General features: G+C 30.1%; 1 protein-coding gene across 1 annotated transcript; it reads right to left on the bottom strand.

Annotated features, from left to right (window-relative positions):
* Positions 1–32,286: 32,286 nt before the first annotated feature.
* Positions 32,287–71,839, bottom strand: LOC142321235 (phospholipase B1, membrane-associated-like). Its single transcript, XM_075359230.1, has 8 exons — positions 71,789–71,839; positions 71,312–71,527; positions 68,203–68,410; positions 59,038–59,264; positions 49,017–49,176; positions 39,379–39,533; positions 37,001–37,169; positions 32,287–32,438 (listed from the first exon to the last, which is right to left on the bottom strand). The coding sequence occupies exons 1-8, from the start codon at positions 71,837–71,839 to the stop codon at positions 32,287–32,289; spliced, it is 1,338 nt and encodes a 445-aa protein (XP_075215345.1).
* Positions 71,840–72,089: the final 250 nt, after the last annotated feature.

Raw genomic sequence — 72,089 nt, 5'->3', positions numbered from 1 at the left:
CATATAATCGCAATTAGTAATTGGGATTTCTTCTCTTACAACCAACTTCCCATTTTCATGGTAACTGTGCCATTGGGTTTAAGATCTCTGACTTGTTTCATAATAACACTACTTTTATAATTTCATAACAATTTTACTTTTACATAAAGCTTGGTTTCCCATCATTTTTTTTTTTTTTATATATATATATTTATTTCGTTACTGAGAATTAAAAAAATAAAACTAAATTAAAATCCTAAGAAAATTCCATCCTTTTTACTACTTTTTAATCTGACTCAGCTTTACGCCTGATTGAAACGTATTAAAAAAATGTTTACTTTAATACCTAGTTTTTCTCGATATCTATGGAAAATATCCGTATTTGGAAGAACGAATTTTCCGGTTATAGTACATGCTAAACCAGATCTATAATTAAGAATGGTCGTTATTTAAAAACAAAAATTTACAATAATTTTAAAACAACATTATTAAAGCGGGGAAAATATTTGTTTAAATGAAAATATGATTACGAGTAATGATTTCTGCGTAAATAATCTTAAATCGTTGGTTAAAAAATCTTTCAAAATTAAACAAGAGTTATGAAAAAATAAAAAGGGGTATTTATTAGAAAATTTATGGGAAGTATTTTTAAAATTATTTTCTCTACATTTCAGATGACCGTAAATTCATAAATAAAGTAAAATGATGCATCCTTTCTTCCCTTTTTCTTTAATATTTTGATAATAAATTTTAATAAAATGAAATTATGTAATTATTAGAAAAGTTATTGGGGAAAAACACCCCAGTATTACCACTTAATTAAATTTTATTACTACATTATTGTTTCATGAATGATAAATTAACTCCAGTTTTGAATCAAACAATTCCTTTACTTTTTTTAATATACCTTTTAAATTAACAATTACACACTTTTCTTCTGCGTATTTAAAAAGTTTTTATTCAGTTATTTGGGTCTACTGGTAATAGTATTTAAGGAAAAATTTGAATGCCTAGCCTTAATTGATACGTACTGAAAAAATTAGGCTTATAGTATGTCTCCCCAAACAGAAAACAGAATTCCTGCCTCGGATACTTACCACAGGAAGGTTCACAAATCCTCCATTTGATTTAACCACAGATACATTAGTATGAACCTCAACATGAACCCGGTAGGATTTGACCTCCACCAACAGAAACTAAAATAATGAAGAAGGATCATCAAAAACAAGGTAAAATGAAGGACGATAACAAAAATTAACAAACAATCCTACTCTGAAAAAACTTCAAGGTCACCTTTAGGTAGCCCATCTTAACCCGACCATAGTCCCTCAAGACATTTTTTATCCAAATCGTAACAGCAAAATACTGATCAATAATTTTGGTTGGACCTAAGCAATTATTGTTTTGGTGGGTTAAGTTGTATGTAGGCATGTGCACACACACACACACACACACAAACTTGCGGGCGCGCGCTATGTTCTTCGTTCTTGGATGAATTGAAGTTTATCATTCAAAAAATCATTGACTAGATTTATCCACCTTAGAGAAAATTAACTAACTTGCACTATTGACCTCTTTCTGTTATTAATACCTTCTTTTCTGTTCTGTTAAATTTACAGACAATTTATAATACGTTGCAAAATAAAAACAATTCCCTTTTTAAAAAATTGACCTAAAATATTCTTTTGCAATACTCAGTTTAGAAACCGGTTTCCAATGTGTTTTGTACCAAACCTACCGCTGGTATTCATCTGTGGAGTATTCTCATTACTGATAATAATAGCAGGTCTATTTTTGCTGACCTAAACTGATATGAAATTTTTGTTGTTGTGACAGTCAATATAATCTCAAAAAATAACAAAAGGTCAAACGAAATCGTTTCGCCTTGAAACATTGTTTAGCATAATTTTTAAACTTGTTTCATTATTACGGTTATTTATATACAATATTAAAAGAGACTTCATCACTTATTTTAGTATATAAATAATGGTTTATTGGCAAATACTTACGTAATAATTTACAGAAGAGAAAATTATGTCAATCCGCTTCTGTGCACTTGTCAACACGTTTGACCATGTAACTGGCACTCTTGTTAGCTGTATCTTGTCTACTTTATGGATGGTATTGGCAGTGTTTATCTTCAATACCTGCAGGGTGCATGGATTGCTCCTATAAAAAAATTTGTTTTAAATAACCCACAGAAAGGAGGAGCAACTGTTAGAGGTTGGTAGCGTACTGACGTTTCTCGTTCTTCGTTTCCCTTTACTGTGCGTATTTCTGGTGGATATAATGCACAAAACTCAGTGGGTGTAATTACACTATAAAGTTACTAAGGTTCAGAACGTGCAGCCGCTTAAGTATTCAAACATCCTCATCATTGTCTAGAAGGTTTACGGTCAACTGGTTAACGTGGTCATTTAGTCGAACTTCATATTATAAACTGAAACGTTGTACTTCTTCCTTGACGTACCGTAGATCCAAATATTCGTGGTTTTCACTGTTTTTAGCAAATCATTTCGCCTCAGTTTTACACCTGCTAGTTTGTTCTGAAACCGCTGTATGATTTCAACACTTGACTTGCATACCGTGCCCCATAGCTGAACGCCATATGTCCATATTGGTTTCAGAATTCAAAAGTAGCATATTAGAAAAAAATAATTCAGACCTCCTACCCACCAAACAGCACATTTCCTTGAACATCATGTTAAGTTGCTTTCTCTTCTCCCTCACATGAACCTTCCACGTCAAACAACGACCCAGTTACCTTACACTTTCAGTATGTGGGATTAAAATCCCATAAAAATTGACCCGTTGGCAATTGCTCTCCTCATTGCGAATGTCACGTGGCTCGACTTAGCTTGATTAATTCTTAGTTCTCAAAATAATTATTTAACGTGAACCGAATATAAAATATTTCTTCATTAGAAATACTTCTAGTAAAGTATAACAGCTTGATTTTATATTTCACTTAATTCATTATGGAAAATTATCATCTTCACCTATCTACAAAAATAGTGAAAAAAAATCTGATGTGGACACCACATGACTTCCTTGTACGCCTATTAAATTACATGTACACATTTTTTTTAAATGAAAAGTACATTTTATTTCACTAATAACGTCTGATATTTTTTCAAACTTTTTTTATTGTTACTATTGAATTACTATTTATCATAAAACTTTTTTACAATCAGAAGTTAATAATTATTAATAAAACAATATATTTAAATTAAAAAAAGAAGATGAAGTCTGATTTGAACCGATGTGTTTTCCCTTCTAAGATTCAAATATTTCATTAATCAAAATTTTATTTTTCTATAACTCTGGAACCAGTGAAAATAAGTACCACTATATCATACCACCATATATCGTTGAAAAGCTCTCAATGAGGCTTATTACTGCAGTTAAGAAAAAGTCCAAAATCCAAATTGTTTTGAAGTTTGGGCTTTTTTGGACAATTTTGGTTCAGTCGATTTCAGTCAAAAGGGCAGGTGCACAAGTAGATGTTACAACAGATCTAAATCCAAAATTTCAACATTCTACGGCTAATCGTTTTTGAGTTATGCGAGATACGTACGTATAGAAGTCACGCCGAAACTAGTCAAAATGGATTCAGGGATGATCAAAATGGATATATCCATTGAAATCTGAAAACCGAAATTTTTCGCGATTACAATACTTCCTTGTACTTTTCGGGCATTTTCGAAAATGTGACATCATCTTAGTTTCGGTCATGTTCAACTAAATAAGTTATCTAGATAAATTAAACTATACAAAAACTTTTATCAGAATTCAAAAAGTTTAATGAAAAAAATACTTTAGATTGAACCAGCGGTTCTTGAGAAGTAGCAAATATTGGTATTTAATTATATATAAATTTATTTATATATTTATTTAATTATATATAAATATATATAATTCATATTTATCCACAAGTAAACAAGTACATTCTAATTTATATATAAATTTAGGTATCATTATGTAACTCAATACTATTGTACAGTATGTGTGCTAAGTTCATATACCGTAACTTATCTAATTTTTGTAAAAATGAAATTATGAACAAATTAAAATAAATTGTGAAATTTCTAAATGAATTTTGTTGTTGTAATATATTTGATGTAAACTTTTTCTCGTTTCCTAGTGATAAAATTTATTTAGAGAGGTAAAATTATGTAAATAAACCATAAAATCAGTAAAATGGGAGTAGAAAGGCAATCAAGTAATAATGGTCGGTTATATATGTGATGCTTCTTTCTATCACGTTTTAAATATTCCTGTATTTGGATTCGATACCTTTGTGGGAAGGGTAGTCGGTGAACGGTCGACTTACATACTGGTAAAACGAGCTGTTACATGTATACACGGTCGTTCCACTGTTTATATTACACAACTGTTACCGAATCAACGAAAGAAGCATGTGCCGTTGTTTGCTAATATATTTATTATGCTTAGTAAATTTTATTGCCGGAAATTGTTAATAAGATATTTAGCACTCCTTTTGCTGAATATAATTAAATTATTCTTTCTCACTAATTAATGATTAATTTTATAAAATTATTTTTTTTAATTAGGACAATTATTAAAACTATTATTTGATTTGAATCGATAAACTACTTTTCAAATTTGAAATAAAACATGTATTTTTAACCAATAATTAATATGAATTCAAGATAACTTAACTGATTGAGATCGTGTTCATTTGACATTCTGACCCGTAGGACAAGACACCCGCCTTGTTACGATCCCGGTCGTCATACCACCTGCTCCGTTCATAGCCCTGAGGGGCTTTACCGGAGATCATTTTCCAGACCCTCTAAACCTGATTACATTTTTCAGTAATCATTTTGGCCTCTGTCAGGATGCCACCGGATCAAATGCCTCAGCGGACATTCCGTCTGCACGGTGTGTTACAAGCACATGTATCATTATCTAGCCTTCGTATCAAACTTAACCTAATTTTGTACTCCTAATCTATTGTTATACAAAATTAAATCACTAACCGCCCCGCAGAAGCACGAATCCCATGCCTATTTATTATCAAATGAACAACTTTAAAACAACTACACAATGTATTCCAATAATGGACTGAACCTCAACCTAAAACAAGCCATTGACCTTACCAAATCCCAAAATTTAAATTTCACACCATCAGAAAGCATATTAATCGAAACATCGTCTCGTAATTTTTAGCTAAAACGTCCAGAAATAATAATACAGCAAATTATACATTAGCAAATCAAGCTTATACTCAAAAAACCAATCTCCGATCCGGCCCGTTCCGGGGTCAAGGTTATCAAAGCCCCACCCGGAGCCGCAGATCGTCACAGAGTTCATAAAATCAACAAATATGCAGCAAGCATCACTAGAACTTATTAAGCTTACAGGCGATGGGCATAAATATCCCGTATATTTCAGGAAAGACGATAACTTATAAAATTAATTGGCCTCTCCATTGGTTTAATGATTCCTACAAAGAGCCTGTCATTAAGTCTTTAAAAACTGCGAGACGCATTATTCTTAAACATGAGAACCTTGACTCAAAACTAATCCATAACTTTGAAGCCTCTCTATCAGAAGATGTATACTTAGTCGGGATCATTTCTTAACTGACTGGTAAAGTTCAAGTTTTATTGCAAATATGCAGACCTTAACAGATTAAGTTAATTTGTCTAGGCTAATTAAGGCTATGGATGAACGGGGTGCTCGTCTCCGTTTCCTTTTATAATAAATAGTAACATCCTGATCCCATAGGGGAAGACACCCTTCATGTGGCGGTTTCGGTCGCCACGCCACCCCATCCGTACCTAGGCCCTTATGGGCTTTACCGGAGGTCATCTTCAGTACCTCGGGAATGACATCTTTCAGTCAAGCCTCAGCTAGGATGTCACGGATGTGAATGCCACAAGTGACATTCCCATCGGTGTCCTATTAACATAAACTCAAAACAAAACACATCTAGCCAAGTCTCAAACAAGACTGAATGACTTTCTAAGAACGAACGATTGAACTGTACCTACCCGAAAGGTAAAAATGGCACACAACGAATCATAAAACGTAACACAAAAACACTAACAAAACATAACAATAAAAGTAAATAATGTATCATAACAGTTACATAAAGCCTAACTAACGAAAAACAAATAAACCTAAATAGTAACAGTAAAGAATAAAGGCAGTTGCTTTTGTTGAGATTTAAATACTAGATCGTAGATACCGGTGTTCTTTGGTAGCAGCTGAGTTTCAATTAACCACACGATTCAGGTATGATCAGCATGAGTTTTGTGATACGTAACTTACACGTCACGAACAAGAGACCAAGGCGCCTACGGACCTCGAATCCAGAAAGCCGCATGGGATATCTGGAGATTTCCGGAATACTCATAAGATTATAAACAAAAATCTGATAAATAAAACCCATGATGTAGATATTTTTAACATATGAAATAATGATCACAGAAGAATACGTAATAAGGGTGACTTTCCCTCATTTGAAATTCAAAAATCTATTCCATAAAAATATCTTGAAACATGATTTATTCTGAATCTTTTTCCTTGATTTTATTTTTTTTGCTGAATTAATCCAAATGAATTTCTGTGATGACAGTCCACACTTAGAGTGAAGTTCTTTAGATGAAAAAAAGCTGTCATTTTTTTCTCCTAGATGGGGGAAGTTATGTGAATTTAAAAAAAAATTATATATTTATTTTCTTTAATTATCAATTTTAAAAACAAAAATTCTATGAACATTTTACTGTTACAACTTAAATTTAAATTTCTTTAAAACCTTTTTTTAATGATCACTATGAGTGTTTTAAAAATCTTTAAAAATATTTTATGAGTTAAAAGTCTTAAAACTGCATCTCTAATACATCTTCATCTTTTTACTGTTCCAACTTTTATCACAGAGATTATTAGAAATTTTTTTGGTTTTCTAGAAATTAATCTTTTGTCCATATATTGAAATACATTTGTTTGAGATGTTTTAAGTAAGTTGTATGACAAATCAATCAAATTACCTCCCCACAGGACTGGATTTATAATTTATGACTGGTTGGAAATGTATTATTTTCTTAAAATAGAGTTAATAAATTAATAAAAGAACAGGTTTTTAGGATGATGATGATGATTTTTAATAGTACCAAAGAAGGAATAGTTACACTTTAATTTCTATCCCAATGCTGAAAAGTTTAGCAACATCATTATCAGGTTTTTTTACAGATAATTCTCTTATTGTCAAGATGGCAGCCGTGGTATCATTGGGTGTTACATATACTTTTTATTTTTTTATCGTATTATTACATAAATCTTTTTATTGATTAAAAAAAAAATATATATACATATAGATATTTATGTAAATAAATATATATTTAATATATATATATATATATATATATATATATATAGATAGATATACAACATCATGTGATTTCTGTTCAAGATTTTTACCTTTGCAAAGTTGAATAATATGCAACTTTAAAAATACTTTTTTTAATTTTTAAAAGCTTTTACTTCCCCCATCTAGGAGAGACAGTTTTATTTTTCACCTAAAAAATCCTACCGTCACTGTAATTGTGGGACTGGTCAGTTTTCAATGACCAACCCCACACAAATTACGTAATTTTTTCTCTATTTCTGTCATATCTTCTACTCCCAGTTAAACTTATTATTTTCAAATAGTTTCCATTTGTTTTAAATAATCTATAATTTTTACTTACTTCCGGTACATATTTTTTCTGATCCTTTTACCACTAGTAAAATAATAATCTCTATCATTATCTAATAATAATAATATAATATTTATAAATAATATTTATCATTATAAATTTAAATTAAAGAATAATTTCATCTAAAATCGATTTCAGCGTTACAAAAATATTTTTATATAAATGTCTAAGTTCAATCAAATTTTAAAAATAAAACGAACAAAGTATGTATTTTTTTTACTGGATGATATCATCACATAAGCTTGTGCGTGGGATATGGAATGGAATTTTGTAGCATAAGAGAAATGCCATGCCTGACTGGGATTCGAACCCGGGACTTCCGGATGAAAGGTCGCTTCACAAAGGAGATATATAATTTTTTTCGTTTAGATTTTATTCATAACAATAAAAATAAAATACTATAACCTAATTTGGTATTGAAGAATTAAAGAGCTTTGAAAGAGACACTGTTAAACGACAATACTCAAGGATGGATTTAGTTTAATTATTTGGATAAATGAGAGTACATACTTCAATTAACATGCCTTATGTTACCTCTACTCCGATATCGTTACAGTTTTCATATAGGGTTGTTTGGTTACGTTGTTAATTATTTGACTGGGATTTCAATTTGGAGAATCCTTAAAACGTCGGTGTATACGGTAAAATTAATGATTGGCGTATACGATCCGTAATAATAGTACTTAATAGTTTTAATCCGTACTTAATAGTTTTAATTAAAATCATTATGTTTTGGATAAAATAGATGTTTTGAACAACAGTTACTTTGTTTCAAATATAAATAAATGAGATGTAATAAAGATTTATAAATTTTTCAGGAATTTTAGATAAATTGGAAGTTTAAAGGAGATATAAATCAAGGAATAACGTTACTCACAAAGCGTTTTTACATAATGAAGATATGTATTGATTTCAATTCAGCCGTTTATAGATTATAGATCCCGAGATATTTCACTACATTAGTTTCAGGTAATTATTTAAATCTCGTTTATTTTTATTTTTTAATGTAAATAATTAAAAGTTTTTTTTAATTGTATAATCAGTTCCGTTAAATGTTTGTAACGTTTTACAAATATCTATTGTAAAATATGTTTATAAATTATTTTTGTAAGCGGTATTTTTAAGTCGATTATTAAAATATTATTATTTTATTTGTTTATTGTTTAAAAAAGCTACAGTAGAACTTAATCACATGCTGCCGAAGTATTAAATAACTTAAATAAATAATCAGCTATGTAATATTTAACTAACTTGTTTAAAGAACAAGCAGGGAGAGACTGTGGAGCGTGTGAATGTGCGTGTGTGTATCCTCCATGTGGGTGAGTGAGAGATTACTGTAACCATACAGCCCAGAAAGGAGTGATTTAGGAAGGAACTGTAACTACTAAACACTTTTTCCTAGACCAGTAACGAAACCCGAGTGAGTAGACCAGTTCCGAGTAGAAAGTAGTCCATCTATCGGGCCTTGTTGCATCATTGGAAGTTGTGTGAGAGATAGTAGGTCGAATTCAGTAATTGAGCATCCAGTACAATTCATACGTAGAAATATTACTTCTCCTTCTGTTTTAGGTATTTAAATTTTACACTGTAATACTACGTAGAACAAGGTCAAAGCCTTCTTCATTTTATTTACCATTACTTTTTATTTAAAACAAAATGAATTAACTTCATTATCTTTAATTAAAATAAGCTTTCTTCATCTTAATTTACTGTTCATGAAAACTATTCAGTAACAGGACAAAAAAAACACATGATTTGTGTATTTATCGGCATATATATTTGATAATTTAAAATCGAAGAACCATTAACTAATTTTTATATAACTTTCACTAATATATTTTGATTCATTGATGTAAAAACAGGTTATCTTTTCCTGTTTTATACCATAACGGGACGATTTTATGTTAACTAAAAGGAGATATAAGATGCCCCCGATATTTTAATAGTCATTCACAAGAATAACAAGCAACCCATGCTAGACTATTAAGAAAAGTTAAAACTGAAGTAATTCCCTTTGTTTTCAATGATTTAAATATATTGTTGAATAGAAGAATACTTAGTTAACTGAAAATAAAATTATATTTTTATTTAATATTACATGTGATGGCTTCAATTTCTTCATACCAGGAGGAAGAATACATCAGAGATAGAAGTAAGTAGGCAGTATTGTGTAAATACACAAATTTATGAGCCTATTTCTGTTATAATAGCTACTAATTAGTATTGGAGAAAAATAACTTACCTTAACGTTTATCTAGGGCTCAATGTTTTCTTGGCGAAATAAAGTTTTGTATTTTTCTCTTTCTTTCTTTCTTTCTTTCTTTCTTTCTTTCTTTGTTTTATGTCTGTTAAGTGGTTGGAGGAAACCTGACACTAGTCACTCCCAAAAAATACGATAACAATTCTCAAGAACAAGAACAATCCTGTGCTGCGCTTACATAAAAAAGTGAGAGGTTTCCTGTTTTTTCGTAACTTTGCCAATTATACTGTAAAATTATATAAATACCAATTATATTAATTGAGCATATTTCCCTGTTGAGCAAAGTCAGTACACATAATGCATTATTCGCATTATTATGATTACGATAGCGTACAATATCTGAGATACACGAAGCACTAATCTCTAAGAGTAATGATGATAATTATACAGTTAATCCCTGTAGATAACAGATTAAATGTCATTCCCAGAGCCGAACACTTCTTGCATTTTGGGTGCCTTGCATGCTGATGTACAACAATTTATAGGAATCTTTGCTACCTTGAGAATGGTCTGCCGGTTTTCGGTTTAGTGACATTTTCTCGCTTAAGGTTGTCTACAACCTTTTTTATGCTTTAAAATTACATTCATACATAAGATTAAGTATTACTCTTATAGAAAGCACATTTAATTAGCTCTAACTTCAGAAGAAGCCTTCATTAAATTGTTGTAGATAATTTGACGTAAAAATGTATTAATGAAACAGTAGTTGAAAATGACTAAGAAAAATGAGCATTTCACCTAACACTTAAGACGAAATGTGGGTATTTTAGGGTATCACTTATCCTAAAAACTTCATCGAAAAAGATAGACGTTTACAGAAAGGTAGTGCTCGCCGTAATGCGATGATTTTCAGTACTATATCAGACCTTTTCACTATAGGTAAACACATTACTACTTTCACAGGAAATAACTATAAATGGTGTTTTTATACCTCAAGTATTATCTTTTTCACATCAATAAAATAGATGGAGATAGTTAAAATAGATAAAGTCATATGTATTGGATATCTAATGGATTCTTTTCTAGTAGTGAAACAACACCTTTAAATATCCTGGCTCTAAATAGAGGTAGTCCCGTCTAAGTAATTGGGGGAACATAAAAGCTTATCATATTTAATAAGGTTCTAATACTTAAGCCTTATGAATTTTGTTTCATCCCTAATAATAAAATTAAAAACAAAAACCGGCAAAGGATTGCATATCTTTCCTGGCCTTTGCCCTATCAGATCTTTATTTTTAATACGCCACAGCATATTTAATCATAAAAGACTTAATTATTTAGAGTAAAATTGCGGAAAATATCAAAATGTTCAATAAAAAAAGTTTGGGTTGGCTTTGTATCGCATCATCAAATAGAGTTTTTACTGTAAAAATTATGAAGTAATTATTAATTTATTTTTGAATCGTAAAATTACATTTTTAAATCTTTTAGCTACGCCAAAACGTTTTTTTCAATTCTTGGAATTGAATACACATTTGAATCTTTTAATTTTAATTTGTGAAGCCAAGGTGCACAACAAAATAAAGCAATAACTAAATTTTTTAATATACTAATATTAACATCACAATTTTGAAATATATTTTCGATTTTTTGAAAATGTGGATGATCATCCAACAGGGGAAGTCTTTTAATGTTCAATTCACTAAAATTGATTTTAAATTAAATAAAATTGAGATTTAAAAAAAATAATTTTCGATTTTTTATTAAAAAATGCGTTTTGAACATTAAAAACTTGAAATTTCGAATTCTTTTTTTCATTTTGGGAGCTAATATTCTCAAAGGGAAGTATTATAAGAAAATATTTTTTGTTACCATAGACCATTGTAGTAGAATAGACAGAAAGTTTTTATAGTGGTTTGAAGGCCTATCGATGTAGGAAACATCCAATACAAATTTAAATAACACAAAGACCAAATACAGACCATCATGCATACGTACGTACACACAAACGCCAGTCTGACAAAAAATAAATTTCTTGGTCTTGGAAGCATTGAAATAAAAAAGTTTTTTCGTAATTTATTTACAATTTATTAAACATTCTTTTTAATGTATTTGTGAAATTTCTGTACTAAAAAAGGCCAATTTTTTAGATTTTTTTTTATAGATCTATATACTTTCCCGTTATAGTTATAGTTGTTATAGCAGCATATATCGCTATAGCCTGAAAAGTAATTGAGAAAAACACAGAATGTTTTATAAAAGGTTTTGGGTACCAGGTTCTGAACTCCCGTGACCAAATCACGTTTATATCACCAGATTATACTGGAGGAGATTATAATAGATCAATGATCTGACTTCAGGAGTGGCCACTCTACCATTGAATAGATCCATAAAGCTGTTATCTTAACCGCGTGCTTGGAGGAAAATTCAGCAACGTTTTTGGATATTCAGAAGGCCTTTGATAAGATCCGGTTTCTTGGTCAGCTGTGTAAGCTAAATTAGAGCCTCCCTTGGTCATTACTTATTCCTGCGGAGTTACCTGGCTAAGTACTACTCCCAGATTAAGTTCAATCAGGAACGAATTGAAGGAATTGGGTTCTTCGATACGAAGTCGGGTGTTCCTCAGAGATCTGTATTCAATTTTCGCATCAGATCTTCCTGTTCCAGATAACGTCACGGTCGCATCGTTTGCAGACAACGCGACAATCCTAGCTGATGATGAAGATCCGAATCAAGCTTCGGCTAAACTACAGTCAGAGTTAGACGAGATTGGCGCGTGGCTGACCAAACGGAAAATGAAGGTGAATCAGAACAAATCGAGCCATGTGACATTTACGATGAGAAGGGGTGATTGCACACGGATCCATCTGAATGGCATCCACATGCCTCACACAGTTCGAATACATAACCTTGGTCTACACTTGGATCGTCGCTTGACGTGGAAGAGCCACGTGGTAGAAAAGAGTAAACAGCTTAACATCAAGCACAGGGAACTAAACTGGTTGCTGATTAGAAACTCACAGTTATCGTTATGACTGTTGTTTTACAGAATTTTCCTTAAACCAATCTGGACAAATGGGATCCAGCTATAGAGTACGATGAGCGATACAATATTGTGATAATTTAAACGTTCCGAAATAAATTGGTGAGGACCATAATGTAGGCGCCGTGGTTTGTTAAAGATAAAGAAATTCATGACTATCTAGATCTTCTGTTTGCGAAGAGATCCAGAACTTTAGCTCGCGGTACAGAGATTAGACAAACATGTAAATTATTTGGCAGTAAATCTATTGGACAACAATGATGTTATCAGGTAACTGAAACGTTTTCACGGGCTGGACCTGGGAGATGTAACCAGAGGAGTGACCTGGAGAAGGAGCCTAGGTATGCAAACACAGGATAACCCTGTCACTGTGTAGTGAACGTCACTTTGATATCTACGAATTATAACTATTTCTATTTACTGACGAATATTTGTTTCATCTACAGCGTTGTTTTCATATATGGTATTGATAACATTGTTTTTATTTTTATTTTTATTTTTTCTTCCTGTGATTTGCGATATTTCTAGTGTTATGTTAAGCGTTGAACTATACGTGAACCACCTGTACAAGTGCTTTTCTTATATATGAGGGGTTGAAACTTAATATGCTGTAATGAGGAGCTTCTTTGGCGACCTCTCTTCACGTGATTATCATAACTCACATGATTATCATTGTAAATGCTGACAGATAACAAATTATACTGTATTGAAGTAAACTGCTAAAAATATAAAAATAGGGATATTTAATAAAATAATTTGGATTCCATTTGATCGAGTCCCAGTGGCGCCCTTTTTTAAAAAAAAAGTTAGATTTCCAATATTGAAAACTATGTTTTAAAACAGATTGATATTTTAAATGTGGGTCCTATTCCGAGTCCTTGTTACTGAAACTTGAGAGTTTATTTATTGGATTAATTGTTAATTTCAATAAGTTAGCCTAATTTTCCGGCCTGTGGCGCAAGTGGTAGTGCCTCGGCCTTTCATCCGGAGGTCCCGGGTTCGAATCCCGGTCAAGGATGGCATTTTCACACACGCTACAAATCATTCATCTCATCCTCTGAAGAATGCCTAACGGTGGATCCGGAGGTAAAAAAAAAATAAGTTAGCCTAATTTGATAAAATATTACTCAACAAAGTTAAAAAAAATTATAGTTTAGTGAAAAGAAGGTATGGATATTGCGATACCCCCTGTTCGATGGGTCGAAAATCTGGTCAGAGCTAAGATACACGTATAACCAAATATTTATGCCAAATTTCAACATTTTTGGTCAACGGATTTTCTAGGTATGAGGCAAAAACTGTCTAGAAATAAAATCGAATATCCCCCATCTCTAAGTTCGATTGAGTTAAAACTTTGAAATTTTAAATAAATTAACAAGTTTTATATGAAATTAAAGCTCAACTTTCTATGACCTTTTTACAAAGAGTCAAAAATGAAAAATACAAAAAAACCATCCTTCTTCTTTAATTACCCAATATTGAATGTCATTAATTTCCCATGTATAGAAATGTTTAACTGTCTGAGCTATTTTCGAAGAATTTGTTTTGAGTCAATCCAAATACCTAAACCAAAATACAGACCAATATACATGTGTACATACATCTTCCGGAAATATCTGTTATTTTTTTTGTTTTTTAACTAAGAGGATATTGGAACGTTGGTTTTTCAATGATCTCGGTACCCTTAATTGTGGCTGATCACAATACTTTCAATTTATAGTTATGCTGCTGTAGCAGTAATGGAGCTATAAACGGAAAAAGTAATAAATACAATAAATTTTTATTCCATATTTTAAGGATTTTTTCCATTATTTTCTCTTGGAAGAAATTTTAATAAAAATCTTGATAATGAAAATAAAGCCTAGGAAAAATTTCATCCCTGAGTAGCTTTTCTCTAAAATTATTTTTCAATGAAAAAATTTAAGCACCGTCTGTTTTTAGCAATAAATTTGTTTCTTTATTCCTTTTAAAATTGTCCAAAAACTCATTTTAGAAAAATTACAATGCATTGCTTTTAAAAAAGGTTTCGGTTAATAATCTAATTTTAAGATATGATAATCTAATACTGAATTATTGTGTTATTATCTAATAATACAAAAAAATTATTGTAACTATTTCATCAAATATTGCTTTATTAGAAGTAAATTCTAGTACTAATAAAGTATTTAGTTATTTATTCTTATAATCTAATCTAAGTAGATTGAAATAATCGAATACAAGTCATTCTTCTTTATTAATATTTAATAATTCAAAGTTGATTAATCTTAAAACAGGAACAAATTTATAATAAATAAATTATATCTGACATTAAATTAAACGTATACGAAATACGCCTTCTCAATTTTACATCATATAAAATTCTATACTTCAGAGTAGTCACTGTGCAATCCTTAAAACCTCAAGGGATATATAAAGTACAGCCTACTTCCTTCATATCACGAAATATATTATAATCGCATAAGAATGAATTATAAATGTATCTTAATATAAATAAAAAAATTTATTTAAGTAAAATTTAATTAAAAATTTGTATAATTATATCAATAAATAAAAAGTCTGATGTGGACAACACATAACTTCCTTGAACGCCTATTAAATTTCATTTAACTTTTTTTTTTAAAATGAAAAGTACATAAAATTTTATTTCATTAAAAACTTCTGATATTTTTTTCTTTTTTTATTATTATTAAATTATTCATAGTAAAAATTGTTTTACAATCTGAAGTTAATAATTATTAATAAATCAATATATTTCAATTAAAAAAGAAGGTTAAAAAAAGGAGATGAAGACTGATTCCCTTCCCTTCCCTTAAGATCCAAATATTTCATTAACTAAATTTTATTTGGCTACAACTACAGAACCAATGAAAGTAAGTACCACTTATAATATATCGTTGAATACTCTCAATAAGAACTTATTACTGCAGTTAAGAAAAAAGTCCTAAATCCAATTTTGGGGGGATTTTGGGCTTTTATGGACACTTTTAGCTTAGTCAATTGCAATCAAAAGGAAAGGTGCACAACTAGATGTTACAACAGTCCTTAATCTAAAATTTCAACATCCTACGGCTAATCGTTTTTGAGTTATCTGAGATACATACATACATACGTACAGGCGTCACGCCAAAACTAGTCAAAATAGATTCAGGGATGGTCAAAATGGATATTTCCGTTGACGTCTAGAAACCGAAATTTTTCGCGATCACAATACTTCCTTTACTTCGAACAAGGAAGTAAAAGAAAATTACATTATTTATGATTGATGTAATGGTATTTAAAAAATCTGTTGTAGACACCACATGACTTCCTTTTACGCCTATTAAATTATATATACTCATTTTTAAAAGTACATAAAATGTTGTTTTACTAATAGCTTCTGATTTTTTTTTATATTATATTTTATTATTATTGTTATTATCGAATTATTATTTATTGTAATTTTTCTTTTACAATCAAAAGTTAATATTTATTAATAAATCAATATATTTAAATTAAAAAAAGACTTAAAAAAAGAAAATGAAAAAGGAATAAAATGTTGCAAACTAAGAAAAATAAACAGAAGAAAGTTTTGCAAACAATGAAAGAATAAAAAGATTAAGAGAAGATGATAAATATAAAGAGAAAGAAGACGTTAAGACCAAAAACAAGAATAAAAAGATTAAGAGAGGATGATGAATACAAACAGAGAGGAAATTTGAAAACTAGAGAGCACGTACTCAAATTAAGATCAGAAGAATTAAACCAAACCAAAAAGCGATTAAATGATTGGCAACAAAAAACAAATAAACGAAATGATGATCAGTTCCAACTTGTTGTTCTTGTGAGTGTTTATTTTTCAGTCAAATTTAATGTAGACAAAATTAAACGGAAATTCCAGAATAATTAAATAAAATTAAACTAGAAAATCCAAAAATACGATTCTAAATTATAATTTTCAATCAATATTAAATAATCAGATGTTCACCAAATCTATTACAAATACACATATGTAATGATGCTTATTAAATTACATAAACACATTTTTAAAAGTACGTAAAATTTTATTTCATTAATAATTTCTGATTTTTTTCATACTTTTTTATTATTATTATTGAATAATTATTTATTATAAAAATTTGTTCACAATCACAGGTTAATAATTATTAATAAATCAATATATTTAAATTATTAAAAAAAATTTAAAAAAGAAAAGGAGATAAGTCCGATTCGAACCGACGTGTCTTCTTGTAAGATCCAAATATTTCATTAATTAATATTTTATTTGGCTATAACTCTGGAACCAATGAAAATAACTACCAATATTATTGAAAACCTCTCAATGAGCGCTTATTACTGCAGTTAAGAAAAAGTTCAAAATCCAAACCTTTTTTGTTATTAGGCTTTTTGAACACTTTTGGCTCAGTCGATTGCAATCAAAAGACGAATTGCACAACTAGATGTTACAACAGTTCTAAATCCAAAATTTCAACATAATACAGCTAATCGCTTTTGAGTTATCTGAGATACATACATACTTACGTACAGATGTCACGCCGAAACTAGTCAAAATGGATTCAAGGATGGTCAAAATGAATATTTCCGTTGAGATCTAAAAACCGAATTTTTTCGCGATTACCTAATGTTAACTTACACTTGAATAGATTTTCACGAAGATTTAACAAATATTCTCAGAGAGTGTTGTAATAATTCACTGAAATTAAACACAAAATTTTCATGAGAAAACTTGTATGAGGTATGGAAATGTTATGTACTTGTAGTGTGCCCCTGAATTAAGTCAATACAATTTATATATACGTACGTATCTAATTTTTTTTTTATGACAGAATTTACTTATAAAATGTTGCAGGTTATTTCGAATATGATGTTTTCAGCACCGTAGTAATTATTGCATTATTTATTTTATAAAAAATCAGTTAGATTATGATAATTTTGTGTATAATCAGGTAATTTTAAAGAACATCAAACACAACTGTTTTTTTCCCAAATTTGGAGTTTATTTTAATTCCGTGATCAATAACACCTTACCGTTGAAACTTTTTCCTGTTTATCAGGTATTTACTGGAGTCAGTTATTTTTACACAATACTAGATCGTGGATACCGGTGTTCTTTGGCGGTTGGGTTTCAATTAACCACACACCTAGGAATGGGTCAAACTGAGACTGTACAAGAGTACACTTCATTTACACCATGCTCATTCATCCTCTGAAGTATTATCTGAAAGGTAATTATCGGAGACTAAACAGGAAATAGAAAGGTATTTACTGGAAATTAGAATTTCAATATCGTACAGTCTACTACTAGAAATTTAATCTATGACTATTTATTTATACTGCAATGTACAAATGTTTTCTTTATTTTTTTAGTATTATCTGACAGTCATAAGATTGGTTAATTGATGAAATCATTCATATTTTATGGATTATAATGTGTTGTTAAATTTTGTAACCTAATAAGGTCTGAAAACGTTGCGGTTACATCTTCAATAAACGCTGTTTACAAGCTTACAAACTGTACAAAATATTGTTAATCAATAAGCTGTAAATCAATAACAAAAAAACGTACTGTGTAGTATAGTACGTACTATATTATAGTAATTATTCTTTTCATGATTATTTATGGAAAAAAAATGTCAGTTTTAAATCATTTTTAATGTTAAGATATGATTATAAACCAAAACAAAATTGTGTTAAGAATTTTGCTCATTTGAAAAAACTACAAGGTGTGTGAGAAACGTAATGAGATTGGTAACACTGCGAGCGATCTGGCAACGTTGTGTCTACCGGTCTGTGCTAGACCGGTTTGTTCATCCCTTCCACATGCTCAGTGCGAGTTTCAACTCCGTTCAGCCAACACATTATTTTTGACAGCGCCATCAGTGAAGTTGTGTTTTTATTGTGTTATGAAAATGGAGCATCGGAATTTAGAACAACGATGTGCAATCAAGTTTTGCGTTAATCCGCGAGTGTAACCTTTGGAAAGTTGAAACAGGTGAACATTGCTTATCAAGAGCACAAATTTTCCGCCGGCACAAATCATTTTTGGAAGGTCGAGAACACGTTGAAGATCAACCTCGCTTAGGGAGACCTTCGCTATAAATGGAAATTTATAGCGTATGAAAAATCCATGCCTGACTAGATCCGTACCTCTGGATGAAAACCCGAAATGTTACCAAAAACCGGAGATCGGCGGCATAAATGTATTATTATTACTATGTTCCTTTAAGTTTATTATTTAAACATACGTATTTATATTTAAGTATTTTTTTTAATTTATACTTTTATCTAGTATTTTTTTTAGTTACGATTTTTTTTATGACAATTACTATAGTTTTTTAAAACCAATTGCAACAAACACGAAAAATGGTCTTATTTTACTCCCCGATCATTTTTTCGTTGACCATGCAATTTCATTTCATTATTTTTCTTCACAGATTTAAGAAAAGTAACATTTTTTGATATTTTTTCAACTGGAATTTAAGTCTGTTCAAAATAGCATAAGAAATTCCTAAAATAAGGCTTATTATTTATCTGATAACTAATATTTTCTTATTGGCTTCACTCAACCTGGGCATTTTCGGATGAACAGTTTTCCGTACCAGTTGCAGCCTTTTTTCAAGTAATAGTGTCAGGAATGGCTATTATTTAAAATATTACAAAAATATAATTTCATGTTGTATTCATTTTCATAAGCTGAGTAAGATAATGTGAAGACTAACTTAAAGTACTTGTTCGTTAATACGAAGAGAAAATGGTATCCGAAAAAAGTAGTTCTTTTCAAACCATTGCTAAATTAAAAACTACGCACAGGATAGTTCTGTAACAAACAACAACCTATATCTCTTTGTAACAGCTGTTTTGAGCTTCTGATTTAAGACTGTGCACGGGCTAATCACTTTCTTGAGACAGTTACCTGCTGTACATTACTTGTTTTGGCGCGATAAATTACTTAATCACACTTTATTTACAAATGTTATATCATTCCCGTTATAATAATTGTAGTCTCTTTTCATTACTTCTGTTATTCATACTAATCAAAACATTTTTGAATTACCATTTCTTTTTTTTAATTACCATTCATGAATAAGAGAGCTTATATTACTTTAAAAAAAAAACGTGGCAGATAATAATTGAAAAGTTTTGGTAAAAAAAAAACATCAAAATTGAACGAAGATCTTTTTATCAGATTAGCTCTAAGATAGTTTAATAATGTTTTCAAAGAGAAGATTAATTTTAACACATTTAGAAGAATATACTTTGAAATTCTTTTTCACGTTTCATGAAAACTTAATATCGAGTTACGTTAAATATTAGTCAAAAAAGTCTACTCTTTTAGTTTTCCTCTACTTTTATGAAAAAAAAATTAAGTAATGGTTTGACAAAATATAGACTTTATTAGGATATCAAGATCTCCGTAGCAAAATACTACCGTCTCAACCTTTCATTAGGAAGATCCCAGATTTGAATTCCGGTCAGGCGTAACATTTTGTCATACGCTATAAAATGTCCATTTCATATTCCCACGATTCTCTCTTTCTCCCTATCCCTGTCTATATAGCTCTTTCTCTTCATTTTATGGGCTAATATACCAAAATATTTAATGTAGGTATTGTTTCTTTTACAGGTTGTTTGAGAGTTTTGATAGAAAGAACAATAGGTTTAAACAAAGTTTTGTAAATATGTTTTATTGACTGAGAGAAAGCCTTCTATAGGGTTACATGAAATAAGCTGATGAAAAATTTGAGAGAAATCGGACTGGATTGGATGGACAAAAGATTTATTAAGGAAAATTATTTGTAGGACAAAGGGTACACTTTCGAATAAAAGGAAAAGAAACAGAAGGAGTAAAGAGGAAGAGAAATTACACAGGTATGCTGCATGTCATCTATCCTTTTTAACATTTATGGAGATCAACTAATTAACTGGTCTCCATAAAAGTCTTCCAAAGCTTCCTCAACTGAGAAAGCCTTGGAAGACTTAGAAGATGGTGATTATGTGACAGTAAGAGGAGAAAAGACAAAGACAATTAAGTATGCAGATGACCAAGTAGTTGTAGCTACAAATGAAGGAAAGCTAAAAAAATTATGGATAGAATAAGCAAGGTAGGAGAAAAATACACAAAGAGAATAAACGCTGATAAATCCAAAGTAATGAGAATATCGAGAGAATACGATCAACAAAGATTACTATTGAGGGGAAGTAATTGGAACAGTTTGGTAGTTTTAAATAACTTGGAAGCAGAATAAAGTTTAATCGAGTTTGATGGAAGCACAATAAAGTTTGCACTGAGGAAATTAGAAGCAGAATTTCGAATGGTAAAATGACTTTCATCAAGGTTAGAAATCTTCTTACAACAAAAAGTATATTGATCTGAGTAAAGAGGTTTGCAAGCTATTTTATTTGTGGTATTATGTGGTGCAGAAACATGAACAATAAAGAAAAGAAAAACTCATTATCTGGAAGTTTTTAAATGTGGCTATGGAGGAAAATACTAGCTAGGTATTAGAAGGTATCAATTGGCGAGATAGAGTGACTAATTATCTGGTCTTTACAAATGTAAATGAGACTAGGAGTATGATTAACACAGTACAAAGAAGAAAAGCTGATTGGATAGGGAATTTTGGATGATCTAACAGGGAAACAAGGATACTACAATTTAAAAGAAAAATCTCAGGACTCATTCAAAAGCATCAGGACAGCATTCTCCATATATGGAGAATGTTGTTCCTTGATACCTATCAGTAGACAGTTCCACTAAAGAAGAAGAACAATATATTGTGTATGGGTAAAATAATGTCGTCCATTCTATCCAATGTAGTATTTGATATAGGCCTATTGCATTAATTTAATTTAAATAATTTTTTCCAATATCTTCTTAATTAATTCATGAAGATTAATTTTCGTAATGTACCTGGTACAATTTTTAACTTATCTTGAATCCACTTTTTCGAAGAATGTTATTCTGATTTATTTTTATGAACCTTCAAATTTACCTTGGCATACGCTATAAATTTTAATCTAAAAGTCTTCATTTAAAGATAAATATTAAAACCCTTGGGGTTGGCCAGAAAGTAATTTCGGTTTTCGTAAATAGATAACTTTATGTTTATTTTGAAGGCTTCTTTCAATATTATGATTTTTTTTACGTATTTGATAGCTGTCGGTTTTAGCATACTTTAAGAACAAATTGCGCGTAATTTTGTTTGCACCTGTTAATTTATAGTTAATGTTAACACGGAGTGCAAAATCGAACATTTTCGATTAATATTTTTTTTTTATTTCCGTAAAGGTAAAAGGGTTTCTGAGGCTTACAAAGAGATATGTGAATTTTATGGTGCTGATCGTACGCATACGTCAGAATCGATTTATAAAGTTCCGTTCTGGAGATTTTTCACTTAAAGGCTGACCAACTATTCTGGTTTTGGTCAACTTACTGAAGCGAAGAAAATCAAATCAAAGCCATAATTGAATCGGATCGTCATGTAACTGTGCAAAAGATTGCAGAGAGGTTAAATGTATCACACACAACGATTGAAAATCATATCAAATGTTTTGAACTCGTTAAAAAGCACAATATTTGGGTTCCGAATGAATTAAAAGAAATTCTTTTAACATGATGAAAGAAATATTTGCGATATGCATCTTAAGCATAATGAAATCGACCCTTTTTTGAGACGAATCATCACTAATGATGAAAAATGGATAGTCTACAATAATATCAATGGAAAACGATCATGGTCCAAGCGTGATGAACCGGCACAAGCCACATCAGAAGCTGATTCGCAAAAAAAAGATCATGCTCTCCATTCGGTGGGATTAAAAAGGTTTTGTATTTTCGAGATGCTTCTAAAAAACCTAAAAATCAATTCAGATGTATCAAAACTAATGAAACTGGAGGAAGCAATCAAAGAAAAACGGCAAGAATGGGCAAATCGCAAAGGAATCGTGTTCCACCTTGACGATGTAAGGTCTCACACATATTGGGTAACTCTGGAAAAATTAATGGAGCTTGGTCGGGAAATGATGGTTCATTCCCCATATACCCCTGATATTGCACCATCAGATTACCATTTATTTCGAAGTTTGTAAGACTCTTTGAACAGTAAATCTTTCACAAACGATGATGACCTGAAATAAGTTCTATAAGCACGGAATCTTGAAGTTTCCAGAAAGATGGAAAAAGGTTATCGGACAAAATGGAAAATATATAATTGATTAAAGTTTATTCTTTGTGCAAAAAAAGATAGAGTTTTATTTCACACTACAAAACCGAAATTATTCTCTTGCCGACCCAATATTAATCAATAAAAATTATTAAAAAAACTAAATAAAAAAAGAAATTAAAATTTATTTTTCTTATAAATGTCTTTTTTGTATAAAATAAAAAACTATTAAAAAATGTCCAATCAGAATGGAAGAGAGGAGAGAGGAAAAATTAAATTTCACTTCATTTCATAGAAATTAAATGAAATAAAGAATTACAATTGTAGTGTCAGTAGCAAATGTCGCTTATTATAATATAAATGAACTTTTAAACAGTAATTTATAAATAAACAGATATAAATAGACAAATAAATACTAAGGTTAAAATAAAAGATTCATAAAAGCATCAACATCAATTAATTCTTTATTTTATCGCAATTTCTATAATTAAACTGAACTAAGAGACTTTCATTTGAAATCATTTTACTACTCCACTCGGAAGACATATTTCTTTATAACTAAACATTTTATCGCGTTCTATTATTTTCATTTTCGTTCTTTATGACATTTCTTTTATATAAATATAAATTTTAAAATTTCTTTCCGACAGTTTTTAACGAGAGCTTCTTTTATTTTTTAGTGAAGTTTATTTTGAAATTTTTTAGCATTTAAAATATTAAAGAAAGCAAAATTTAATAATAGAATTTTTCTTTCCACATTGTTTACAATTGGTTCCAGTTTATCGGTACTATAAGTAAACTTGAATACAAAAGAAATAGCATGCAGAGTGGGGTTTCCATTGAAATCCCTCAGAGAACAGCATATATATTCATTTTACACAGAATATATATTAAATATAAATAAGCGCATAAAAGATGAGTCCAAGGAACATCGATAAAGTTCAGAACATAAAAAGCAAAGTAAACACCAAAAAATAATCGAGGTCGTACACAGATTCCAGAACAAACTACTGAGAAGTAAAACAGAAGCTCCGTAGATTGCGAAAACCATTGAAATACGCGATTATCTGGGATTGTTAACCGTTCGAGAGGAGATAGGGTGATTAGGTACAAGAGACAAAAAAAATGGCTGAACAAATATGTGATTCGCGGTTAACTACCTGGATAACAGCGAAGACGTAAGGCGCCTAAAATGACTGCATAAATTATATTTGTAAGTTCTCAGAGTTTTGAGTTGAATCAACTACTCTAGGGTGTTGTGCATCGCCAGAATTCATTTCGTTTCGCCACTTACTTTTATTGGTTCTTTGATTTGTTTAACTCTTTGATAACTTGTTCTTTAAATAATATTAAAAATAATTTAATATTTTTAATTCAAATTAATAGCACCACTAAACAATAATTATCTTTAAAATGGTAATGATATAAAATGGTAAGTAAGGCATATGTAATTCTTAATTTTCTATAAATAATGCATAAATAATAATTTTAGTCGTTAAATTTTACATAATTCAAAGGAATGGGTTACTTAAAATCGTGTTTGTGTCTAGTATTCAAATTTGAGTTTATTAAAAATACTGAATCCTCATCAATGAGTAATGTTCGTAAGAAACTGTTGCTTAACTACTTTAATTTTTACTGATAATATAATTTATATATGAATGTAGCTTTATCGAGGCATAAAAAAAGATTAAATATTGTCGGGAATTTGGGCGGATACATTTTCTACTCCACCCAGATTAATCTGAACTTTAAATTATTATCTACTGATTTAAATTTATTCTTATTGTCTTAGATAATACTTTGTATGTATAGTTCGTAATTAATGTACGAACAGTTTTGTATTATAAAATTTTGTTTTCTTCGTTTAATCGTAGTTTAAATATTGTAACTATTAAGTTAGCAAATAACATTGACCTTTACTTTACATCTTATTTAGTTTTGAAAACTTATTTTATTTGGTTTGAATAATAATGCAGTTTTTTTTTTTTAGGAAATATTTGTAAAATACAAGTTACCAATAACATAGTTGACATCGATTGTTCTGGATCAAAATCCAATATAAATTTAACTCATAAAAGTTTACGTAACATAATTTTTTCATGAATATACATTGATATATATTTATATTATTATAATTAATTCCATCTTAAAAGGAACATAATATGATTTGACATTTTGCATATTGTTTCGGTTCAAAAGATTTTAAAAAATATATTAAATTAATTGCAGAGTCTATCATTATGACAAAAAGAAAACTGTGATATCAGCGAAAAAATTCGCATTTTTTTCAAATTATTCTCTTTAGCGTTATAAGATTAAAATCTTTAGCGTTCTAAAATTAATGTATCTTAATTTTACAAACAGAAAATTATTTTAATTATTTTACAAATAATTAACTTTACAAATAGAAAATATTATAAATTAACTACAATATTTTATTTATTCGTAGTAATTAATTATACAAAGAATATATATACAATCCGTTAAAAAAGATTATTGCCCACCTCCTTGCTAATATGGTAGCGTCTTCGCCTTTCAATTGAAAGATCTAGTTTGGAACCCCGGTCAGGATTGGCACTTTTTCTATGGAACAAGATTTATTTTTTGTGTAATCATAAAAAAAGAAAATTATCTGTAATTTTACATCAGTTACGAATAAATAAATAATAAAATAGTTATAAAAGTTAAAAGTAAGTTTATATACCCGAGTGTAAAATATTAGCTTTACGTTTACAACCTAACATTATCAAATATTAAACGAAAATATTTGAAATGTTTTACCATCAGTTTCCGTACAAGTATAAATAAATTAATATTTTATTATGATCGGTAATAATAAATCATATGCACCTTGTTAAGAACTGACTAGTATAAAAAGCAAATTGTAGTGCGCAGGTTTACATACGCATACTTTCTTTCTTGTCTTTTTTTCTGTTTAGCCTCCGGTAACTACCGTTTAGATAATTCTTCAGAGGATGAATGAGGATGATATGTATGAGTGTAAATGAAATGTAGTCTTGTACATTCTCAGTTCGACCATTCCTGAGATGTGTGGTTAATTGAAACCCAACCACCAAAGAACACCGGTAATCCACGATCTAGTATTCAAATCCGTGTAAAAATAACTTGCTTTACTTGGACTTGAAGGCTGTAACTCTCGGCTTCCAAATCAGCTGATTTGGGAAGACGCGTTCACCACTAGACCAACCCGGTGGGTTTACATACGCATACTAATAACATCTTGCGGCACCTGTTAGCGAACCCGACACTGCTTAGGCGTCCGTAAATGGGATTCCCCACCTGCAAGGATTCCCACCCTTGGGATTCCCAACCCAAGGGTTGGGTTAGGTTAAGTCAATTCTAATAAAGTTCATCCCAATCTTGTCCAGGCCTGTCCAACTCAGTTCAGTTTAGCGAATCAAGTCAAGTCCAATCCAGTCCACTCTTGTCTCGTTCAATCCAATCTGTCGAAACGAGACCAGTCTAGTCCGAATCGGGTGGTTTTCGGGTAGATTCAGTTAAAGTAAGGAGAATTCGGTTCACGTGAGTCAATAACAGTTCAGGCGAGTCCAGTCTATTCCAGTTCCAATGAAACAATTTCAATCTAGGCCAGCTCAGTCCAATCCAGTTCAGACAGGCCCAGTTTGTAGAAATAGGGAAAACAAACAAAAATTTCAATCCACTAATTCGTATCCTGATATAGAAACAAATTACCCAATAACCACAACGAATGTATTGAACTAGTTTTTTGAAACTATTATTTACAATTGCATTCCCCAATTATACAATCGAATTGAGACTGAATGATAAAAATTATTATTTAAGATATGTATTATATTAAAAGAATTTCCCCTCCCCCACTATATCCAACCATTTTTTATAGTTGTCAAACAACCATTTTATAGTTGCCTACAGTGATGTGAGTGGGGGGATGGAGACCAATTAAGCGAAGAAGATTTATGAACGGTCAGTTACTGCGAATCGTGAACTATCTAGGAGATGGGAATTGAAAAGCTTTGCCATTTGTAGAGAAAATGAAACTGTATTGAGTATACGCGTATACTCCCATTATATTTCTCGTATACACAAATATCTTATCTCTGTTAAGCTGGCAATAAATACTTGAGATACATTTTTGGAGTTTTGTTGCACAGGAATATCTCCGCAAAAGAATAGTTTCCAATGTAAATCAGCTTAAATGCCATTTGATAAATATGTTAGCTCTTTTGTACAATCCAATTACTTACTGTATATTAGTAGCGTTACCCATTTATTTTAATAGTGAAAAAAAAACTTTTTTTTTTAATGTTTTAATCCTAATTTTAATATATTGTTCAATGTTCTTATTTTTGCATGGTTTTCTTTAACTTACAATGATTCAACCGTGTCCTCAAATCTTGCAACTTTAATTAAACTCATTTCTCGACGTCATACAACGGTGAAATTTTATACAGCGATTAAGTCATGTGACAATACAACGTCCCACTGTTAATTTCATATTTTATATACAGAACATTTATATATAAGTTGTCGGAGTTACAAGAGGAACATCTTAAGGAAGGGAGTTGAATCGATCCGATTGATTTTGACTCTCGATTCAGTACGAGTAGATCAGCAGGTGGCTGTTGAAATGGATTTTAATATAACTAGTGTAAATTTACCTGTGTACGAAAATAATTATCTCACTTACTTATAAATAATTGGTATCATTTATAATATACATCTCCAGGATATAATACACAATAAAAATGCATATAAACTGCTTTTGTTTGCTAAAAAATTAAAACAACTAAAAATAAAAACTTACATGTCAGTTTAAATATTTATACAATTAAAAAAACAAATGAAAATAGTAGTAAAATTAACACTTTATAACTTAAAAGAATTTAATTTGTGCAAATATGATTTAAAAATCATCAGTATTAACTAATGTAAAATTAGGTAACAATTTGTATAACTAAAAAGTAGAAAATAATAAAAAATTAATTTTAAAAACATATTTTTCTTCAAGCAAAAAATAAATTTTAAAAAAATTGTACTAAAAAGTAAAAAATGACTGTTTTCAAAAAAATTACTTTTAACAAAATTGTTGATTTTATTTTTAAAGAAAAGCGTGACACGCTTTTTACTGTATTCGTTATGCGTGCAAACTTTATTCACCAGATTATTTTATTATTTATTTATTTATTGTCAATTGAAAATTACATATACAGTTTTATTCAACACATTTATCCTTGACGCATCTAACAAAAGAAACATTGAGCGCTAGCCGCGAGTTCATATCACTATAATTGGATGATTAATAAAAGAACTAATTAGAAATACAATATTTAACTAAACAAAAATACATGATTTTTGTAACATTATACATAAAAAATCTAAATTGTAAAATTAAGTTAAATAAAATAACTTTAAAAAAAATATATATATAGAACCAGAATGTAAAATTATTTAAATTTAGAGTAAAATCAAATAAAATAAATTCATGATCTAAAAAGTGAGAAAATAAATACTTCCATAATGGAGAAATAAAAAAAAAAAAACATTGTAAGGAAACGTATGATAAGACAACAAGAAATATTCATAAAATAAGACAACCGAATATTATGAATTTATACTGCCTTAGCATTCATAATTTTAAATAAGTAGATTTTTAATTTTAAGTAGTATATTAATTTATTTTGTTGTATGCTACTCATAATATGTTAAATTTATTGTTATTAGTATGAATTATTTTTTCTTCCAATTTGGTAATTTAAAATGTATATTGTGTTTCACCCATTCATCTATCTCTTTGATTAGATTATTATTTATTATTCGGACGTTAAAATCGTTGTTTTACTTTATCTTTTATCAAATCCTGGAAATGTCACACCTTGGAAATACGTGAGCAGAGGGTTTTTTTTATTTTGTTTATATATAGGCTACACTAGCGAAAAAATAATAAAAAAGTTTTGAAAATGTATGCCACAATGTGTTGGATTTAATTGGCGTTCCCATCTGAATTTTTCGAGGAATCTCAGTTTTGATTATAAGTTAATAATAATTTTTATTAATAATAAAATAAGTTAAAATAATCTTTAAAAGTACAACATAACTGAAATAGTATCTAAAGCTCACAAAAAAATAATATTATTTAAAAGTGTCACTTTAAATTTTATCCGATACATTTTAACCGTGTTAAAACGTTTTAAAAATTACAGTGTTAAATAAATTTTTTCGGTACTTTTCTTCTTTTATTCGTCATATAGATGATGATGTAGTAAAAAATTACAGAAATTTTTAGCTTTTTGCTACGTTTTAGGTACAGAAGATATCTTCTGAAATATATTCAACAGTGAATTTTTTTTTAGTTTATCCGATTTGCTTAGAATCAAATATGAAAATTCTTTATTACTATTAAAATTTATTACGTTTAAAACACATTTTTATTTCTACGTTAGTGCTATTTTCCTTTCCTAGGTTCATTTTTTTATTATATGTTGATGGGTTTCGGAATAACACCGTTATTAAACTTATTTTCCTGTTACTTTTAAATTTCTGTTAGTCCATACAGCGTTTAGTCAGCGCCCCTCCCTTTATTTGACACTCTTACCTGGTCTTCTTCTTGTTTATTTATTATTAACGGTTATACTTATCTATTAATTTTATTTAACTATTTCCTGTTTTCAGTAAATTGAGGTAATTGAAAAGGAATTCTCTTGATTGTTGATCTGTTTATTTATATCGTTTTATTGTTACTTTTTAATTTAAACATTTCTAAATTTTCTTTAAATTTAAAATGTTTAAGTCGGATTCCTTTTCAAAAACCTCAATTTACTGAAAACAAGAAATAGTAAATAAAATTAATAGATAAGTATAACCGTTAATAACAAATAAACAAGAAGGCCAGATAAGGAATGACATCAAATAAAGGGAGGGGCGCTGACTAAACGCTATATGGACTAACAGAAATTTAGAAGTACCAGGAAAACAAGTTTTGACGATGGAGTTATTCCGAAACGCGTCAACATAAAAGAATGAGGCTAAAAAAAAGTAAACAGTACTGAACATAGAAATTATAGTGATCATTGCAGAAAATATAATTATTATCTTAACACTCTTTTATCTTTCGTAGCTTTATTAATAACTGTAATAAGGTACTTAATGATTCTCTGGGCACCATTTTGTAAAATTTGAAAATCAAATCTTAAATTTTTATTAGTATGATTACGCACCTTTGCAGGAATAATTTTTTCATATAAAATGAAACACATTATTACTGTAGGTTCTTATATGTTTCTTCCCCACTAATTTAAATTATTTTTCTTTAAAAATGTAATATGGTAAGAAAAACTTCGATTTTTGTGAGGCGCAATGCTAGCGTCTCGGCTTTATATCCGGATGTCACGGGTTCGAATCCCGGTCAGCCATGGAATTTTTCATGTCATTTCTTTCTTTTTTTTAGTACGAATTCCTTTTTTTGAACAAAAGCATGTTTCTAAATATTTTTATTACATTTAAGTTACGCGTGCAAACATTTTAACTCGTCTTTTTTATTAATCTCTCTCAACAAATCCCGGAAATATCACACCTTGGAAATACGTCAGTAGAAGGTACGAAATTCCATTTCATAGGCTACAAAATTCCACTTCCATATCCAACGCAAAAGTTTCAAGTTTATATAGTGATATTATCAAGCAAAAAAAATAACAGAAAACTTCATTCAAGTTCAAATAAATTATTACGACAGATTTTTCAGGACTTTTATGACATGATGCCCTTCCTGTACCAGTCTACCAGAATGAACAAACGATAGAAAATCTCATGGTGGCCGGTATTCGAATCCAGGACTTCCAGAAGAATGATGGACCCGCTTCACTCTACCACAAAAGTCAGCAAACCGATATTATAAGTTTATTATCTAATTACATACTGTAATATAAAGGCATAAATCTCATATTTTTAAGCAATTTTGGAATGTTTTAATTTCATCTTTTGAATTTTTAATTTCGGGTCTTTTCTATTATGGTCCCATCACTTATTTTTCAATAATCATTACGAAAAAACAGTATGTAATAATTATTACATTTATTTAATAATAAACTATAATTTATTTTATTTAATGTTGGATTACATAAAATCATTTAGTTATAAAATTATTATTACTGTTGTTGTTATCGTTGTTATTTAATATTAGTTTTGATGACTAGTTAACTAAATACTGTTTTATATGTAGTACCAATGTGAATAGCTGTTAACATCATTAGATATAATACGAAATTATAAAATTTGTGAAATTTTGCAATTTAAAACTGGTAACATCAAATTTAAAACTACCATATGCCGACATTCCCGAATTGCATGAAGTACCAACAATATACTGCACGGTATTTTGTAAACCCACATACAGGAACCCATAGATAGGGCGTAAAGTCTTCATGGCATCAGCAGAGCATAGAAATTAATGCAAAAATTATTAGTGTTATAAATTATTAAAAAAATAAGTTTAACCAATAAATGAATAAAATTTTAAATTGTGAATTTAGTTAATAAAAAGTACAACACTTAAAAAAATAAATGCAACTTTTTCTCATTGTTCAGTGCATAAAACATATGATGGCGTGGACGAAAAAAAACACTCTAAATTCCACTCTACGCGAGAGAATTTTTTTTATTTGACGCTTTGGTAGAACAAACGACGTAATACGCAAAATAGTAATATATTACGCAAAACAACTGTAAATCTCTAAACCAATTTAAAATAAATCAATTAAAATCAGAAATACCGTAAAACAAAGTTACTATTATAATCATTTAAAACCGTAATCTTTGGGTTGAAATCAGCTTATTAATCAGGCTTATAATAAATTACATGTAACTAAATTGTCCGTTAATTTGTTGCTAAAAGTTGTTTGCTAATGTGGCCTTAGTTATATTACTTCTGGTATCGTTTGAATACTTGAAACAATCTGAATTGACCCATATTGTAGAGTTTCGTTTGTTAAGTTATTTTATAAATGTACCACTAAACTTGTTTAATAACCCATAATAATTGTAAAGATTACTAACACACAGAAATAGGAATGTACACAAATTATTATTTTCCTAATATTTATATTTTGAAATAACGGTAAAAATTCCCATAAACTCATTATGTACCTTAAACTTTATTTACAAAATATTAAATTAAACTTAAACTAACAACTTTTTCCGGAAATTATTTTCCGAAGTATAAATGTATGGCCTTTCTTCTGTAGGACATAAAAACTTTGTAAATTCTTTGGTCCAATCTGTACTTTTTGAACCAACTGGTTCAAGCATATTATTCCATAACGCATTAGAAGCTGAAAAAATAATAATTTTTTATTAGTAAAAGTAATTACAATAAACAATTAAAAAATGTATTTAAATTTTATTTTAAAATAAGTGAAATTTAATTTTATCTATTTACATTTTGTTAATGTTGAATTTTCATAAATAAAACTTATATCTGGATGTACTCTGTTCTATCACAATCTATTCACCCGCCAGGTGATACATACAAACTATTATCCAATAAATATTATGTGTGGTTGAGTTTAAGGATCATTAACTCCGAAACGGATGGTCAGATAGAGGCTTGTTTCCAGCCTCCTTTCACTAATAGTGTTTCTGATGATCTTATTTTGTGGAAAGAGTGGTTCATAATGAGAAGCAAAGGAAATTGAATGAACAGTAAACTTCGTCCAGTTAAGAACACTGTATCACCGTGGAGCTCCTCTTGCAGAAATAACCGTCAAGACGAGGTTATTATATCCCATTTACGAACAGGGCACACTAGGCTCACTCATGGATATCTGATGATTCAAACAGATGCACCCGTTTGTGCTTGCTGTCACTGCCAACTAACAGTGCACCGTATCCTTGTGCGTTGCACCTGTTACGGGGCATTACGTCGCAAGTATAAACTAGGCGCTGACATGCGAAGTATGTTGGAAAACAATGAAACAGTATTATCTAACCTCTTTACGATTTCTCTCGGGTCGTCCGTTTATATTCAGATATCTGTGTATTTAGTAGTAACTTTCAGCTATTTATACCATTTAGCGTGTAGCAAGATGGTGTAATTTTATTGTTTTAATTTAGATTATTGATGTAATACTTCATTGTGGATTTATTTCGCTTTTTGGGTTTGTAGTTTTTAATTTAACTTTTACCTGTTAATTTTTAATATTTATTTACATACTACCTATATAAATATCGCTAATAACAATTCCTGGGTGCACACTTCGTTGTGCACCCAGAAAAAAAAATAGTTTGAAAAACTAACATTAGCTCGTTACAATTTACATTTATTAGTTCCTTCAAAGATTTTCTTTTCCTTAAATAAGATTCTTTAAGTGAATTCAACAAAAAAAAAAGTTAAAATGAAAATTCAAAAGACCTTAATTTGGTTGATACTGGAGAATCCTGCGACATAATTCCTTTAAATTTGAAAGAATTGTTTTTTCATTGCATTTTAAATATACATGGCAAATTTCAATTGTTTTCTTTTTATAACTTTTTTGTTTATGTTAACTCCGCAGCTCTAACTCCTAGAAATACGCGACACAACTTATTCGATTTATTTTGAGTTCAGTTTGATGATGAAAATTCTAATCAAACCTCGGGCTATAATACAATCAGAGGTAGACGAGATCGGCGCATGGCTGACGATATGGAAACTGTGAGTGAATCAGAACAAATCGAGTCATAAGGCATTTACGATGATAAGAAATGATTGTCCACGGGTCCATCTGAATGGCGTATACATCCCTCACATGGATCGGATATGTTACCTTGGCGCGGATCGTCACCTGATGTGAAAGACCCATGTAGTAGAAAAGGGAAAATAGCTTAACATCAAGTACAGCGAACTAAACTGGTTGATGGGTAGAAACTCAGGTATCATTATCTAATAATCTGTTGATCTACAAAGTTATCCTTAAACCTAACTGGACTTAAGGGATCCAGCTATGTAACAATACTGAGATGATTTAAAGATTCCAAAATAAATTGGTGAGGACCATAACAGAGCTGTCGTGGTTTGTTATGGATAGAGAAATTCACGACTATCTAGGAGGTTTACAAAAAGGTCCAAAAAAATTGGCATTAAAAAGAGGTTAGACAAATATATAAATTATCTAGCTGTAAACCTATTGGATAACAATGATGACACCAGGTGACTGAAACATTTCCACATGCTGGACCTGGGAGATGTGAATAGAGGAGTGACCTGGAAAAGGAACCTAGGTGTGGGAACACAGGATGACTCTGTCACTGTGTAGTGAAAACTTTGATAGTCTATGAATTAAGCTATTTCCATTTACTGACGAATATTTGTTTTATCTATAGTGTCTTTTCGTATATTGGTATTGATGTCATTTTTTTATATTTTTTTTCTTCTTGTCATTTATTTCTAGTGTTTTTTTAAGTAATAAACTTTATTTTGACTATCTGAACAAGTGCTTTTCTTATATATAAGGTGTTGAACTTTTCTATGCTTTAATAAGAGATTTTATCAGGGACCTCTCTTCACATGATTATCATTACTCAAATTTATTTATGATTCTTTATGAGGTATTGATTGTAAATGCTAACAGATAGATAAAAGTTCAGTTTTCAAAAAGTTAAAAGTTCAGTTTAACAAATGAGATATTCAGATGAACAATTTTTTTATTAAATAATCATTTTTATTTATTAGCTAAGGATTTAGTTAGCACTGTGTACAAGGAACACAACTTTACCAGATATTCCATGTTAACTGTAGAATCATTTCAGTGCATGAAATACCTACAATTCATAAACGTACTACGCCTGTTATCATAAACCAAAATTCAGATAATCAGATAAAAGAAACCTTCCTTTGTTTTATGCTTCATAAATAATAATTACATGTTTTTAACCTTTGATGGAATGATTTGTTCACCATTTAAAAAACAATTGTTAAATTAGAGAGGAGTGAATAAGGTTAAATAAACTGCAAGATTAAACCAACAAGATCAAATTACTGTCAGTAATGTTATAGCTTATATATTATGGCAATAGTAGTATTATTTTTATATAATAGCACGTAAAACACACCAATTCACATACAAGTTAAACAAGCTGATTAACCAGTATTATAATCTAATCAAATTCCAGTACTTTTAGTAAGGAACAAGGAAGGTTTTACCTAAACCCATAAAACGTAAAATGGGAAAGCAGAGAAAAAGAGACTCAATGTATGTATGTATGTTAGGTGCTACCACTTGTAACAGTTACCAGATGATTAAAAATGGTTCAGTGGTTCCAAGAATAACAAACATTCTGTGGCTTTGAAAAGAAAGTGAGAAGCAAAATGATTTCTCATCTTCTTCAGCTAGCTGAATGGTGCTGTTGCATGTCACCATGCAAAACCTAAACACAAGTGATACTAAGCCCTTCAAGTGACTCCATCACTCAGTCTACCACAAGCACTCCTGCATGATAAACATCATTAAAGATCAAACCACCCGATAACAGCTACAGAATTCTTAAAGGAATGTATCTGATCTATAAACTTTGGTTTATGGAATTACATTAGAAGATCGAGTAAAAGGTAGATAACTTTCTTTTTTATTTATGTATTTTAAATAAAATTTCTTAAAATGAATACCTGCCAAAATTATTGTACACTAATTTAAAAATATATTACTAGCTCATCTTAAACATTAAAACAATTGGGCTGAAGATATATTTCCAGTCTCTGTGGGCGTTCTACTGGATCGATCAAGATGATTTTTTTTATTCTGCTTGAAATGACCCACAGATATGTCATCAAGTATCATTGGACCCTACAATTGAATCTCCTTTGAAAAATCCTCACTTATTTCTTACTTTCCAAGGTTATTACTCACAGGAAAATCACTTTGAAGGTTTGTCAATGCTTGATGATATATCTACAGGCCATTCTGAGCAGAATATAAAAAACTGCCCAATCCATCCAGTAGAACATCTATACAGACTGAAAATAGGTTTTGAACATGCATTTTACATGAGGTAGTAAGGAAAGAAAAACAAGGCGGTTGGGGGTGAGTTGTGTTGTAAGTGGAATAAATTGTTACCTGAATTTTTTTAAATATAGAAAATTTGTAATAACGCTGCAGGCCACTAGTTCTGTGTAATAAATGTTTACTTCTATTACCTATATTCTAATTTGTATTCTTTCTGTATTGTAATATATTACATTAATATGTAATTATTCTTATATTATTGGCAGTGAAATAGACATTTCACTCATTGTCACATAGTAAACATTACATTTCACTGTCAAATAGTGGAAAAAGAATTTTAAATCAGTTTCAGTCTGTGATGCAAGTCTTCAGTTACAAACATCTTGCACACAAACATCTTTCAACCTACCAACTCAACTAAACCTCCTGGCATCTTCAATACAGCCTATATTTAAGAAATTGGATCCTAAGGTACAAAAAGAAATACACACATATACAATGTATTTTTACCATAGAAATGAGCTAACAATGATAATTAAAGGATAAAAATTATTTATATCGTGAGAAGAGTAAATACCATAATGTTGTATATTTTAGAATAGTCACAATAAATCTGATTTTTATTTTTTAAATAAATACTAAAGAGGAAATTGGTAGTATCATATCTAATGTTTATCAAAATTATTTTAGTAAAGTACATGACTTTCTATCATCTGACAATCTATCATACTGAATAGTTATCATTATAAAAGCAAAACATATTCATTGTCAGCTAAAAATACTTACCTTTTAAAAAATATAATTTTACAACTGTTTAAAATTAATATTTTATTTAAACCATATAAAATATGTGGAAGTAGTAAAGTATAAAATTATGATAGTGTGAAATAAATTAATTGTAAAGATTTATTTACCTCTGGCATAAGCTTTTTGACTGAAATGATGGCAGTCCTCTGAAAGATATGTTTGATCCGTAGCTTCTCTTCCTTTTTTGTCTTTTTTTGTTGGAAATGATAGATTTTGTGTAAATGTTTGTGCGACTACAGCAAAATCTTTTCTACCCTTATATTGAGATTCTTGTGCCTAGAAATTTTTTTCTTCAATTACAATATCAATCGTAAAGAAAATGTTACACAAAATATTGATATAAAACTATGTACATCTAAAAGCTTTATAATCAAACCTGTTGATAAAACAGGTTTTATGTATGTATGCAAGTATATAACATACATGCCTAAATAATACCTACATAACGAGATATAGGTCAAATAATTGATGAGATGAGGCAAAACCAGTGATCTGCACCCGTCAAGCCACAAATAACTTGAATCTTAAAAAATATAATTATAATTGAACCAACCGATGAACTAAAAGATTAATTCAGAGTAAAGATTCCTTTCAGTCATGAACTTGACTGGATATCAGTTTTGTAATGAACATCTACAAGGACAATGCACAATTCTTTGGTTAATAACCTGTTATCATGAAAGTTACTATCTCACAATTATTGGTATAGAATACCATTTTTTTCCTATTTAGCCTTCAAGAATTGCCATCAGATATTACTTCAGAAGATGAATGAGGATGATATATATGAGTGTAAGTGAAGTGTAGTCTTGTTCAGTCTCAGGTTGACCATTTCTGAGATGTATGGTTAATTGAAACCCAACCACCAAAGAACACCGGTATCCACAATCTAGTATTCAATACGTAAAAATATAACTGCCTTTACTAGGACTTGAATACTGGAACTCTCAACTTCCAAATGACTTGCAAAGTATAGAATACCTACACATAGGCTTAATTTTATAGTATTGAAATGGTTAAACAAATACTTAAGAAAGATTTGATAGGGAACTAACTTCATAACAGGCTATATTTTACCCAAAAACATGTACTTTTTATTTTTTCAAAAGAGTATATAAAATTTATAGAATTTTAGTTGATTAATTTAAAGGCATTATTAAAATAAATATGACTTACATGTTCATTATATATATTTTTAAAATATAATGATACTCTTAATACTGAGCAGTAATAATTAAATATTAAAATTAATTAATACAAGGATCCTCAACTGTTAACATTTTAGTCTCAATATAAAACAAATACCTTTCAATACGCCCAAAACAACCATGTATAATCTTTAAAATGGGTTATAAATTATTAAAAAATAAATTTAAGTTACCTACCAATAATTTACAATACATATTGAATATAAAAACATTTTAATTGTTAATTTTTATGCTACTCAGTCTTAAAACAACTAATTATTTATTAAATATTAAAATTCTAAATTATTTTACAATAAATTTTTGGAAGTAAATAATTTTAAATTAAGTAATGTTATTTTTTTATGTACGAATAATATAAAACATTCCTTTTTATTTAATTTATACATTTGTAATGATGTTCATTATATAGTCAGTCTCTGTGATGGAAAAAGTGAAAATGTCATTTTTATAGCTAAATATCTCCTACATTTTATTTTAGTTGTATGAATAGTAGTATAATATTTAACTCGGCGAAGAAGACATCTGTAAAACACTTCATTCCTGATTTTTTAAAGTAAGCCTGATACTGGTTACTTAATATTGAAAATGGCTATGTAATTTTTGGGAGTAGTAATATATATGCAGTAGTAATGGAAGAGAAATCTAAAGTGAAGTAATTATCCAAGGAAAGAAAATAAATAAATTAAGATTTGCTAATAAAATTGTTGTTTTGGTAAAATCAAAAAATTAGTTTCAACAAATAGTGAATGGCAGATTCATTGCCAGGAAAGAAATTCTGCTTACAAATATAGGTTAAACAAAAAAATGAAATTGACAGAAAGAAGGAAACTAAGAAATTAGTTAAACTAAAAGTTAGTAAACACAAAAAGTAGTATCAGAAGTTTTTATATAAACTATAAACCTCTTTAAATATCATAAGTTAATTCTCTTTGAATAATGGCAATCCTATAGTTAGCAAGTTACCTACTTCTTAATTTCTATGTTTACTGTTTCCATTAACAATTTAATAACCATTTAAGTTTACTTTTTAACTCTTTTTTTTATAATAATCAATGAAAGACTTTTGTAATTAAATAATTATTTTATTATCTGATATAATACGAATAAACATTCAGTGATAGTTGACAGACAAGTAGTAGGTTAATACAGAATAGCAGAAACATAGCTGTTTTTAATTAGCTATGTGAAGGTATAACAGCCACACTCACACAAATAATTGTTTATGTTAATTCGACTGCTTCATATATGCTACTGTTTATAATTATTACCATACTCACCACTTCCAGTTCGACTTGTTGCCATTCTTCCATTACTGGTAAGAATTGCGGTCGTTGTCTTCTAAACCTCTCTCCAAATAAACATGGACATAACCCAAGTCGAGTCACTTCACAAACTCGCTTAAGCCTCTTAAAGTTCATAACTATTCTTAGATCTGTTAAAAGTAGTTATTAAATTAGTTGTATTAGAAAAGTTGTTCAAGATAAGCTGTTTACATAAAAATTATAAGATTAAGATACAATTTTATTTAATGCAAAAAGATTGCTTTTATAGAAATTAAAATTAAATACTTAATAGGCTAAGTAGTAATTAAATAATAAAGTAACAATAATACATAAAATAATCAAATAATAATTAATACTTAGTTGGAAAATTATTATTACTGTAAACAATCTTATTTATTTTCATGTGAAAGAAAGAAATAAAAGGAAGCTTTATAATCTGTTAAACTGGTTGTACAAATAGCAGAAATTTAATCCTCTGCTTAAATATAAATAGTTGAAAATTATTTTTTGATATCTTGGAACTGTAAGTGTGAATTCTAATAAGTCTTGGATTTCACAAGGTAAAAAGTGAATTTATTATCATAAGAAAGATATATATAAAAATATCGCTGTGATGTATGTGCAAACATCTGGCCAAAATTAAAGGAAATGTTTAACAATAGCCTAACTGTAATAGGATATAGGTCTATACTTACTAAAGTAAGAATACCGTATTTATTCGAGTATACCCCACACTTTTTTTCTTGAAATTGGAGAGAAAAAATAAGGGTGCGGGGCTTACTTGAAACATAGCCTTTAGCCAGGATAATTTATGTAAAGTAAACGTTTTCTTAGAAGTACCTAAATTCAATCACATAAATATAGTTACATTAGGCTTTCGTTTATCAAAACCGGATGCCGCTTATACAGAATACATCCTTAATTATTAACATCCTGTTCATATTATCCACAAGAACGAAGTTACGGTATTTTTATAAAACTGATAGATTTTGTATAGGCTGCATCCGGTTCTAATGACACTACAGTTACAGTATCAGTTAACATCGTCGTCTTGTCTATTCGCCATAGCCATTGTACTGTTTGAATATGCGGACGTTTATGTGCATTTTATCTGTTCAGTTTATCTTGTAAGGTTTAATACGGTGATTTATTTTAATTACGGCATTTAAATGAGTACAAAAAGACAGCGTCTACGATCTTTTACAGTAAATTAAAAACTGCGCGTTATAGCAAAGGGTGAAAAAAATTAAAAATCGGCGGCAGAAAGAAGCTTTGACGTAGATGAAAGCTGCATTCGAGACTGGCGTAAGAAGGAACAACTTCTGGTGAAAGGCACTGGTAATAAAAGGGCTTTTCGTGACTTAAAAGAAAAATACACAGACCTAGAAAAAAAAAGGAAATGCGGTTATGCTGTCACGACAGAAATGTGTCAATCATGAAATCGCTAAATCATTGAATAAAGTTAATTTTAAAGCAAGCTGTGGAAGGATAACACGATTTTTTGCACGAAATGATTTGTCAATAAGACGAATGACGACCATTTCTCAACGACTTCCAGACGCTTATGAACAAAAAATATTACATTTTCACAAATATTTATTTTAATCATTTTAAGATTTATTTTACTAATAAATTTTAATTTTTTTATTTAGTCGTTTTCATGAAAACATAATAAATTCTATTTGTTCATCAGTTTTAAAGATAAATTGTTAATAACTAGTTCGTTTTCAAATTTAGCGCAAATTTTTTATTAAAAATCTTTAAATTAGGTTTTAATATTTTAAAAACGGTTTTGATTCCAACGGTGAGTAAATAAATAATACTTAATAATCTTTCGTTATTATATAATTATCCTAAAATATAATAATTACATTATAATTATTTAAATCTTAATTTAATAAATTTAAAAAAATTGTTAAAAAACCCGGCCAGTGAGAAGTATAATAATTAGATTTATTCTTCTTTTCTATATACACTTTAGTTCATAAACAAATTTACATCTACATATAATTACTTTTTAATTTTGCAGAAAACTCTCTTGTTTTCAAATGAAAATTTTTCGATAACCTCGATCTTGGAAACCAAATTTTTTGATAAAATAAAAGAACAAAACGATAACGAAATTCTAAGAAAAAACAATAAAATCGATAAGGCGTTATCAAGCACTACCGATAAAAAATACTTCTTGAACAAATTTTTTTCCAGAAAGAAAGAGAGAATAAATAAAGATAAAAAAACCAACCTTGTCGACATGGATGTGTCTTGGCAGGAGCCAAGATACATTCATATTAATACCATTGAAGATACGAAAAAAAAGAAGAAAAATGCTACAGGAATTAAATTACAAAATAGAAAATAAAACGAAAAATGATGATTTACTCAAACTAATGATAAAAACTGTAGCAGATCTACATAAATACAAAAATAATGACAATGACATTGACAATAAAAATGAAAATGAAAAGTTCTCATTTTCTAATGAAAACTTTTCTTTTTCACCCCCTGATTTAAAAAAAAATGCCAGACGTTTAAAAAATGTAAAAAGAAAAAAGTTTCAGCCCAAACCATTCCATTTCAGCTCAGATAAGGCGAGTACTGTACAGTCAATTACAATCCAATCCCAGAAAAGACAAACCCAGTTCTATATTCAAGTCCAGTTTCATTCTGACGAGGTTGAGTTAGGTTAGGTCAACGTTTAGGGTGTCCACCCCAGTCCAGTCCACTTAATGAGTAGTTCAGTCCATTATATTCCACTCATTTCAGTCAACTCGATTCCAGCCCAGTCTATTCCATTCCATCGCAGTTCATACGTGTTCAGTTAAGGTGACTCCAGTCAAAATAAAAACAAACCAGTCATTCCAGTCCTGTACAGTACAGTCCAGTTCAATCCCTCTTATAGGAAGGAATGCTTCGTTAGCGGTTCCAGGACGGGTGGTAAGCTAGGGGTGGCGCTTTAGTCGGTAGTGCGCAGGTTTACATACGCATATTAATAACATCTTGCGGCACCTGTTAGCGAGCCCGACACTGCTTAGGCGTCCGTAAATTGGATTCCCCACCTCTTTAACAAAAAAAAATAAAAATAAAGTTCAATTCTAATAAAGTTCATCCCAATCTTGTCCAGTTCAGTTTAGTTTAGTGAATCAAGTCAAGTCCAATCCAGTCCACTCTTGTCTCGTTCAATCCAGTCTGTCGAAGCGAGACCAGTATAGTCCGAATCGAGTGGTTTTCGGGTAGATTCAGTTAAAGTAAGGAGAATTCGGTTCACGTGAGTCAATAACAGTTCAGACGAGTCCAGTCCATGAACTTTGCTTAAGTTTAAGTTTCGAATAAAAGGCCATGTTTTATGTGAAAATCACATTATTACCGGTTTGCAGGAAAATTTTCATTATGTGTAGAACATAGACAGCGCTTAATTTGAATAATTACGTCAAATATCTGTGTAAATGGAGAAGAACGAAACCTTTTTAGTAAATCTTTGATACATCAAAGAAGATAATTTGATTTTGAAAATTAATTTTTTTTTTTAATTTCATGTATTTGCTAATTTTAATGTTTTATTAAATAACTTGTGACCCAATCTGGATAAGTTTACACCTGAAATATCCCTTAAATTTAAGTATATAACAGTAAGAAATCACTCTTTTACTTATATCAACATATCTTTTCCTGTGTGTTAAGTATACATGCTAACAAACACATTTTGATTTTTAATTATATGCTAGAGTTCTCAAACACTATCAAATATTATCAGGTTATTTCAAAGTTATTAGTTTTCTTGTATTTATTCAAATTAATTTTTACTTTTGTACTCGTGAGGATTATCATTGGATGATTCTAATTCAAGTGATAATCTACAGTATGACTTACTTATAGCTTCAATATGGTAGTGTTTCGGCATTTCGTGCAGAGGTTCCGGGTTCGAGTCCTGATCAGAGGTGACATTTTATTTACAGTCTACCAATTTCCATCGGGCTAATGATCATAGCTGTTGACCCGCTCTTTCAGAACAAAAAAAAATTGGAAGCTGATTGTAAATAAATGAACTCAGCAAAAAAGTATATCTATCTATTATTTAAGAGGAAACTTTGTTTATATGTTAGGAAACGTTTCAAGAATCGCTACACTAATCGCTATCAAAATTTTAACAGTAGCTTCATTATGTAATCCGGAGTGTCATAGACTATATTAACATGAAAAATTATTTATTAAAACATCTAAATAATAAATAATTCATTACGGTGTAGCACATCTGGCTGCTAGGTGGCGGTCGCTAAATTCTCATGCTCTTTTCTTATAGTTGACATCAAAAGTGTTTAGATACCGTCAATTATTTTTGTCAGCATATCTGATTTTGAAAAATTCCGAGTTTAAGGGACAAAATGGAGTGACATCAAATTTTATTATTTTTTGAATATTATTTTTTTCAGTTTCTCGGTAACAAATAAAGACATCAACTTGATTTTTGATATGTTAATCTTCATATGAATATCTAAAAACCAATTTTTATTTTTTTTTTAAATTCGACCTAGAAAGGGCGTGAAGAAAGGTAAAGATATTTCAAAAAACGATTTAAAATTTTCCCCATTTCCAATTATACTAAATGAGATATACACTCGATTTGGGGTTGCAAATACTTTTCAGATAAATATCTGAAAACCTTTTTCGCTTTTTTAAATTTTAATATTTTAAAGGTAAAAAACAATTTTTTTTTTAATTTTTAACGTTTTATGCTGCCTTCTTTTTCTGTTTAGTCTCCGGAACTACCGTAAGTTATTACTTCAGTGGATGATATGAGTAAAAAAATACTTCATATCATCCAACAATATCATCCAAGTATACAGTTAACGAGACTGTACAAGTGTAGTCTTGTACAGTCTCAGGTCGACCACTCCTAAGATGTGTGGTTAATTGAAACGCAGCCCGGTATCCACGACCTAGTATTCAAATCCGTATTTTAAATAATTAATATAGACTTTAATCACATCTACTTTTTATTGTTTGTTTTGTGAAGCTGCTCTGATCAACATTTTACCATAGTTTCCCTTGATCCATCCAGGCAAATGCTGGGGCAAGTTCCTTTTTTTAGCTGTTGGTACTTTTATATAAAAATTCTATATAAACTATCTTATAAATGGTCATTAATCTATATAGATTGATCTAAATATTTTTTATACATTTCTCGATCTATATAAATGATCATTATGTAATGTATAAAAACACAAAATGAACTATTGCCGATTATAAAATAAAATAATTTTCTAAAATTAAAAAAATAATCAAGCACTATTTTTAAATTCTAAATGTATGTTGAAAAATCAAAACGCGAAACTAGAACAGTAAACGCTACGACAAAATGAAAACTGTTACGGCTTTCAATCACGATACTCATGGTGCTGAATAAGATTATTCTCAAATGATGTGTATAAAAATTCTAAGAAACGATTAACTGTTTGACAGAATACACCAAATGGATTGTTTATCAGCTGCCGCTTGCTGCCGTTCTTTATTACTGATTGTGGGATATTAGGCAGGAAGTTGGAACCGTAAACGTGACGACGTATCCTCTGCTAAACAACAATCAGTCATCTACCGCATTTATTATTTTATAAATCATGGTTTACATACAATCCGTTTTTTTATGCTACCGCTATTGAATCAATTTTTATGAGATTTGGTAACAAGTGGCGGCTCGCGTATAGGCACTGTGGAACTGCAGCATCCCCTATTTCGAGAAAAATTTTCTGAAGCAGCACCCCCACTAATTTTAGCTACGAGCCGCCACTGTTGGTAACATTGCAACATTAATTTATGTTTCTAATTCTTTGTACTTTGCGAGCGAAGCAGCGACGGAAAGTCTAAAAACCAGTTAGTGGATCCTGTACTGACCAAACTGCTGCTCTGAAAAAATTACAGTACACTGATATTTTTTTTTAATTGAACAGGCTGTAATTGTTATTTATCATTATTATTCTCACAAACATGAATTTAATGATCAGCGGGGGGGGGAGTCCGAACAGGAAGGGTGAAACATCCCCTGACCGCGACGGGAATCGCAAGTAGCCATATAGCACGGGCGAAGCCGACGGGGATGTTAAATATATATTTAACTTCATATTGTTTATAATGTATTCAATGTAGAATTATTTTTTGAAGTCAACTACTATTGTATAATTTCTAACGGCTGCTTCGAAAGTTATACTGTATTATTTTAAATTAATGATCAACTAATAAATGAATAAATTTTTAAACCATAAATATAAACTCAACATTCTCACTATTCTATTTTAGTAGCTTTAACTTTTTAATCTTATTATAAAGTCTATTAAAATTCTACACCATTATTTTTTTTAAATTTTAGATAAATTTAAATCAAAAATAATCGCAATTTCTTATTAGATCCTTGAAGTAAATTAGAGATTATTTTATTTTCGTCCATTATTTTCCTTTAAATGGCTGAGGTTTTGCTTGGGGTTTGAATTTATACCGACTTTTTTTTTAGAAAAAAATTATGGCTTTTTCTTAGGTGGCTCTCTAATTTCTGAAGTGAAAGCCAGTAATGTTATAGACGTATTTGTCCAACGTAAAATTCTGTTCAGTAAATTACTATGTTCATTCTGAGTTAAAGCATCATGATATCCCGTGTATTATTGAGCGGGAAAGACGTCCAGTTCCTAAGAAGGCCTCGATACTAGCCTTGAATAAGAATATTGTCTGCTCTCGTTCCTTCTTTGAATTGATAGTCCTTACACTATTTATTTTATAAAAAATACGTAAAAGAAATGTCTATAATTCTATCATTCATATGTGAAGGATAAAGTACGTCTAATTAAAAAACTTTACAGTTTACATCTAAATTTGAATTATAATAACTGATTTTCTTTTTAGTTTTTAATATGTTTTATATTATCCTTAGATAGGCCGATAAAAATAAAACACACAAATCAGAAATCACAGTTGACCCGCTTTGATCCATTCCCGTATGACGCGAACGAATGTTTTTTTGCCGTACCATCTGTGTCACCTTTCCTATCTTGCGGCATATGCCCCTAATACTTGCTGCGATGGACATGTCGGTCCATCACTGTTTTTCCGCTCGGAAAACTGTGACTCATTAATTTCCGTAGCCATCTATGGTACACAACATTTTCGTAGGTAATCTCGCGTAAATAGTTCTTCCCATCGATAATATTCCATCGGTGCTCATTTCCAATTCATTTAAACAAAATTTCGTTGTCGTAATCCTCGGTCCAGTAATATTAATATTTCAGTGAAGACTAATTTCAAAGAAATAACACTGTTATATAGAAAAAGCTACACAGTTGGAGAATTGTCATCTTTCACTGTTCGTGGAATATATATGGTAAAGCTCTCTTTATGTGCTGATGGTCTAGGAATTGAAACACGATGATTCCATAAAAAAATTTTTAAAAGGGAAAAGTAAGATAAAGTAAGATGGTAGTGCCAAAAAAAAGAAAAGAAAATGGTAATAACTTGCAAATACTTAAAATTTCAAGATAACAATTCCATTTTTTTTCAGAAATATAGAATTCTAGGGAAAAAAGGGAAAGATTAATATATTTTTTTTAAAATAATAAACAATAATCAGAAAATTTTAAATTACATAAATTTATATAATCACTCATTCTGGATTAGTTCTCTTTCTTTTTTAATCACGCCTGGTAACCTTTCCTATGACACGCCTGGTAACATAAGGTTTCCAACGCGGGGTCATAAATCTAAATCGGTTCAGCCGTTGAGCTGCTACAGTGGACTAAACATACATACAGACAACCTTGTAGTAGCCCTAAGAAGGACTGTTGTCGTCGATTGGCTTCAACGGCTCGTTGTAATTTATAACCTTGTAGTAGCCCCGAAAAGGGCCTTTTTTTGCGTTACCTCTGAGAAAGCTGTTGGGTCCGGAAGCTGGTCTGCCGGCGAAGTCGAGTTGGCTGTAATCGGGGAGTTGTGGCTCGTCCATTGAAATCAGACCGGGCTTCCCCTTAGCTGCAGTTGGGTCCTCACTACAGCGTGGCAGTGGTGGCCCTCATGTTCAAGTCCTAGTAAAGTCAGTTATTTTTACACTAGATCGAATACTAGATTTTTACACTAGATTTGAATACTAGATCGTGGATACCGGTGTTCTTTGGTGGTTGGGTTTCAATTAACCACACATCTCAGGAATGGTCGAACTGAGGCTGTACAAGACTACGCTTCAAATATTATCTGAAAGGTAATTACCGGAGGCTAAACAGAAAAAAGAAAGTGGTAGCCCGCAGAGTCCCGCAGTGTCATGTCGGCATTAGCTGTCTATCGCCGACACGGTGAGGCAATTCTCCTCGAGCAGTCCCACGCTGGGCCGGCTCCTGCTGCTGAGTCCACCGCCCACAGCGATTGAAGCCCGGCGAGCTGGAGCGGGAAGGTAGCGTCCGCGTCCAGCGGCTCCCTCAGTGGGCCGGCCAAGCCTCCTGCTCCGACAGGGATGTTGGCATCCGCCGGAGGTCTCACGTTGAGGCAGCCAGGGAACTTCTTCTGTCTTTTTCCATCTTCTTCTTCTTGGTCTTCTCCAGGTGATGGTCGACGATGAATTAAAAATTTACTCTCGTGCATGCTTTTCTATTGGAGTATGAGAGTGGTGGGGCAGCAGCGTCGCTATGGTGGGAGAGAACTGAGCGGTCATCTGCGCGACGGGAGTGATGCGTGCAAACGCGTACGTGTACTGTGCTCCTACTAACATATGAGCTGCTACCGTTGCCGTCCGCCGATATTAAGTTAGGCATATATGTGGTAACATACACCCTAAACACATTAAACTCCTTTTTGGGCAGTCATGTAAAAATAATAAAATCTTGGTTACAACATCTTTGGCATTATATCCTAGGAACTGTTACACTAGTATTTAATCAAATATAAAATATAGGTTTCTCAAACAGGTTTCTCCTGGCTAATGATAAATTTAAACAATGCCACTAGATTTAATAAAATTGCTAATTTTTTTTAAACTCTTTAAAAACTGCCCAATACTAATTTTTGAGTTACAATCAATAGATAGGAAATTTTGTATTTATGTTTTTTAAATGAGATATTATTAGAAAGATTTAAGTTCTAAAAATAAAAATTGTATTTTGAATCTCAGGATGGTTTACACTATTGTTACCCTGTTTATCTAAAAGATTTCCAGTTTAACTTAGGTAAAGTAATTAAAATTTATTAATAAAATATATTTAATATTCTGAGTAAGGAATGTTGAAATCAGAAAGAAATGTAAAAACTAGAATAACTTTTGAAAAAATTTAATGTAATGTTAAGCATATCAATTAATAATTAAATTTATTAATAATTATTGGATAATTTTTAACCAGGGTTATGGGTCTAGTGAAACAATTCCATAATAAAAAATGTCTGATTGTCTACATAAAGCCAAAAAAAATTTAGTCCAATTCACACTATCAATGATTCAAATAGCTGAAATGCAGTTAAATTCTGTTTATTTTACTTTGAAATTTAAGTTCTGAATATCTACGACACATTCTTAAAACATGCTACAGTAAAAACAATACTTACCTTAGTATTTTTTTCAGCAAGTATAAATTTAAGATGACAGTTAAATAAAATGTACTTTAGGGTTTACTTACTAGGTGATATGACAAGATTAACCAATGTTCTTGGTAGATTATCTCTTAAATAATTCAAAAGTTTCCTTAAATCTTTCCTGTGTCTTTCTGGTGCAGACTTGAAATCACCATAACACATATCAAAACAAAAATCATTACTGCCCATCATAACTGTTATCAACTGTAACAAAAAAAAATTATTCAGATATTATGTAATATGCAGAAGTTACTTGAAAATAAAATTTTACTGATAATGGGAAAAAACACTGTGATGTCCTTTTCATTTCCTTAAAACAATCATCCTTGTGGAACAATCATACTGATTTCAAATACAAAAAAATCAAACCATATAATTTCACACAGAAGCATCTTATTAAAATGGCAATTTTAGCATTATAATTAATTTATTAACATATCTATGTATATTTTCATCTGAAATAATAATATCACATGTTACCATGCAATACAAAATACCACATATATTGCCAATCTCTGTTGTACTGTAGTAGAATCTTCATTTTTCATTCAGAAAGTTCTGGATTGAGTCCCTGATCAACCCTGATCAGGGTTGATCCTGATCTTTTTTTGTATGCTACAATTATCTTGTATCAAATTCCCATGCACAAGCCTCACTCTTATGTGGTGAATTACTGACTAAAAATGAAAGTAAAAAAAAAAGAATAAATAAAAGTTTCAACTTACCAAAAATGTTTGGTAAAAAAAGTTGAAACTTTATAAATTGTATTAATTCCAACGGTGCCAAATGCTTAGGAAATTAAATCTAAATATGATTTTGGTTCTCTTTTTTTGAGTTATCATTGTATAAGGGAACATTGAACTTTAAATGAATGTGAATTGTAATAAACAATATTTAATGTGAGTAAATTAAAAATTATAATTTTTCTATCTAATATTTATCTTAGTTAAAAAGGAATAAAAATGTTATTTATTCTGAAAAAGTAATTATACTAAACCAATAAAAAACAGAATTATTTTTGTATTACCCGCATGGTATCTTAGCTTATGATAAGGGACTAATATGCTTTCATTAAAATTTTTCGTAAATTAAGCCAGCCACTTAATTTAATGATTAGATTCACTAGCCTTTAAGCTGATCTTGGATTTGATTTTTGAAAAGGAGTTTGGGTTTTTCTAATTTATCTAATTTCATTAAAATATGTATGTCTAACATAAACAATAATAATTGTTTAAAAGATTTTCTGTTCAATTTATTTTAAACTTTATACATTACTGCTTTAAGTTAGAATTTTTTTTTTAACCAATAGTGTGGAATAGTTTTCAGTAACACTTTTCAAAATGTTTTGTATTTTACAATCATTCCAAAGTTTATGTCAGTTTAATTTCCTGTAAATTTTTTTGCATTTACATGGGTTAACAACTTATTTTTATTTCTTTATTTTGAATTTTGTGATGCTGCTCTGATCAAGGTTTTCTCAGTCTTCCTTAACTTTTCAGATAAATAGTACACCAGTTATTTTCCATTCCTTCATGATGTTTATGACACAATTACAAATCAACAGCAAAACAGATGATAAAAGGTGTTTTCCTTTTTCTAAAAACTGTGAGCATTAGCTACATATCACAAGACTATGGGAAAAACAGAGAACACTGGTCAAACCACAATAAGTGAATACTTCCTCAAGCCCAGCCAAACTAAAACAGAGAACATGTTTTTTCACTTGAATTACAAATGACCAAATAGAACTTAAAGTTCACTTGAAAAAAAGCCTTTTAATCCATTACAAAACTCAAAAATACTTAAGGGTGATTCTGGATAGAACAATGGATGAAAAATGAATGGATAGTGTATTACACAGATCCATTCTAAACATGTCTTTTTTAAATTTGATTCTGTGGATTTCGCAACAGAATAATGCTGCCCAGCTTAGTAAATAAAAAAAGTGAAATTAAACCACACTACACAAATACGAAAATGATACCATATAACCAAAACTACACCTGTCTACCAGCTGTCAATACTGAGCCATATGATATCATGTATTTGAGGAAATTTTTGAGGAAATAAGAGAAAATACGAAGAAATTTATAATTTCCAATCCACTATTTGCTGACCAAGTAAATATTATAGAATTTCATTCTAGATTCCATTAGATAAGACTTTTGCTGTACATTTCTGAGAAGCCACACAGTTTATTATCAGATTAAGGCCCAATTAATTATTGATGTGCAGATTATCTTCATAAATGATAAATTAATTCATCATCATATTGTCTCAGACATGAATAGACAAATAGTTCACCATACAAATAGTCTACTTGGTCATAAGACCAAGTAGACTTTGAGAGTATACTTCTCTCTGTATACTCTCTGCATGTAACTCTAGTTGTATTTGTAACCATATAATTTAAATGCCCCATAAACACGAGTCTCTGTGCCAAATTTCATCAAAATTGGTTTACACAGTCAAAAATTAAGCTTCAAACGTGCAACACATGTGCATGCACACAAACATTACTCTCCACCTTTTTTCTGTTTTCTGGTTTCCTTGAGTCATGAAACATCCAGAAATGCAAAAAACTCATATGCCATTTTTGACTGATTACTATACTTTCCTTCTTGCAGCATAGCTCTAGGACAGTGATTCTCAACCTTTTTAGCTCCCCAAAAAGTAAAAAAAAATATATAATGAATATTTTGCGACTCTTCAACCCAATGAAACCTAGTAAAAACTATTTAGCTGCATTGATAACTAATAGTATGACCATGCATATGAAGTTTACAAACCTGAACAATTTATAGGTTCTAACTTGATGTCTACGTGCTCCTTGTAACTTAGTCTGCTTGCATATTATTCACTGTGAGTCCGCCAAATTTGAACACACATATGATATGTTTAAACATGTCGTGCTCTCAGCAGCATAAAAGAGACGAAGGGATTGCAGAACATCAATTAAGTTTCGAATGTGAAGCATGCGTCTGGTGCCTTTATTTAAGTTTTTAAAAGTGTAGTTTCATTGATAATAATAATAACTGAGATTTCAGTTTTTAGAGTGCGTCAAACTAAAAGTTTTTAGTGCACTATGTAACTTTTTTTTCAATTAGATTCTTATGCAAAATAGATAAATTTATGAAAAGACTTGATGTGGACACTACATGACTTCCTTATACATCTATTAAATTATAATACACACTTTTTCTGCACTTCATTTAAACATAAGATACTCCAATTCTTTAATAAAAGTGGACAATTACACAATTGCTAAAATATTAGTTTTTATTAACATCAAATATTTATATAATTATTAATTTAACAATCTTACCTGAAATATTAGGTTAGAGTAAAAGTCCCTTTATTACTCTTTAAATAAATTGTTTACCAAATAATCCAATAATAAAAACTGATTATTCTATTCCGTAAGGTCAAATTTAATATTTGTAACCAGTATACATGAGTTCACTAAACGGAATAGTTTAATTATTATTAACTTTTATTTTTAAAACACACCAGAAATCTTGTGCATATTACACACAAGTGAAAAACAATTTTCAACAATCACTTTAAACTGAATACAATTCAAAAATGTATTTTATTTTTCTGTCAAATGATTATTTTTTTTTATAAATACACAATTTTTATAAGAATTTGCTGAGAAAATTCAAAAGTAATAAGATACTAAATTATAATTTTCAATTAATATTAAATAATCAGATGTTTCACTAACTCTGTTAAATATACATAAATGTAATAATGCCTATTAAATTACATACACACATTTTTTAAAGTACATAAAATTTTATTTCACTAATAACTTCTAAATTTTTTTATTGTTATTATTGTATAATTATTTGCTGCAAAAATTTTTTTGCTATCACCGGTTAATAATTATTAATAAATCAATATATTTAATTTTTTTTAAATTAATTTAAAAAAAAGTTAAAAACATAAAAAAGTAGATGAAGTCTGATTCGAACTGATGTGCTTTCCCCTTATAGATTCAAATATTTCATTATTTGAAATTTCATTTGCCATAACTCTGTAACCAATCAAAATAAGTACCACTTATGATAAAACATTGAAATCTCTCAATGAGGGCTTATTACTCAAGTTAAAAAGTCCAAAATCCAATTTTTTTGGATTTTGGGCTTAGTTGAACACTTTTGGTTCATTCGACTGCAATCGAAAGGAGGAGGTGCACAGCTAGATGTTACAACAGTCCTAAATCAAAAATTTCAACATCCTATGGTTATTCGTTTTTTAGTTATGCGAGATATGTATATACATACATACATACATATGTACAGATGTCACGTCAAAACTAGTCGAAATGGATTCAGGGATGGTCAAACTGGAGATTTCTGTTGAAATCTGAAAACCGAAATTTTTTATGATTACAATAATTTCTTTACTTCGTATAAGTAAGTAAAAATGAAGTGAACCATCTTCAGTCAGTGAATTAATTTGTAAAAAGACAAGATTGTACAATGACAGTTATTTATATAACTCATTGGATTGAAAGCCACAGAGCATTGTTTGATGGTGTAAAGGCAATAACAGGAAAGAACAGTGGATTTCTGAAAAAATTAAAAATCCTCTTTTATCAAGGGTAGAATGGAAAACTGAAACCAAAGTACAAAAGAGAAGTGTCCATTTACAAACAAAATAAAGTAAACAATATTAAAATAACATTGAATAAATTAATTATAAAAACGACATGATGATACCACAGTGAAAAAAACAGAATTATATAAAAGGTGATCATAAGCACATTAAGAGAAATGCAATGGAAAGAGAAATGCAATTTCTTCATTTATTCACTAACATAACACAACCTTAGGAAAGTAAAGAGAAAATATTGTTATGCTTAATCCACTCCATAATTTGTTTAATCAAAAATCTAGTAATATTAATAGTAGTAATATACTGTTCAGGGAAGAGATTAAATTGTTACTAATGTAGAAAAATTGTCTTCTGCACACAGTTATATCAATGCAGGGAATGGCTTAATTATAGGGCAAATGCAGATTATATGAAATAGTGTGTGGACAAAAAATATATTTATTCTTATTTATAAAAATTATTAAATTCTTCATATAGAGTTGTCTAACAGTTAAAACATTAAAATAATCAAAAATTTTATTGCTAGGATATAGCCGTGGTCTACCAACTGATGCTTTAGTAAGGCTCTTTTATATTAGAAATATTTTATTAATGTGCACATCAAAACAACCACCCCAAATTCTTATTCCATACTAGAGAACAGATTGAGCATATGCAAAATAGATAGTTTTAATGATGTTAGTTTATTAATTATGTAGAACTTAAAAATTAAATGCTTCAAATTATTACACATAATAATTATGTGAGGGTTCCATTTCAGATATGAGTAAATAAAAACTTCCAAGTATTTTTTTTTTTTAATTTCTTCCAAAGAAGTACAGTAGTGTGATGAATGTCTCAATGTACAAATATTTTATTCAATTGAACTCACTCAAATGGAAGAACGAATTATAACGACATTATAACAGCCATCTGGCAGTAGCGGTTGTCCATTTTTAGTAGGAGAGAAGGTAATGTATACACTTTTTTTATAATTTATTGTAAGAATATGTTTATTAAGCAATGATTGTACTTTTGTTATTCCTATTTCGGGAATAATAACCTGTCCCCACAAAGAACCACAGAAAACAAGTAGTGTCATCAGCAAATGAAATAATGTTACAACGGTGAACAAATATAAATCCAGTAAATTAATTATATAAATCAAAAAACGTATCACTGACAAAACACTCATTATTATTATTAATGCGTTCAACTCTGCACGGCGAGCGATATGGTTCAGACCCTGGAGCATTCGTTCCACGTCCCTGGGATATCTCCCCAAATTATGGACGCGTACCTGAGGAACCGCGGCAGGCTGACGTAGGACCTTGATCACGGGGCGGCGCAGGGGTCGATCCTCATCCCCGACCTTTGGAACGCCGTCTACAACGGGGCTGGCTGAGCCTGGAGATGCCGGAAGAATCAGCCTTGATTGGGTAGACGTTGCGCTGCTTGTTGCAGACCGCAACGTGAAGCGCGCCCAACTGAGGCTCAGCGGAGCGATGCAGAAGGTAAGACTGGACGATCACGGGTTGTCTGTAGCCCTCAACAAGACGTAGATCGTGGTTCTAATAAGAAGCGTATTGACACCCGTCTTGCCTTGCTGGTCGGGAATGAAGTTGTCAAGACCAAAAGGCGGCCGCGAAGTACTTCGGAATGATTGACCAGAAATTCAGCTTTGCTGAGCAGCTTCGGAGAGCCGCCGACAAAGCCACGAAAGCCATAATCGCTCTCAGCCGGCTCATGGCCAATGTCGGCGGACGAAAGGCGACTGCTGTTGTGCACGGTGCATTCCGTCCCGTTATACTGGACAGAAGTGTGAGCCCAGTCATTAAGATTTGAGAGAAATCGGAAGCGTTTCGCGCAGGTGTAACACAGCGCTGCCTTGCGACTCGCTTCCGCATATCGGACGGTTTCCGAGCATGCCATTCTGGTGGTCACCGGCGTTATGCCCATTGCTTTTTTGACAAGGGAGCGCCAGGCGGCCTACAGGAGGTGACGGGTAGGCGAAAACCAGGAGTCGTACGGGGAGGAACGGACTCGTACGTTTATTGCGTCAATTATTATTGTCTCTATTGCCCCGATGTACGGGAAGACCCCGAGCACACCTTTTACAAGTGTGCTCGGTGGGTGGCAGATCGAGGGCACTAGAGACGGATCTCGGAGCATTGGGCCGTCACAACGTGATTTCGATGATGCTCCGTGATCTGAGCAGCTGGGAGAGTGGCCCGGAGTCAGGGCCATTCTCAGGGCCAAGAAGAGAGACCTGGATAGTCCTTATCCAGGTGAAAATTAAGTAGCGGCCTTCTGAGGCTAGGATAGGAGGACTCGTCCTGAGGTAGTGTGTAAAATGGTTCCAATTCAAGTCCTTGTAGAAAGAGGGGTGATATTCTAGCCAGTAATCTACTGATGGCAGTTTGATAAAGACCACCAGTGGGAGCTTGGCACTGTGCGTAAATGTATTTCCACCTGCTTCCCAAAAAAAAATGATTCATAGCAAATTATTTTAATACTCTTAAATACTTTAAATTACTATTATTAAATTATTAATTCTTTGGTGTTTTAAAAACTAAATTTCAATTTTTTTGAAAAAAGTAGAGAACAATTATGCAATAAACAAAAAATTTGTAATTGTGATCTGTGGACAAGTGCATGAAATAAATAATTATTCCTACTAAAAACCAAAATTTTTCAGGTTTTTTTTTAATTATAAAAGAGATAAGTTATATTGTATCAATTCCTCAAAGTTATTTCTGAAGCACCAACAGGGAAAAGGTGTGAAATCTGGATGCTGGAAAGGAAATTTGGTTGGTGTTCTGGATTTTTTGAACACAAAATTTAAATTTAAAAAACTGCCTTATCCAGCATGAAGTTTTGATCTAAGTTTTCAAAAATATCAAATTTTTAAGTCACTTTAGACCCTTTAATAAAAACCACTTATGGAACCCCTTTCATAAATATCACTAATTAATTTGTGTAATAAATCATTTAATTAACATAATCTTTTTATTATAATTTTTTTTTATTCAATTTGAATCTTTTTACGTATAAGTGTGATAGATTATTTATTTGTAAACAATTCAACTTTACTTATGCAACAAGATATCTTCATTGCAGAAGTGATTCAATATTATCTATCAGCAAAACAACCAAACTTCTCATTTCCATTTCCACCTCTTTAATAAGTCGTCTCTTTTAGTTTTTTATTGATTAAATGGATATACTATAAGAGTTAACAAAACGGCAACAATTTAAAAGTTTTAGTTTTGATTTATCAACTATATCTACATTATTAAAGCCAATATTCCCATCATACTCAGCCATCTAATGGCAACTGTTCACTGTTCGCATCCTATTGTATTGAATCTGTCTTGGTCTGATTTTTTGGTAGGTTTATCTTTAGCAGTCCACACAGTGTTCATGGAACATCAAATAGACACTACTATAGAGTCTAATATGTTGTCATTGAAGATATGTTGATGTAATAATTATTATTAATTTTGCAAACCAACAGTCCTCCTTTTTTTGTATAATATTTTGTTTTTATCTTTATAATATTTTAACATTAATTATAGTAAACTATAGAGACTAGTAAGTATAGTATCTCATAAAGCAAAACTATGACATTACAACACAATTGTCTTGCCAGAGACCTTTGCAGCAGAAACCACAGTAATGAACCAAAATTCATGAAATCGAGAAGCAAGAATGGAAAATTCTCAGGAAAATCCACAATATGGTCCTCAGAGATAGAACCTGGATCAAACAACCCACAAAGGAATTATATGAGAACACAGACACTATCACCCACAAGTTTAGGAAAAGAAGTCGACACTTCTACGGACATTTATGCAGGATGGGTGATGATAGACTCACTAAGAAAATGTTTAACATTGTCAAGGCAAGTAATTTAAAGTCCATTTGGATTAAAGAAACACGACAACCTGGAATGACTGAAAATCTCAGAAGAATAATCAAGGACAAAAGGAAATTTAGAAATGAAATTAGAAATAAGAAAATTGAACAAGAGGAAAAAGAGAAACAATAGGTAGAAGATGGGCAGAGGAGAGGAAGTAAAAACATAGAGAACAAATGAAGAGGTTTTGGGAAGAAAAGAAAAAAGAAGGAAATAAAGCCATATTGGTTCAAGTTCATGCGCTCTCCTAAAGGGGAATAATCAGAAATATAATAAACTATAGAGACTTCTAAGGTAAAAACTGTAGTTTTAAAAACAGTAATTTTAATATGTTTTAAATAGTAAGTTTTAAGAACAATTACATGTTCTTGTTCTAAACATTTTATTTAACTATCTAAATGTAGTTTCACTACTAGTATTTCATTAAAAATGGTATATAAACTAATACATTAATTAATTAATTATTCTACTTTAATATTGTGTAGAATTACAAATCCTGCAAGGAACTTCAATTAAATAATATATAACACAACCAATACTAATTTAACCTACATTAGTACTTCATAACACTGTCTATTTGACATCCCATAACATTGTGTGAACTGCTAGTATTGTTCAAGTATATATCAGTACTCACAGCCCAGATAATGTCAAAAATATCCTAAGGACTGTAACACTGGATCTCAAGTATGTCCCACAGGATTTCCATTAATCCTGTAGGAGTATCCCTAGGTAATCACCTGAATCAGGCATTTTTATACTCTAATCTGGGAACATATAAAATGCCCTTACTCGAGGGCTTTTTAAAGAGCATCCCAGTGTTCTTCCACATCCTGTCAAGACATTTCTTAGAATATATGGATGTTTAATGTTTGTGAAGAAAGTACATAACTAAATACAAGACTTTAGAGAGGAGAATTTTTTCTAAGCACCACTCGAGATAATAAGTCTGTTTTATTTTCAAGGTTCATTTAATAATAGCAGTTACATTTTTTTTTTTTTTCAATAAATACAATCAGATTAGATAAACTTACACAAATTGGAATATTGAAATAATTTTTAAATTCACTACATACACTTTTTAAGTATGAAATGTAGTAAAAATTTCCTCTGTGCTCAGAAAACTGTAAAGATTTCAGAATTTTCCCTGTTTAACAAGTAAATGGTAATGATTATTAAAAAGATTTAAATTTTTTTAAAACATAGTATTACTTGTGGGTACCAAAACTTATATTTAAATGTCTTTGCTCTATTCTTTCTTTTAATTATGCCAGTTTGCATCTATTTATTAACACTCATGGCTTAAACACATATAAAGACATGACTTACTTTAGGTACATACAAAACATGGCCTGCTTGTTATATTACCTCTAACATTTTTCATACTGTATTAAATAAAAATAGATCTCATTTTTTAGAACTTGAAAATGTGAAACTTGAATCCTGAAAATTAATGAAAACCCACCACTGGATAGTTAATTTTCTAATTTGTCAAGTAAATATTAGATTAAAACCATTTACCAGTTCTCAAATGATAAAAATACCTTCCAGTCTTTATTAAAGTTGACTCTGGGATCAGCTTTAATCCGACGTACAAGCACAGATGCCATATGAGGTAAATGATGACTTCTTGCTGCTGGTTCAGCTACATTAAACTGAGATGCTTTATGATGAGTAAATGAATCATCCAATGAAAAACCAACTAAATTGGGATTAAACTCCTTAAGAATATTTGGTAATGTTAAAAACTCCCTCCAAGTACCTTGACCACCTAAAAGGAAATATTTATGAATGAATGAGTATTATACGAGTAAATTATTATATTATCAAACAGCTTATTCTTTACAATAATTTTGGTAAATTATTTCAGTGTTGATCAGTTAATTTTGATTTTAAAATATGTGTTTTTAAACCTGTTGTAATAGTTTAAATTAATTTCAATTTTGGAGATTCAAAGAGAGTGTTGTTAAAGTAGAGTTTAAAATACTAAATGATTGTATTGATAATCTTTAGTTCATATGTGTGACAATAGCAGTAATGAATTTAATCCACTACCACAAATATGGAGTAAATATCCCTGAGAGCACATATAATCATTAACTTTGCAGACAAACAGCACTGTATTTAAATTTTTTTTCATATATCATATTTTGTTTTTTCTTAATATTTATTTTCCTAATATTTTTAGAGGTTATTATAGTAAACCATACAGAATATCAGGGTAAAAAGTTTAGATTTTTTCAAGCATAAAAACAATAATTGCGCAGGATCTAAGTAAATGAAAAAAAAACTCATTCATAAGATCAGAAATATGGAAACATTTCTTTTTAAATTGCCTAACAAATTTCCACCATTTAATTAGGCAATATATTGGTATGAATAAGAGAACAAAATTGACTGATAAGGGACGCCTAATTATATTGTTACAATTTGTGGTATTCAATTTCACACACTAAATTAATTAAAAACAATCCTTTAAAAAATTTATAAAATTCAAAATATATTTTAGCAATTATATTATTCTTTACCATTATTTATATTTCTCACAAATCAAATCACAAAAAATTATAATTTTGTAAACTTTTATGATAATATTAACAATCTAGTATGACAGTAAAATGCACTCCTTACAACTAGTTCTGCAATTCAAAAACCCAAGAAATGTCTTGGGGATCAGCATCCTACAAATTGGCATTAATGAACTAAGGCAAAGTTCTAACAGCCAAAACCATATTCAATGAGCTGATATCTACAGAATGGCCGGAAACGTATCCCTAAAGTTAATGAAAACGTTTAGTTAGGATATGTATTTAGAACATACGATTTTCGTTGGGGTTGGTTGGCAACAGTTTTTTACAATGTCACACACTCTTAGTAAAAGACAGTTGCACTAAAATGGCTGACACGAGTTATTACAGCGTGGAGGAGTGGTAGGTGACAAGTGTATGCGTTCATGAACGATAACATACAAATCAAACAATGAAGCTAATTAATGATATGTTTCGGTAACGCTTTAATAAGCCACCACCACGAAAAGCAACAATGCTGGCTTTGGAAAAACGTGGGTTTGAATTAGGCAGTATTAAAAATAGGCCGCGGAGCGGACGAAATGTAACGCTGTTAGAAACAAGTGCTGCTATTGCAGTTTCCATTTAACTACCACAATGAAATCAATTCATAAACAATCAGTTGAACTTCGTATTGGTTTGCTTGTCATTTCTCCCGCCATCACCCCATTCGGTCGCCCTTAAGCATAAGACCGAATGTCTGTGCCACAAACAGCTACTGAGCCTCAAACAGTTTAGCGACCAGTATCCTAATATAGCTCCTAGAGCTTGCCTAACAGCGTGAACGGACTAAGCATGGTGCCATTCACCATCGGCTTACGTGTCCCAACCGCTCACTTGTCATATATTTGCTAAAATGGATAGGTGCACGCCGTCAACTACAAAAAATATATATGACATCCATAATAAAGTTTATTTCGTCTAGGCAGCAATTCGCTGCCACGCCTAGGTCGCTGAATGCCATCAAGTACCTGTCCACTATTTTATAGCGCTTGGAGCCTTAATTGGCTGGTAGCCAATACATATCTTTAGGTTAGCTTCCCACAGCAGAGCGGTAGGAGTCTTTTCCCTAAAATAAACTACTGATGTCGGTTGAACAAAGCAACAGCATCAACGAACTCCCACACGGCCCTACAATGCGGTTTTCGCCCCACATTAACTCGCCGTTTGTGAGTGGCCAATTTTCCCCTTGACCTCTAAGTACCAAGGTGGCCCGGGCTCAAACATGATTAGTGAGTGGCCCATACTCTTACATGAGATCCTTCAAAAGAAGGATCTCATGTAAGAGTATGGTTGCAGCAGGATGCAACCAGAGTATGGTTGCCTTCACATTTTGCTTTATCAGTCTGCTCGTTTCTGAATTAAATATTTCCAGGACGTTGAATTGGCCGCAGTTCTCCAGCATCACCAGCTCTGTTATTATGGTAGCACGAAGTCCTGATCTCACCACACCAGACAATTCATTATGGGGAATTATTATTCCCCATAATAAGTCGTGAGGGATGGCTTCTGTAACGTAACACCAGAAATGCTCTGTCGCAGGTCACAGAGGATGTGGTGACATATAGAATTGTGTACAACATGAGAGCGAACACACAGATCCACTGGACCATTAAAATTAATACTATGTATCAAGTGAGAAAAGAAAATAATTCATTATTATATCCCATTTTTATTTATAACTCATTACAAATTTTTAGTTCTCTTTAGGGAGTACAGTGACTTCCTGGCCACTATGTTATTATAGATCACCAAAGTTAAGGATGCTAAATATAGTTCACAGTATGCTGTTGGCATTTTTATTAATTTTATTGGCAGATAGTACTACTTAATTTTTTTTTTTAATTATATAAAAATTTATTGGTAGATTATTTGTATACTTTTCTTTTTAATAATAAAATATAAATAATATTTTATTAAAATTAATTCTGAAAGATTAGATCAATTTAATTTAAGCTCCTTTAAATAAATCAATCCTTGTTTATAAATTTCAACTTACTAACCAAGGTTTACAGTAAAATACGTCTCTTAATCTTCTTATTAACACAAATACATGTAGGGAAGGTACAGTAATCAAAATTTCCGATGTTGTATTAGGTTCCAGTTTCAAGATTTCTACCAGTACAGGTAGGTGGTAGATATCTTGAAAATGTTATTTACAATAGGAATTATCATCTGGGTTACACTATAATCTCAGTTACAGCCATTAATTGTAAATTACACCAGTAATATAAGTTTTAAAATCTGCTCAGAACTATTTAGACCTCTGGAAAATTTAAAGATGGATTTATAACCCTCATGTATGTGAAATAAAATATATTGATGCCTCTCTTAAAACAAAAGCATTAAGGACATTATTTTATAATGTTTTGTAAATTGTAAACACTGTTAATAAGAAAGTGAAATTTTTTCCATTGAAGAAGCTACTGATAATTAACTCCAAAAAGTCTTGGGAAAAACACATTCCATTAATTTAGAAGCATTTTTTTTTAATATTAATTTTTTTATAATAATAAATTTATTAATAATAATTATTTTATTATGAATATATTTCCTATGTTGGTAATTGCAAATCTATAACATTATGAATGAATGTATTACTGAATAATCTAAATTAACTACACAGTTAATTAATTTCTAAGGGATTACACCAAAATTAATTATAATTAATACATTTATGAAGGTTGTAATGACTGGATTTTGGAATCCTTAAAGAATTACTAATTTTAATGCTACTTACTACCAACTGAGGTGTCGATGATTACTTTTTTAAAGGCATTTATTTTTTTATTTATTGCTTGCTTGATTGTACAAACTTTTAAACCCTCTTGTGAAATATTAAATATAAGAGTGGTATAAAAATTTCAGAGAATGTGCTGTAATAATTTCATGAGTACAGTTTTTTGTCAGTAACACAATACTAATCTCTGCAGGAAAACTCAGCATCTGCAGTAAAGCCAATATAGATTATTTGATTCAAAATATTCCTTTCAGATAAATTTGTTTGACAAATTTTTAATGCAGACAATGGAAATTCAATACAATTCTTCATTACAGTCCAAATCTAATTTTAACTGACTAAGCATTCAAAAATGGATATTTTTGTAGTACAATCTTTACTTCACCAAGATGAAAAATATTACTGATTTAGATTTAATAACATATGTCAAACAGATGAAATGGAAAATAAAGTAGTATTGACTGAAGAGGTTAAAGTAGAAAAAGTAAAATTTGATTTATTTATCAGCAAATTATGGGATATGAATTTTGTTGTAAGTTTTATACATAATCTGAAATAGTTACAAGAATTACAAGATGGTTTATACATCTACAATATATTAATTTTTTAATTTTAAAATACTAATTACCATTATTTTTACGATTTAAATAATAATCTGATCCCTATTTACTAGGATAAAAAATGTAATAGCTGATGCAACTTAAAATAAAAATAAAAAAATCCCTTTCAGCACGCCAGAAGTCAGAAGTAGATTTCACCGGTGCTGAGTTGGGGATAAAAAAGATTTCCACCTTAAAGTTAAGAAAAACTTCAAATTTACTCAATACGACAATGGTTGTATGTGAAAAAAGTTTCACATATTTAGCATATGACAAGCCCCATCTTATTACAATTCCAGCAGCATTTTGGTCACCCCTTGCCCTTGGTTGGTCATATCAAAACTTGTTTCAGAAAGTTTTAGGTAATATTTAGAAGACTAACAACCACTTAAAACCGATTTGATACTGTACCTATTAAAGGAGGTATGATTTTTTTTTGTCTTTAAATCCATTTTTCACCCATGGGCCAATTGTTGGTGATATCAAAAAATTTTACTTAGATATGTTTTAGGCCCCTATCCAAAGAATAGTAGAAAAACGAATTCGATATTTTACTTACAAAGAAAGTTATAGCGATATTTTATTTTTTTCGAAAAATCCCCCCCCCCCCAATGGTCTGATTTTGCCCATTAACGAACTCGAACAAGATTTCAGGTCATTATATTTTATATATCAATTTGAAAGTGATTGATGCAAAATTACAGTAGTTATCGTGTCCACAAGAAAGTGAAATTTTTATATATATATTTCTTGTGTGCGTGTGTATGAAAGTGAACTCCTTCTAAACGGCTGGACTGATTTTGATGAAATTTTGTGTGTGTGTTCAAGGGGATTCGAGAATGATTTAGATTCATAATTTGGTCCACTGGAAAATGTTTTTTTTAATTAATTTTTTATTCGTAAGTAGTTGTTGATTTTGGAACGTTTTATATTGGATCCGGCAGACTGCACTACCATCGCAGTATCGAATATTAAATAATATTCTATTTTAATTTTAGTTTGTCCCGTCAGTTGGTGCTGCGATCAAATTGAGAAAAATATTTCGTAATTTTGTGTTATTATTGTGTTACAAAAAATCGCGAGAAAACAGTTTTTTAAAAAGTAAGAGGCTAATAAATCAGATGGAAATGTAAACAAAGGAAAACCAATCAGATCAATGCAAGATGCCGCTGTCAAACACAACGACCAATCACAAAGAGCCCGTATGGCCGTTGCCAATGTAAACAAAATCACAACTGATTAAGTAACAAGTAGGCAGCACTGCGATCGCGTTTAGAATTGTGCGAGTATTGAGAAATATTATATTATATTATTATTTATTGAAATAACGTTTTAAAGTGTAATTAAAAAATATACATTGTGCAAATTTGTAAGGTACAGTATTGAAGTGAAAATGTTATTTTTAATTTATTTATGTGTTGTTGATTTTGGGATGGTTAAGGTTCACAATTGGGTCCGGTAGGCAGCGTGTGGGTCTGGTAGGCAGAGCTGCGATCGCGTTTTAGAAGTTTTTTTTTTAATTTTTGGTTTATCAGTCAAACCCGGTAGTTGGTGCTGCGATCGGATTCTAGGAATTTTTTTTATTTTGTTGCTTTTTCGCATATCAGTTACTTGCGTCGTAGCTTAGTGTTGTTCTTACATTAAAATTCGTATTTAGAGAATAGTTTTAATTAAATCCTATAGGTAGTGCTGTTCTGACAATTGGATTTATTTACATTCTGACTTTTATAAAGTGAAAGGTTACATTTTGTTAAATTGCTAATGTTCAGTTTTTTAAGGTTTTATGAAACTTTCAATTTTTGTCATTTAATCTGTATGTATATTCAGATCTAGCAATAGCGAAGCACTGCCGAGTCTGCTAGAATTGCGCGCTTATTGAGAATATTATATTATATTATTATTTATTGAAATAACGTTTTAAAGTTTAATTAAAAAATGTACTTTATGCAAATTTGTAAGGTGCAGTATTTGAAGTGAGTATTTTAATGAAGTATACACGTGCATTCAATAACAATCAACTTAACCTACAAATTTAAATTATCAGTTCTCATTTGATTCTATGCAACTTATGAAGTATTGAACGGCTCTTTGAAAATAAAAATTTAAGATTGTGAAATAAATTATAACATTTATAAAATTAAAATATAAGTTACTTATAATATAGTTTAAAGTATATTTAAAAAATTCAATTTATAATGTTTTAGCTGATTAATTTTATAGAAAGTTTTCTAAAATTATTTTTAATTTACAATTATCTAAAATTTGGTAAAATAGATGTTAAAATAAAGAATGAGAAAAATTTCTACTAAAATTTTAACACGTTGCTTTTTCCAGTGCTTTAATTTTTTTTATTAATTGATTAATTAAGCTGTTACATGGTTATGAAACATCAAAATTATTAAATAAAAATAAAAAATATGTAGGAGGTACTTTTTTAGAATGATGTTAAGTGAAAATTAGTAGTAATGTGGATGAAAATTTATTAATTACACTAATTATTAATTTTACGACGTTTCGATTTTTTAATTCAATTTTCATCGGACATCTCAATATTTGGTGAAAATAAATATTAACCATACTACACATAATTAATCAATAAACCCATTACAATAATACAACAATCACAAACTGATAATATCATACTAATAGTCATTTTCATGAAATTTAGAACACATTCCTGCTAATTTTAACTTAATTAAGTTACTTATATTTATGTGTGTGCATTTATTACAGAATAATGCCGCGTCAGGACAACGTCTGTCGGGTCCGCTAGTATATATATATATATATATATATTTATAAACTTTTGAACTGACAGTGGTTTTGGGCTCTGGGAAATGTGAAACGCAAAGATATGTCGAGATTTTCCAGAAGTCGAATCATGGTACCCATTAAAATAGATAGCTTTATTATGAAATCTACCTAAAAAGGATAAAACAGATTTCATACAATACAATTTAATTTTTGTACGATATAAAAATACATAATTTCCTTTATATTACAATCAAAAAAATTAAAAAATTTTGTTAAATATTACATTTTGTATTAAAAGTAATTTGTTCAAAAAAAAGGATTTAAATAAACTTGAATTACAAATTTCTCTTATACATTTGTAATTTTTTATTTCAAATAAATATGTACAAGTAAATTAAATTTACATCCACGCATAAAATTACTACACAGTCCATTTGTCTATGCATTTAATTAATGGAATAGACCTTTGTTTCATTTGAATGACATAAGCTAATTATTTAAAAAGCTCTTTAATAAATAAAAACAAATCAGGAATATAAAAAAAGATGCTAATACTGCCAACATTTTAACCTATATTATCAATTTGATAAAATTTATTTCTGGTTACAGTAAATAACATTAATGTTATATTCAAGTGTTTTCAGTTCATTTTTATTATGTTTTAATTCATTTAAATTAAATTAAAAATCTGAAAACATGGCATTTGTTAATGTAAAAAGTATCACACAATAGCTGAATTTAATTTTATTTTGGAATGTTTTTCAGAGAAGTTGTCACATCATGACTCTCACTCTAAGTCTTAAATTCTATTTTTACATTTTGATGAAACTAAATTTCACTTCTTTTTAAATGATTAATGAATTTTTCTAAATCATATCATTTCAAGAATAAATCACATTAATTTTTAAATATATTTTATTTTTTCCCATTTATATTTTTCTTATTTACCCTTATGACAATATTTATGTTTTCTTTCACTATGTAGTGTAATAGAATGTATTTTATTACACATATTCTTTATGCATTAAAAAAATGTAATAATGATAATTATAGTTAAAAGTTAAGCTTGCAAAACTTCCTGAAGGTTGGGACCCTCAATCACTGAACAGCAGGTTGTACCAGCATCAGTATAACACAGCATATAACATTATAACATACTCTGTAAACTAGTTTTATGTTATTAATTTGTAAAATGGGTATCAGATAATTATTATTAAAAAAATGTCTGTAATTATTGTACTTTTTTTTTTTTTAAACTGCCACCTTGTTCATTACCAGCAGACAAATAAGGTCAGTAGTACAAGGAATTCTGATAAGTCCCCTTATCACCTAAACTGACAGTTCTTACTCTCTTCACATAAATAACAATTTCTTCTACATATTTCTTATGAATACTCTAGAAATACAAATACCCATGCAGCTTTCTGAATTCAGAGCCTGTAGGCAGCTTGCATCCCTTGTTCATAACATGTGAGTGAGATGTAGACTAGAACAGACTCAGATATGTGGTTAATTGAAACCCATCCCCAAAGAACACTGGTATCCATTATCTAGTATTCAAATCCAAATAAAAGCAACTACCTTTATTAGGATTCAAACCTGAGAACTCTGAAATTCAAAATTAAAAGGTTTACATATATTATTCCAATTTTAATTCATAGCTACATGAAGAAATTTAAAGATGATTAGATGAAAGATTTTATATCCAGTATAGATAAAAATTCCACAAGATCCTAATGAAATTATAAGAAAAATTGCTTTTAAAGCTAGTACTCAATCATAGTTCTGATCAACACAGATATTTGGGAACTCATTGAGAGCTGTATTTTATCAAAGAGCTTTTACCTAAGAATTTTTTATATATGTCTGTTAACATAGTTAAGATCACCTACAACATAAGGATTTCTTACATTGTGGAAAACAAACGAACTGATGGAACAATATGTTGTAATGATAAAAAGGAATAATATATAATAGGAAACAGAAATTAATGGGTTTTTTTTATTATTCCTAACATTTATAATTTTAAAATTAATTTTGTTAACTCACCAATTGACCAAGACAGCCCTCTATTTTCTGTATAAACATGCCTTACTGCTGTAGCTGTTGCACCACTTCCAGCTGTTATACTCTCTCCTAGAGCCCCAACAACAGAAATATCACCAGGACGAAGTTTATGAACACTGTCAGGAAGTATGTTAGATCTTCCGAGTGATACATCACAAGGAAATGATGAGTTTCTCACTGGCTGTAACTTCTGTAATTAAAATTAAATATTTTTAGTGAGAATATTTATTAGCTATGTAATTTTTTTTAAATTACAGAAATATAATTTTATAAATGTCTTAGAATTTATTTTTCTGATTAACCTGTATAAATGATATTTTTTAAACATTCATATTTATCATAATTACACGAAAATAAGTAAACACGTGTATGTGTTTGTATGTTAGGTAAAAAAACAAAAATTTGCAATCAATCTGACTGACATGTTGATATGCAGAATAAAGTACTTCAAAGATATTCTTTTAAGTATTCTTATTGCATTTTGTTTTATAACCTAAAATGTTTTATATATTATAAAGGAAGTACAAAAATTCATGAAACCTACAAATAATGAGACCCTCAAATAGCATGACATAAGATGAAAATAACACAAATATTAAAAATTATTTACAACTCTCGAATCATATGGAAATTGTTCTTCTGTACGATCTTTTGGAGCTAATTGAGTGACTAACACTTCAGGGGTGTAATTGGTTGAAGTTATTTTAATGTTTGCTATCTTAAGAAGGTTAGGAAAATTTTTTAATATAAAGCCAGTTAGTAAATTTTAAATATAATCTAAATTCTTCAAGTTCCAAGAATTAGTTAATTTTCTAAAAACTGCTTACATGAATGAATTTTAGGATGCATTTCCTTTAAAGTAGTTTCCTTTGGCAGCTACACGCTTTTGCCACCATCTACCAAGTTACTGGAAACATCCTGGAACTCATTTTAAGATATCATCCTCAGCTGTTTTTACATCATCAGTTTTTTTTAATCATTTCTCCTTCAGAGCATTTTTCAATCAAGGAAACAAGGAAAAATCAGCTGGTGCCAAGTTGAAAGAGAATGGTGAATGCTCCAGAATTGTTACATTGTGTTGTCCCAGGTATGGATTGATGTGTTGGTCCATGATTATGTCAAATAATCCAATTTGTTACTTTCCTTTTTTCAGAACACTTCCTAAATACTGCATCATGTAAACAATGAAACACTTCAAAGTAGAATTCCTTCTACAGATAGTTGTCTGTCAGAGAGAAATGAATTCATAGTGAATACCTTGTGAATCAAACAAAAAACTTCCAACGAAACTTTTCCTTTGCTACTATACAATAAAATTTCTGTGACATCAAAGATAATGTTGATTTCTTCTCTGACAATTAGTGTTTTATCTGTACTTCATTCAAAAAACTCTGTTTGATATCCAAACATGCTCAGAAAATTTTGATCTTGATTAGATATAATGATGAGGTCTCATGGTGATGACAGTGCTGTATGAGTATTCATTCATACATATATCTTTTGCAGACATTTTTGGAAAAATTTGTCAAGAAATGCAATGCACATTCAGATCATTATGGAGAATATTAGGACAATTTTCAATAGATATTAAACTAGTGACATTATTCCCTTCACAGTTTTTCTATTATCACTTTGAACATCATTTTCAATACACTCAATAAGTCCTTACTTTCTCAAGTTAGATGGGCACCTATTATGAACATCTTCAACACTAATACAACCATCACTAAATTGCTAATGCCTATGTAAAAGTGTTAAATAATTTTCATTATTGGCGGTTCTCCTTATAGTTGTTCAAGCGTGTTAATGTCTCTGATTTGATTTTTTAAGCAACGCAAGATTTTAATTTGCATACTTTTCAATTGCTATGACATACATGATATGAAACAAACAGCTTCAGTTCTGATGTATGCAAAACTGGAAATATATTTTGCCACTACACCATGATATCATGAGTGCAGCCAACATAAAAATCAAAAAATTCCTTATCACAATTGTTATTGTAAACTTATGAGTCAATTCAAGGAATTTTTTGAACCTTTACGAATTATTGTGTATATTATGTTTGTTTGGTTAATATGCTGTAGGCAGACTCCCAGGATCCAATAGATGCCATTTAAAATCAGTAAATAGAGTAAAATTAAATCCTCAATAATGTCTCTTTTTATGTTAAGGATTCTTTAATCAAAAGACCTTATTAAACATATTTCTTTGTATTTTTTAATTTTCTATTTTATGGGCATATTTTTGGTGTACTGTGTCTATTAAATAAGTTAATGAAAAGCCCTGTTATTAAGGTTTTGGAATGAAAACTTTACAGTATATCAGCATTTTGAATGATACTTTTGCTAAGAGCAAAATTAAATAACAATGATTAGTGTAAAATATCATTTAAACATTTACCTGACAAGTTGCCCCAAATCTGATCCTTTTAACTTATAAGAAAATTACTTTTAAAATATATGGAATTATATTTCCAGAAAAGTTTTCAAATGGAGTTTTTCTGGAGTTTCTGTTTGTAGTATAGCCAGATATGCTAAAAAATATTAACAAATGGTGGTGCTCTTTGCTCATTTTTTAATGTATTTTATAATTTTAAGTTTCATTTCTTTTTCGAAAACAGGATAATTGTTTGATATATCTACTTGGAAAGAAACAAATAATATTTTGCAACATAACTTTTCTAAATTTGCTTATAAAGGTGGTAAATCTAAGGAGGTAGCTGGAATATATTCCCAATTTATTAAATCTTGATGGTTTGAAGCAAGCAAATCATATATTCCAGTTTTTTTGACAAAATTAAATTTATAATGTGATTTTTTTTCTTTAATTACAAGGATAGCACTTGTACAAAAATTATACCAGTAACCTTATGTCATTACTTTGGTGTTGGTCATTAATCTACGTTCCTTTCGTAATTTTTTGTCACACTGTTTGCAAAAACAACTTTGACTTTACTTTAAACAATTACATTGATTTTTCAAGATACATTAACAGTAGAATACTACATCATTTAACTTTTTGTTTTAAATTATAAAGATATTACTGTAGTTGGTTTTGAACTAGTATTCTGACATTAAAACATACTGACCCCCATTTTTGCAGCCCGAATTAATGCGTGTGGCGAGGAAGTCTTTCCCACAACAACCAATCCTAAATCACGTGCCATTTCATATTGTTTTCTGCTGAATCTAAGAAGTGGAGGAAGTAAATCATAATTTTCTTTGTATTCTCCACCACCAACAAAAGTAGCTAATAAAAGCACTAGGCCTATAACACCATGCTGGTCCAGGATATTACATTCCATCTGAAACATAAATCAGCAATTTCATATTTTATATATGAAAGTAATTATTGATATATTAATATTACATTGTTCATAAAACTGGGCAAAGGACCTGCAAATGAATTATAGCAATGCAGATTATTATTCACTACTAATGCTAGTAGTAAAAAGGAAAAATGGCCCTGATCATTCTCATACATTAATACTAGCATACACATCTTGTATACATTGAATACTTACTGAAGAGTATAATACCCCATTCTGCTAAGGTAAAATCACTACCTTAGATTCTTCAACCATAGAATTCTCTAGCAATGGACCCCAGTTTCCCATGATTTCTGTTAAAGTATAAGACATGAAATTTGATACTTCCCTTGATGTCTCCAGCTTTATGCAAAGTGCTCCAGCTTTTTCCCCTTAACAATCTTAACTCTCTTGTACTAATATCAAGCCTTTCTGTATTTATAACCTCATTGCAGATCCTACCTATTAACAGATCCTTATATTTTTGTTTTTAATTGTGTTAGGCTAAATCATTATTACTATTATTTAGCATTTTTTTTACAGCCATTATTTTTTACCT

The sequence above is a fragment of the Lycorma delicatula genome, chromosome 3 (genome assembly GCF_047948215.1).
Source record: "Lycorma delicatula isolate Av1 chromosome 3, ASM4794821v1, whole genome shotgun sequence".
In the NCBI taxonomy this organism is placed as follows: Eukaryota; Metazoa; Arthropoda; class Insecta; order Hemiptera; family Fulgoridae; genus Lycorma; species Lycorma delicatula.
The sequence above is the reverse complement of the archived record's forward strand: the minus strand, read 5'-3'. Positions and strand labels throughout refer to the sequence as shown.

Bases quoted from the DNA above. Each gene is read 5' to 3' on its own strand.
- LOC142321235 (XM_075359230.1), bottom strand. From the start codon at position 71,839: ATGGGAAACTGGGGTCCATTGCTAGAGAATTCTATGGTTGAAGAATCT. The intron at 49,177-59,037 runs GTATTTTTATCA...TTTTTGTTACAG, and splicing joins ACTTTAATAAAGACTGGAAG to TTGATAACAGTTATGATGGG. The intron at 39,534-49,016 runs GTAAGTAAACCC...TACTTTTAACAG, and splicing joins TAATCTTGTCATATCACCTA to ATCTAAGAATAGTTATGAAC.